This window comes from Mizuhopecten yessoensis, unplaced genomic scaffold (assembly GCF_002113885.1).
Source record: "Mizuhopecten yessoensis strain PY_sf001 unplaced genomic scaffold, ASM211388v2 scaffold7147, whole genome shotgun sequence".
Classification (NCBI taxonomy): domain Eukaryota; kingdom Metazoa; phylum Mollusca; class Bivalvia; order Pectinida; family Pectinidae; genus Mizuhopecten; species Mizuhopecten yessoensis.
Window position 1 is genome coordinate 270,642 of NW_018406904.1, and position 72,089 is coordinate 342,730.

The window sequence follows — 72,089 nt, forward strand, 5'->3', positions numbered from 1 at the left end:
AAAACTGTAAGTGGCAGAAATGCTTTTTCTGGCATGACTACAGTTTCATCAAAATAAAATCAATAATAGTGTTTTGAGTGTAAAAACTCTGTGGGGCTAGACTGGGATTTGAACCCTGGACCTCAGATTGTTATACTATTGAGCTACCTGGTCATCGTGAAGTGTTTTGCCCAAACTTTTCTACAGAGGTTATTGTATATACATGTAGGAAATAACCTGGTCATCGTGAAGTGTTTTGCCCAAACTTTTCTACAGAGGTTATTGTATATACATGTAGGAAATAACCTGGTCATCGTGAAGTGTTTTGCCCAAACTTTTCTACAGAGGTTATTGTATATACATGTAGGAAATAACCTGGTCATCGTGAAGTGTTTTGCCCAAACTTTTCTACAGAGGTTATTGTATATACATGTAGGAAATAACCTGGTCATCGTGAAGTGTTTTGCCCAAACTTTTCTACAGAGGTTATTGTATATAGGAAATAACCTTGTCATCGTGAAGTGTTTTGCCCAAACTTTTCTACAGAGGTTATTGTATATACATGTAGGAAATAACCTGGTCATCGTGAAGTGTTTTGCCCAAACTTTTCTACAGAGGTTATTGTATATACATGTAGGAAATAACCTGGTCATCGTGAAGTGTTTTGCCCAAACTTTTCTACAGAGGTTATTGTATATACATGTAGGAAATAACCTGGTCATCGTGAAGTGTTTTGCCCAAACTTTTCTACAGAGGTTATTGTATATACATGTAGGAAATAACCTGGTCATCGTGAAGTGTTTTGCCCAAACTTTTCTACAGAGGTTATTGTATATACATGTAGGAAATAACCTGGTCATCGTGAAGTGTTTTGCCCAAACTTTTCTACAGAGGTTATTGTATATACATGTAGGAAATAACCTGGTCATCGTGAAGTGTTTTGCCCAAACTTTTCTACAGAGGTTATTGTATATAGAAAATAACCTGGTCATCGTGAAGTGTTTTACCCAAACTTTTCTACAGAGGTTATTGTATATAGGAAATAACCTGGTCATCGTGAAGTGTTTTGCCCAAACTTTTCTACAGAGGTTATTGTATATAGGAAATAACCTGGTCATCGTGAAGTGTTTTGCCCAAACTTTTCTACAGAGGTTATTGTATATAGGAAATAACCTGGTCATCGTTAAGTGTTTTGCCCAAACTTTTCTACAGAGGTTATTGTATATAGGAAATAACCTGGTCATCGTTAAGTGTTTTGCCCAAACTTTTCTACAGAGGTTATTGTATATAGGAAATAACCTGGTCATCGTTAAGTGTTTTGCCCAAACTTTTCTACAGAGGTTATTGTATATAGGAAATAACATAACGCAGTGGGACAGGACTCCTTAAAAGCAAATATTCTCATTCAACCTATTTTAACCAGTCCCTCAACCCCCAGAGTGCCAATCCCTTTATTTGTATCACTTTTATCTCCATTGGCTTCCCCCAGAGTGCCAATCCCTTCATTTGGATCACTTTTATCTCCATTGGCTAAGCTTATTTTCATCACAATTTGACAGAAATTGTTCTGTTCTTTAAGGGATGTCAATTAAAACAAACAAATAAATTTGAATCCTTAACTCATTCACCTCTGAAAATTTATAATGAACTAGTCCAACCTCTGAATTGGAAGAGTTCAAATGTGTCTTCAGGGGTGAATGAGTTAACCCCTAACTCTGCCACCAGTAAGCTCAGCTCTTTTATTTGCAAAACATTTAGTCCCTGTTGGCTTAGAAGGCTACTATTACAATTTAGTTGAAATCTGCCCAATTGGAAGATGTCATTTTATCAAATCAGACAACCGCAATTTGACCCCCTTACATGATAATTATTTCTGCAAAACTATTTCCGAAACTGTCAAATATGTTGACATGATTTAAACGTTATTGCGAAATGTTCATGGATTAAGTTTACATCCTTCAAAAAATAAACAATAGCAAGTTGAGAGTCGATGGCAGAAATATGCGACCATACCATAAGTTGTAGATATTATAATATTGACAGCAAATCAGCTAGTTTGCTAGCTTTTTATCTGATTTCTCAGCCCCAAAGACAGTCAGCACCATTATGCTTAACTTTAACTTTTTATCCCAAAGAGTAAGCATGCTACAACTACAAATTTGTTGAAAAAAACTACAGTGCTTGCGGAAAGATATAATTTCATGCAAATCATCCCATTTGATCCCAACTGTCATTAGCATTAACACTCATGAACTTAACGAAAGAAAACTAAAAAGGTGATTCCACAAACTATTCTACCAAGTCTTTGATGTAGCAACACTTTTCATTGGTTTATAACCATGGATTTTCAAACACACCAATGCTCTTTCAAAAACCTTCCCGCCAATGTAAACAAGCTAGCTGGAGATAAAAGTGATGCAAATGAAGGGATTCCTTTGTCGAATGACGAGTACACACATTTAGTTTTGCATGTATTTAAACATTTTCTATCCGACAAATAAAAAAAGGTTTCTATTTAACCTCTAGGTCCTTTTTTATTCTGTCAAGCAAACGGTCCAAACTTTCTACCGAACTTACCATGAAAATGGCTTGAAATAGCATTTGTAAATCTTTCAAATGCATATTTCATGTATTGAAGAGCAATGTCTACAGATTGGTGATTTGATTGAGTGAAATAAACATCTGGTATCATGCAGATCTCGGCGGGGCACATCAAGCGCCGCGTGTCCCCTGTAAAATTTGCAAAATTTACAATTTTGATGGATCAAGCGCGGCCGTGTCCCCTGTAGAATTTGCAAAATTTACAATTCTGATGGGCAACATGTTTTAAAATTGTTGCTACCAGTTTGAATTGTATATATTTTTCATGAATAGAAATTAAAAGTCCTCAGAAAACATCTTGCCTCACTCTGCATTGAGGATTAAGAACTTGCTGTACTATTACACAAACCTGTTGGGGCATCTAAATATAATTGTTGTTTAAATAAACAAAGCATCACCTCGATACACTCACCAAAACTGTTTGAACAAAGTTGACTTTGTATTAATGTAACTTTTTCAGTTAGGCAAAATGCAAAAAAAAAAAGGTTATTTTAAATCTTTATTTATTAGCATTTCTACAGCTCCACCCCTGTACCCTGATCCAGATAGGGTACACCTTCGGCACTTACACAGGAAAGCAACGGAAATGTTGGGAAAATAATTCACTCTGCTTTCATAAAATTAAGTGCCCATGGCATTGGAGGATATGCAGCATGAATGTGTGTTTCTTTTTCTATAGATTTTATCCTTAATGGGCAGGCTTCACAATGGTGTCCCTAAACATCGTTGTGAAATGGAGAAAACAAACTGGGCCAATCTCGCTCTTTACGTTACAAAAGCAACTTTTTTGGGGTATATTTTTAAAATAACCAAAGTAAAAGCATGCATAAACAATAGTACAATGCATTTTCAATGTCTTCTTTTAACAACACACTATTTGTTCTATACTTTTATTTGACTACTAACTGATATGGTTTTATCTGACATGGTAAAACATCAAATGGATACTCTTAACATTGATGGTAAGTTTCATTGTGCTGTAATATAACATAATTATTTTTGAAAACTGTATCAGATAAGTACAGCTAAAGAAAGGAATTTTAAAATACAACTTAGGTCACAATGCAATCGCTCAAATAAAGGCAAACAATCAGGTGTTTATGCATTCTGCTTTCGATTTCAAAATCACTAAATTAAAAGTAGCCATGCATACATGTACTTTCTTGGCCCTGTCGAACCCGGCCGGTGACCGTGGGTCATATCAAGTCCCAACATTACAATATCTAATAGTTATTTTGAGATGCAATATTGTTAAATGTGATGTTTGACAATAATGAAAAGTCAAAAAGTATTTGGTTGACTTATTTCAAAGATATTTTACTGTAATTTTGCTTTTTACTATAATTTATATTTTTAAAGTGTAACTTAGAAGAAAAATATATATACTAACTGGCATAACTCTATTGTTACCTAATCAGAGAAAATCAGTTTTGATTTTGTTTCTTGGCTTGTGAAAGATAAAATGTGGTTGAAAAGAATTAATTTTAGAAATACAAATTGTTATTATGTTTTAAAAGTTTTTCAAAGTTATGTCAGTGATGCATTATTTTTTACCTATTTTCCTCCAAATCAAATACACTGTAATGAATGTCCTTTATGGGATTTTTTTGAAAATACGTTTCACTGAAAAAGAACAAAATTTATTATGGTCCCAAGGACAAACCCTTTGAAATATAACAGAGGAACATTGTGTATCTAGACATATGTGTCGTCAAGGGTAGGCACTCATACAAGCCAGCGCAAAGACGTTCTGAATGGTTTGCTGTTCTAAAAACTGCACAACTTAACCATTACATAACAATTCTTATTTTTTTTATTTGAAGACGTCAAATGTAAGAAAATGAAGTGATCGCGTTAGCATAGGCAAACAGACATTTGTTTTTTGTCAATAAAAATGGTCCAGACAATAAGAAGTCGCACACTTCTCATATAAAATATCATATAATATAATAATATATATGAGTATATGGTGTGACTTCTTATTGTCCGGTGGCAACAATAAGCTATAGATATTAATTAGTTTAAATTTATTAGTGCCTATTTAAGTTGATGTACTGATTCCGACATCGGCCAGCTGCTATTCAAACCATTTCCCTTCTTCTCCTTATCAAGTACATCACTGTAAGGACAGCATCATTAACTCAATCGTGCTGTCTCTGTTATAGGTGTAGTGATAAACAAATTATCTTTATCTTTCAGTCTCATTAAGCCTGCATCTACATACCAACAGATGACCTTGAACACCTGTATTGAACTTGGGTATGTATGTACTGGTCATCAAAATTAATCGGAACGCCGGTTACCTCCAGTTTTCTAAATAAATTTTAATAGGTATCTCATTTGGAATACCTCTGACTATGCTGCTTATGTGTGTGTGCACGTTAAGTGGACCAAGATAGGTGTTAGTCTTGTTCAACCAGACTCTTGTCTGCGCAAGTTACACCGAACAGAGGATATGGTCAAACCCAGTGCTATCGTTTTGTGAAGCCATAACGAGGCTTACCAGAATTCTGGTAAATGATTTCATTGGTCAAAGGTAGACACACCCTTCTCAACTTTTTAAGTCAGAATTTGAGTGGCGCAAATTGCATATTTTAATTATGAAAAAAACTTACCTGTAGAAGCATTCCTGAGGTATTTGTGTTTTTACTGTCATCCAGAAAATTGTAGGCAAATGCTTCAAATCTTACGAATGATTTCATGTATTTTCATTGGATATTTTACTATAATTCATGGAGCTGACAAGGCTATTGATACAAGTCAAGCCAGATTACCTGAGTGAGAACCTATAGTGTTTTGAATGGTGCACAGGTAAAATCTCATTTGCTTTGCATGCTTTTTCCCAACCTCAGTCAGCCTTGTTAGCTTTGTGCTCAGTTAAAGATTTATTCAGTGGAAATATATGGCAATATACTGGAGATTCCACACATTTTCTTCAATTTTTCTCGATAATAGTGTATAAACAGATACTTCAGGAATGCATGTACAGGTAAGCTTTTTCATTAATTTCATTATTCTTTGATATGTTTAAACGACGCTGACATAACATCCAAAAACGAAAGTAAAAGCACTGCCCTCTGGTGGTGATAATTTTAAAGTACAGTGTTTGGTGTTTGACCAGATTCTTGAATTACATGTACAAGTGATCAAGCGTCTGATTGAACAAGACTAGACAGGTGTATGAGTGATGTATTTTACAGGTGAGGGCTCTAGTTCTATTTATAGAAGATCCCATTGACACATTCATATAATATCCAACCGACAGTCTGGGGTTCACCAAGGGTACATAATATATTGTGTGTAAGTTTTTAATTCAGATAAATCACTTGCTTGGGGTTGGATCAGCCATAGCCGGTGAAAGCAACCAACTCCTGATTTATCCATTACATATTCCGTCTTAGCGTATTGCAGAGTTATCTTCTCTTGTGAGTAGGTATGTATTGATTGTTACGTCATAATTGGCTTGTGTGAAAAAATTATAAGTCATTTTCTCAAAAACTGATGACGTTACTCTCACAAACAAATGACGTAACAATCAATACCTGCTCACAAGAGCAGATAACTCTGCAATACGAAAAGACGGAATATGCAACAGGAGATGGAAAAATGCCAGCCAGGACATGGTTCGAACCTGGGACCCTCCAAACTTTAGACGCACGCTCGAGCTATCTGGTGGCCAGAGATTGACCCAGTCCAGTTCCACTATGAGATATCTCTGGCATAACCAGATCATAAATGGTCAGCGAAAAAACAGTAAAACCAATAGCTATCTAATGTTTTTGGATTACATTACATAGCTTACCAGATAGCGAATTCAATAGACCCTAGTCCTCTGATATGTCTCTCTGAAGTGGGCAGGAACCTTATCTGCAAAAGAAGAACACGCAATTAAGTATTATATTTCACTAACATAATCATACAGCATATGAAACCACATTTTTTGTAATAATTATTATTAACATCACTGCATTATATCTACATTTGCTCTGCATCCTTCCATTACAATGCATTGAGAAGGCAAATGTTGTTGTGAGACTATAACAACATTTGCCACTGTAACATCATCAATCTCTATTGTGAGGTCATCAATTTCATTGTTGTCAACAATTAATTTTGCTGTTCAAAAACTGTTAGATATAACAAATTAAAGCATAACTTCTCTATCAAAATGTAAATGTAAATAATGAATATTTTAGGAAATATTGTTAATGTCCTATATCACGCATTCCTATTGCTGACAAACTTACTTCTTAAGTTAGTCATCAATAAATGTGTGTTATAGGACCATAACAGCATTTGCTAAAACATTCATTGCTTAATTCAATAAATGAATGTGATACATTACATTCATGCAATACAAGTAAAGGGAAATAACTGATATATTTCCTTCTAGATTTAAGCTAGCTTCAAGTATTTTATCTTGTATTCTATGTACACCACATGTATGTGATTATTAAACTTTATCAGAGTGATGTCAAATTAAAATGCTAGTATATGCATACAAGTTCATCATGATTCAGTCATGAATTCCATGCATACAAGTACATGGAATTCATGACTGATCATGATCTTCAGTGATTTAAAAGTATTTCCCTTTCCCCTTTCCTCATCTATACAGCAACCTCCTCTCAACTTCTGCTAGGATATAACTGTAGCACAGTTGGACCATGACACTTATATGTTGACCAGTTAGATCAATCAGTGAGAGGGATGGTACATACATGTATATCAATATGTAGTCCAGGGTTCGAATCTCATTCTAGCCCCACTGAATTTTTACCCTCAGGACACAGTTGTCGATTGTATTTTGTTTATTCAGTATCATCTATATTATTTCTCATGAAGAATACCCCACAAGGTATGGTTTTCTTTTCAGAAATCATGTATCAAAGCTTTTATATTCATTACATCTCCAGCACACACGCAGGCATACACACATAGGGAGATCACATGTATTAGCCTGATGGCATAGGACTAGTAGTTAGTGCCTGATAAGGCAGCTCCTGCGAATTTCTCAAAATTGTATTGATTAATGTATATATGCTAGCCTAATTGTATTAGTTGTATATCTATGTACTGTAAAGCGCTTAAGAGTGGCTTATGTTAGCTAGATACTAGATAGGGCGCTATATCAAATGACATTATGTTGTACATTATTATTAATCATACCTGAAATGACAGCTTCCAATATTAACGTGAAGTTACAATTTTTGGCAGTGGTGCAGAATTCTTAAGACAAGATAAAATAAGTTATTTTGCAATCTTACCTATATTTCATATACAGTATTACACTATCTGTCTATAACTATATATGTTTTGGGACATGTTTTGATGCAGGTAACAATTTTAAATTGGTTTAATATTTTTGAATTATATATTAACCCTTTCACCCCTATGCAACTTTAGTAGACTCTCCCGTGCATTGATCTCGAAGGATCCATCATGGTCTACAGTGGATAATTTACCAATTCTTACCTGCAAATCACAAATAACAAACTATGCTGACAACTTGTATTAATTGATGACCAGAGCAGAAAATTGGTTTGTTTTCTAAATCTACTATTTTATCATATTTATTTATTTTATAATCTACTATTATTAGAAAAACTGTGTTATTTTACAAAATCAGGCAAATCGTATGATAAAATGATTAACACAATTAAGATTTGATTATTATGAACCTTACAAATGCTTTTTACATAAAATTGTTATGCTGACTGAAAGGAAGGAATTTAAGATCCTCTTTATCTATTTATAAAAATATTTTACTATAATTCAGGGTACTTTGTGTGGATTTTGAGGGAAGGTGGCATAGCTGCCAAATGACTTTTTTTAAGCAGATATTTATTATGAAATGGTTTAGCTCTGTATATATAGTTAAAATGAGTCACTTTCATGGGGGCTTCACCTCCTTGACTTGCACAGACTCAATCATCTGCACCCCAACTCCAAATCCCAGAGCATCTGTATTTGTCTGGACTTACATATGCATGTAGGAATTTGCTGACTTTAAAGTGTTGGAACTTAAAACACTGCATTCAACAGTCACTTCCATGCATATTACTGGTTAATCAACGTGAAAAACATATTTTTTTCTTATCAAAAGTAATTAAGACTGAAGGCCGGGCCAAAAATGAAAAGTAAGTTTTGATACCGTACTAATATGTACAACTTGTATACTGGCTTCTACAACTAATAGAAAGTGTCAGATGGACATCTAACATTTAGGTCAAGTCAGTTATCAATCAAGTGGACAAGTGGACAACTGTATATATTTATTACATACCTGTGTGCTACTTATGATGGTGATATACCTGCATGTGTGTGTCTCTCAGAGATCAATGTTTTAGGTTCGGGAAAGCTAGAACTCTAATTATCTAACAAATTTATTTGTATAAATGCTGTGAGATTTGGTTAATAAGGAATGTTTATATAATTAGTTTTTATTTATATACATGTACCATAAAATTAATGATTAATATAGACTGTCGTGAAGCATTCATATGTAACAGAGGTTGTTATTTACAATGTCTCCGCTACGGGTTGAACTGGGGACCTCTAGATCTGGTTTACTAGTCTTATGCTAGACTGAATGAGCTAAAGAGAAACTTTCCCTAGACAAGTCATTAGGAAGTGACTAGCATTTCAATAAATACACGTAAATGAAATTCTAATATCAAAAGAAGTCAGAGACATAAAGATTTCTGCCAAGTCTTTGACCAATCATTTTAGGTCAGGACTTTGTATTTAGAAATTTTCCTTTATGATGGGGAAAGATTTTTCCATTTACTGACTTTAAAACAATCCTACAATCATCTCTTGATATTTGTGAACAATAACGTTAACTTCTTACACATCAGTGATTGAGCAATATGACAAACTAACCCTTTAACAGTGTGAGAGAGATATGTTTTGCAAAGAACAAGAGGCCCTATGGGCCTGCAGAAGTTCACCCCTGGAGTATGTCATGACAAAATTGAGGGCCCAGCGGCACCACCTTGTAGATGAGACAAGAAGAATAGTTTGATCCTTTGAAGTACATAAAAAAAATCACCTGAGACCAATCAAATATCTATCTTCATGCCTTCAAATTTGTTATGATATATTCCAGGTAAAGGGTGGGTCAGAAGCTGGATCAGAGGTGCACACTCGCATAACCTTTCATACACTGGGGCTACATTCGCGTATCCTGGTTGAAACGGTACGCATGGCGCAGAAATGTTCCACGATAAACGATCGCACTTGGACCGTTCTATAAGCAGAGCCAAAAATGCACAGTTTCGGAGAATAAAAAACAATGTATCAAGAATATTACGCCCTTCTTTTATGTTTCAACTGAATTACATAACGTATCTTAAAAACTACATATGGCTTGACATTGTTTTAGAAATAAATACCCCAAACTAGCAATAGTCAGCATTTTAGTTTCAGTCAGGTACGTCTGGACCCCTCAATCTACACGTGCCAAATTTTCCTGAGGTCAGCCTTGGTCCAGATCTGTGCCTGTCGTTTTCTTTACAGGTTCAATCGTTTTAACCAGATACGCGAATGTACCCTAGTGTACCAACAAGCTACAGGTTATACTATTGCAACTCTATAGTTTATGGATATTCAAAAATTGTTTTTTGAAAAGTTTAGCACATTTACCACAAATATGTATTTTTCCAGTCATGTAAGTTTCAGACAAACTTATTATTGATAAAGTTAAATATCACAAAATTTACTACAATATATTCAATCAGATTCATCTTCATCCTAATTCAGTAACCGAAAGTTGGACCCTACACATTCAACAGTTAGACTGTTATGAAATACAGACATTTGTTTAACATAATCGACTTAGACTGAATATGAAATTGCTATTGTAACGACCTAAATGTAAGTGTAAACATGTTACCATTTACGAAATGCACGTGCAGGGAGTCTCCCAATGACACGCTGGAGAAAAGAGTCTGTGTACAAATCTAGTGACTTATTTTCAAGTATAGCTGGTTCTTTCACATATAAATTATATAACTTACTTTAAAGTTTCGTCATTTTACATGAAAAAGTTTTACCTCGACGTAAAAAGCATTCCACAAATAACTACTTCCTCCTGTCTTGGCACCAAATAGACTTCTGGAGCTTCCTGTTTTAGGAAAAAGTCTTCTGAGTCAGACGAATGTTTGTCAGCTGGGTCACTATCCTGCGAAGTGCTAAGCGCCTACCTGACGGGGTAACGACGAGATCGGAAATCTCGCTAAATGGGGATTTCCCTAAATGCAGCCCATGGGAGTGATCACAAGGGCCGTTTTCGTTTAACGGTTGAATCGGTCGGACCACATTTGTTCGTTTATTAAATAAGGTCGGACCTAGTATTTGAAGTTGCTTTCAGGTGAGCCTTGAAAAATGAACAAGCCCTTGCAAATTAACGTCCTGATAACGTATATATTCGACCATCCCATTTAATTGGACAGTTGATAAAAAACAACGTTTATAAAATCTTCAAAATACCCAATACTACCCCATACTACCCGATTCTACCTCATACGACCCAGTTAAGTACCCAATACTACTTTAATACTGTGAAATATCACCTTTGTTGAAGTTATTTACTTCTATATTCTATCTGCCATATTGTATTGGAAAATATGCGATTTGGTGCAGAAAACAGTCAGTTCGACAGCGTATTTAGTAAATGTTCTCTCGAGTTATTCCCTTTATACAGAAGTTTTGCCGTACCATATACTGTACCCAATACTACTTCGACGCTGTGACATATCACCTAAGAGGTAATTTACTTTCTATCTGTCGTACTTCTTCAGATGATATGCGATTTATGCAGAATAATTTACCAATATGCTAGGTAGTTTTTTTTCTATTTGTCGTATTTTGTAAACAAAAATATGCCACTTGGTGCAGAATACCTGACCTACCCAATAGTCTGCTATCCAATATTACGACCCAATAATAATAATAATATTTAACATTTATAGACATAACGCCCTATAGATGTGATTTGTAAAATTACTCTAAAGCACTTTACAACATATCGGTGATAGTATAATTTATAATTATTAAACAAAAAAGGCTTAAAATCACCAGGATACACATATTAAGCAAAAAAAATATCAACTCGGTCAATGTGCACATAAATGAATAAACAAAGGATGGTATGTACATGACGTCTGTGCAAAGAACCTAAAATGCAGACGTGAAGAAATGAGTTTTTGATGTCCTTCCTGAATTTGGCCACGGTATTTGACTTTCTAAATGCAGATGGTAAGCTATTCCACAACGTGGCCGGAAACCTCCCAAGGCACCGGTTCCTACTAAATGTTATAACGAATACTAGTTTGATTCTGTGAAACATCATCTAAAAGAAGTTATTTACTTCTGTCTGTCGTATTTCCTCAGAGAATGTGCAATCTGACGCAGAATACTTTAAACCATGTAATTAGAAAATGCTACCTAAGTCCGTGTTTAAACTAAATATATATAGTTCTTTGATTAATCATATGAAGAATACATGTTTTGAAAGACATGTAAAACAGTCGATCTTTTATCAAGCCTGACTATACTTACGACATATATTAGAAACCTCGTCAATGATAATGTTACCATATTATTTAACTTAGTATTTATATTGCTCATTGTCTGGTAATTAAAGTTGGTAGATATGGTAATGTATTTATAAGAGTAGAAGTAACGTATTAGTAGTAAAATAGTTAATTAATGTGTCACATGTTTTAAAATATTAATGCATACATAAAATACAGCCTTTACACAAGGTGATATTAGAATAGTCGGCCAATTCTGAACTACGAGACACTATGAAATCTACATTTATGCATTTCATTTTTATCATTTAAAGCTGGTTACGTCATATATATTAATTACAATTGTCAAATCATTATATTCTATAGTTATTCAAACATTGTCATCGTCTATACATTAATAAAGAACAGCTGGTAAAGAAAATTGTAAAACCGCTTCATTCCTTAAAAATATGAGTTTCTGTTGGGATTTAAATGTTAAGAAAAAAGGATTTAAAATCGTAGCTTGGTCAAACAATGTATTCCTGATATCATCATAATAATCACAATCAAATAAAAAGTGCGTTTCATCTTCTATACAATAAAAAGAATTGACCATAATTATGTACATAGATTACAAACCCTTTCACATAAGGGAATTTTCGGCTTGGCGTACCGACCAGTTGCTATATTTAGTTTCAAATTTCCACATCTAAATTTTGCTAAGCATTTATGATGACGTCTTTTCATACTGTTGGTGACATACGTCTCTGGTTTCATGCTTTCCTGTTTCATATCTCCGCGTGGATTGACTGTACAAATCTATAGTTGTTTAGTCCCCAGATACCCAATATTTATAAGATCTTGAATATATCGTACTTCTACTGTTAGACAAATTGAAGATTAGTATCCTTTATTCATGAATGTAACATATATAGCATCACGGAACTAGATTAGTCCGTGATAACACTTTAGTAAAAAATGTAGGAAGAAATATTATTTGACTTATCATGTTGCCTATAAGCTAATTCAATTACTTAAAGTAGAAAATGTTACCTTTTAAGTAATTAATTAAAAAGAAATACCTAACACAACTGTTTCAAGTGATTCAACAGAATCACTTTCGCTACATTTACTACAATGACATGTATGTATGCCATGCTATAACTTTGTAATTTCTATTTTTTTGACTGACTGGCCATCAGGCCAAAAGTAATAAAAATTTAATTGAATGAATATTTTTCTATTAAAAAAATAATATATATATATAACCAGTAATGTTACGAACATTATTTGTTCAAATTCGAATTTACAACCAGAGAGAAATATGTGCTTTTTATAACCAGAGACATACATGTATATATTATATTTCTTCTCTTTTATAAAACCTGATTGAGGTTGTGACACTAATTAAGAAATAACACAAGTCTGTTATCTAGAGTCCAGCTTCATTTTGGACTCGAGCCAATATCCGTAGTCCGTGTCCTGGGGCTGTTTAATAGCAATCCAGGTACTCCTTATGTGTACAAGGAGACATATGGTATGAAGTGTATATATAGTCTCTGGTGTGTTGGCAAATAGAAATATCTGGGATATAATAAAGACGAAAGACGAGTTGAATTTCATTAATTCATTGACATGTTAAAAGTTTGTATTACCATGACCAATTTGCAAAACATTTAGTATACAAATGTATTCCGATATCTAACTAGTACACTAAGGGCACATACTTTTTGAACCAGTATCTGCCTGTGAAATGTAAAATTACTAATAATAATTCAATGTGGGGTTAATAAAAGTATATTCAAACCGTTAAGAATGTTACTTGAGTATATATACGTCTCTGATTAGATTAAACCAGAGACGTATACTACTCTGATTAAACCAATGATTGACTGATGAAAATTTCGCAATCCGTTCTTGACGCAGAGACGAGACGTATGTTACCTTGGAGATGTTTTAAGTGTCTAAGTTTAATTTGCAAGATAATTATTTATTTATAATTTAATCTTGCTTGTAACAAGCATTTTCATTGGCTTACAAATTTATGTTATCAGCCCATAACGTAAAAAAATGCCGCCGCCGTTTGTAACGTCGCTTTTGATTGGCTGACACGGCAGCGCAATCATTTCTAAGAGAAAAGAGTCCATCAATAACAGTGGATTTCCACAGGGATTGTGTAAAGTAGATTAAATTATAAGGATTAACTTGAATATATTTTTCATGTTATGGAGCTATAACACAAAAAACGGAGTTTTTTGTGTTATATCTCCATAATATGAAAAATATATTCAAGTTAATCCTTAAATAATTTACTTGTAGTCAATTACCCAATATACCGGTTATTGTCAACCTGGACACGCGATCCCAATTGCAATCATTCAATAGCCACTCCAAATAACATCATATTTGTGTTCACCACGGGAGGGCGGAGTCACCGATAAGGTGTGGTTTTTACATTCTGCGGTAATTTGCTCGTTTTTGCAGGCGGGATCTTCTATGTACGTTTCAAGACTTTGAACAAGGAGACGAATTTTAGAATAGTCCGGGTTACAGAATTTAAGCCTTGATTACCCGAAAGTTGAAATTCAAATCGGGTTGTTCTTATTGATATTAACAGTTACACCGGTACCGGGACGTATAACTACAATATACGTCTCTGTTGCTCTTATCACGGATTTACAGAATCTAATTCGGTACTTAATCTTCTCCTTGAAATGTTTTGGAATTTTCCTAAGTGCTTCAAAGTGACTGTCACCACGGACTTCTAATCTAATTCCGTGCTTTCACTGAAGATTAATTTTAATATTTAATTGCAAAAAACAAAAAACAAAACCAAAAAACATCGTTTTTCCACAGACATATATAAGTAGTATATATACGTCTCTGGTTTTTCTTTCTCGTTTTTTTTTTCTCCACACACATATTGATACATTATCTATAGGTCTAAAATTATAAAAAAAAAAAACTCTATAATTTTCAAAGAAGTGAATAGAATAGAGATTTCTGTTGAGAATGTATAAATATTTGAATGTAATTATATAGTTCTAGGTCGTATTTTAGGACTGGGATATATTTGATAGTATTGAGTCATACTTTTATGAACAGTATTGGGTAGTATTTGTTTGTATCGTGCTGTTATCAATTATTCTGTGTCAAACCGCATGTATTCCGAGAAACAACGTCTGACAGAAAGTAAATTACTTCTGTTTACGTGATATATCACAGTATCAAAGTATCATTGGGTGCATAACTGGGTCGTTTTGGGTAGTATTAGACAGTATCGGGTCGGTATCAGAGACGATTTAAAGAAATACTCTTTATGGAGCCGTAACGTCAACGCGCGCCATTGAATATGTTCGTTGCCGATCGCATTCATACTACCGTATAAGGGTCAATCCTTATGATTACCAGCGTGGTATTTCAGTGAGATAGTACTATAAAGTCGGCATCAAATCCGCGCTATCCCAGGGAGGCAAGAACACCACCATATCATGTCTCCTACATACACACACGCAAGCATGAATACACTACACACATGGAGGCACGTCCTTAAATGACCTAAGCTGTTAATAGGACGTTAAAAAAAAAACAAAAAAAAACCCACAATGTCACATTACATACTCTCCAAACGAAGTGGTTTGTTCTGCAAAAAAGATTCCACTTCAAGTAAACCTAAATGAATGGATCTACTTTGAGAATGGTATGGTCCGAAAATCAAGGGTACAGTCAAATGTCTCATTCAGATAACAAAAGGGTCGTATTCGTGGGCGACCTCTTGCTCTGTTTGTTACAGGCCACAGAGCATGCACACCATAGAACGGCAACTTCAACAAGTTTAAACAAAGCATAAATATAGGCAGATGAAAACGGCTTCAAATTTTCCAAGTCTAAAACTGTGTACATACACTTCTGTCAAAAACGAAAACCACACAGTAACCCAAATCTTGCACTTAAAATGTCATTGGAATCCCATATGTTGAGCAAACCAAATTTCTTTAATATTTGATTCTAGAGTCTCCATCATCATCACCATCATCATCAACATACATCATCATCATCCAACGTCAACATTAATTTTGATAATGTATCTAAATACAACAAACCGGATTTTCCACCAAGTACCATACGAACAACGGATGTTAATTGTTCATTGCATAAGCGGGCAAAAGCGAGTACACAGCCCGAATAACACAAATCCTTCTTTTGGGGGTACATTTCGTGGTTCATTTACAGATTTAAAGTGAGGGTTCCAAAGATGGCCAAACAATAGCAGCAGCCTGCTTCTCTGCTCGCTGTTCCACTTCCAATCAATTACTAGTCGGTGCCTCAATTTTCTCCGGGGAAGTGTGTGCCATCGGTTTGGCCATTGACCATATCGATGAACACCGCGTTGAAAAGGCAATCGTATGTTCTGGCTCTCTATCAGTCCTTAAAAGTCTGTAGTTAGAAGATCCCAAAAGCAATCTTATACAAAACCTCTTTATCCGCATATCTTGTATATCAACAAAATGTAAAAACATCTTCTGTGGATTCCGACCCACGTCGGTTTAAAACATGACAAAGCAGCTAAAATGCATTAAACTCGCAGCAAACCAATAACAAACGGTAACATACAGATTTTAAACCCATTATACAATCGGCCATTCAAAGAAAATGGCAGCCATGATGGTCTATCGAGCACACGCTTTTTAAAGTGCAATTTAAACTTAAACCTTGCCTGCCCAGTCGGAGAGACCGCAGAGAGGAGGCTGTCCTCCCTCGGCTCCGTGCTGGTCATACTTATCTCACTCATGTTTATCTGCTAAATAGCGGCGATCCACCTACATGCCACGCAATGGACTCTCCGTTTACAGTGGAGCGCATTTCAATAGAATGCTTAGATTTTAGATGATGCGTGATAAAGACCCGTTTCGCTTCCGTAGACATGTAGGCACTATTTAGTAATATAACAGACATTGGCCTATTTTATAAACTGATTCCATTTACGGCAATCATACATATTTTATTCAATTTTAATCTTTACATGGTATTTATAACTAAAATTTCATATTTTACTCCTTACACTATTTTTACTCTCTAAGCCTATCTTGCTGCTGATTCCATAAGATATACACCGTACGACGTTTTACATTATTTTAATTTTGATTCCTCAAATGGTTGCGAAATACTAAAAAAAACTATTCTACATGTCAATGACCGCAGTTGGCGATTGGCCGTTTAACTGAAACAAATAAGCAAACAAAAAAACAAACAAAATAGTAGGTTTGGAAAATTCCACATGTATTTTTTTATGAAAGAATGAAAGACTTTAAAATCATTCATATCAATTTAGAATGATAAAAGAATGCCAGAATGAATTTTGTTAAATGGATAATAGGGAGGAAATTAAACAGACATTTCTTGTATCCAATAATGCGATGGAAGAAGACCAACTGCATTCTAATAGACTTTGAAAAATTGTTTGACAAAGTATGACTAGATGGATTTTGGAGTAAAATTTTACCAAATAAGATAAATGGAAAGTTATTTATGATAAGTCATAATATGTAACATGGTGTACGTTTTAAGTAAAAAAATAAATCCATGAATGGTCACACTTCTTTTTCGTGTGATAACAGATTGAGGTGAATATTTATTACTATTTCCTTTTAGCTTATATCTTAATAACATTTAAAATTTGTGTTACGAAATATATATATGCGGGGCTTACATTGTCCGAGTAGCAGGTACATGATTGTGTACAGGTTTATTTAAGGATTTAAAAAAAAATTGTTATAACAATGTACTTCGGAATTATTTCATAAGATAAGGTATAACTCATTTGAATTGTCGTTTATTGTAAGGGGTAACACAGAATCAAATATAATCACGGCGAATAGTACCACTCGGAGTTGTTTTACTTGGAGTATACTACCTTGGATATATAAAAGATGAGGCAACCCAAAAGGAGTTTTTCTCGTTGCGAGTTACTTCCCTTGTCAAGTTTTCCATGGCCTACGGGACCCCATACGTTGGACATTGGACTATTATCTTATCTTTTGTAGTTATCATTCTTAGATAACAAAATCAGGTTTCATAATGTTTCTACATTATGAAACCTGATTTTGTTATCTAAGAATTATAGCTACAAAAGATAAGAGCTCGACTCCTGTTTTCTTTGTGTTTATTCAAACATGCAAATTTCGAAAAAAATGGAATTACTTCAAATGCACGGGGTCATGTGATTTTTATGAAACAATTCTATTGAAAAGGGCTAAAACATGGCGATACTGATCATATTTTAGTTTAACTTGAGGGTTCCTATTACCCTCAGGAGTCCTGTTCTCCCGAAGACAAATCACTAGAAAATTTCCTATATTTCTTCACTCCCCTTAATTTATTACCTTTGACCCGGTGGTTCGGTTGTTAAGAGTGATGCTATGGTGTTCGAAGGACAAGGGCTTACATCTTTGCCACCTGGGCATGTTGAATTTTCACACGCCGAGTTGATTTTTATCAAATCTTACTTATTTATTTTTTATTTAAAATTCCACAAGGGATGGTTTTCTTTTCAGAAATGGTTCATTAAAGCTAAATTACTTATTTGAATCTTACAGAAAGATATTCTTGGAAGATTGAACCAATATCTTAAACAAGAAACGTACAAGGATTTTACAAAAGTAATTAAATTTCCACTGTCACGGTAAGGTCCTACACATATATGTATAATACTAATTGTTTACCTCAAAGCAAATAAATACAACAAAGAGCAAATTATTCTAGTATCACTGTATAACAATCTCAATTATGGATTTATTTTTGTAATGGACAAATTCTCGCCCGCTATATGCAGACTATGCCAATAATACGGCCTACAAAAGTGAGGCGCATACAGCGACAAAAACACAGCATCACCGTATACGAAGATAGGTGTTGCAGCGCTTGGCCAGTAGACAGATGAATACATAGTGTCAGCGCAGTATGAACATCTCCGTGTATTTGCTTCCTACGTTAATAATTATGGGAACCATAGGTAATATACTGACCATGGTTGTGTACTTTCGCAAGCCTATGCGCTCTTTCTCGGTTGGACTTTATTTAGCTGTTTATTCAGCAGACAATACCCTGATCCTGATTCTGATATATGGGGGCTCATGGCTGGCCAAAGGAACACCATACCGCGAAGCTGAAAATCTCTCAGACTTGGGATGTCGAATAACCCAGTACGTGAACAGAATGGTGATGCATTATGGGATTTGGCTATTAGTTGTTATGACTCTGGATAGGTACATCTATGTCTGCCATCCCTACAAGGCCAACAACTTCTGTAAAGTATTCATGTCCAAAACAGCCCTGATCCTGATCGCCATTGGAGTAACATTGGTTAGCATTCACTCTACGTGGACCTACGAGTTCAGCCATGGCCATTGCTTCCCTCTGTTACATAATATTTACTACGTCATATGGAACTGGTTCTCGGCCAGTTGCCTCACGTTTTTACCTCTTTTAATTCTTCTAATTCTGGATATTCTGTTGGTGATCGGACTGTGTACCCACTCCCATCCCAACAGAGAACCAGGAACGCAAAGGATTTCAGTTGACCTTACGAATACTGTGTTAGGACTCTCTCTTACATATCTCACCCTTGCATTTCCGGCTACAATCATCAACGTCATATACTATACAATGCCTATGGACAGATTTACCGATATGGATTTCATTGAGGAACTTAAGCTCGCTACGTCTATATCGAATTTTATGAATTGTGTCAATCAGGCATTTATCTTCTTTGTGTGTGTGATATTGTCGTCCTCCTTTCGTGGATCACTGAGGGATATAATTGTGCGTTGTCGTCAAAAGAATGAAGCTGTAAGTAACGAACTGACAGTATTAACGGCCATTAAGGGAATTCCTATTGAATCAAGTAAGGATACAGAGACCTTGGTATAGTTGGGATGCCAAATGTATGATTTTTTAGCATATAATTCACTTTTGTCTAGTTTATGAAAATCGTTTATGAAACAGTCATATTCTTAAAAGATATTTAGAAAACCATAACAATGAGTTGATTCTAATTCATTCTGTTTTCCTTCAAAACATGACCACATCTCTTACTTACGCTTGCTCAATATAGCTACATATGTATACTGTACTCGTATGTTCAATGATGAATTGTACTCAAAGTTGTCATCGAGTAGATAAAAGCCGATAGTGTGTTCAAAATTAATACTTTTCCATCTTATAATCACGGAGATTATATCATGACAAGGAATATTAGTATCAAAAACACTATACATAGTAAAAAGATGTGACAAAATCAACATTGGACAAAAACTAGTTTTACCACTGAAGGGCAAAAGTTTAATTAGCGAAAGTTTTCCTGTAAAATCGAATCATATCTCAGTTTTGACTGATCAAAAGCCAATCATATCTCAGTTTTGACTGATCAAAATCGAATCATATCTCAGTTTTGACTGATCAAATTCCAATCATATCTCAGTTTTGACTGATTAAAAGCCAATCATATCTCAGTTTAGACTGATTAAAAGCCAATCCTCGTATACTATTTTGTTCACAGACTAGACAGAAAGTTCTGTTGTGGTTCGCTGTATCACGGTATACCTAAATACCACGTTTGAGTGAGCGGTTAATAAAAGCGCCAAAGCTCAACAACGAAAAAAACCGAAAACCAGGGAGAAAAGGCGCCATTTTATTTCTACGCTTTGGCGTTATCTTCAGTTTGGTGTTATTTTGTTATTTCACTTTGGCGGGGTTTCGTCTTTTCGTTATTTATCTTTGGCTTGTTTTCGTCTTTTCGTTATTTCATTCTGCATATGTACACGTAAACGTTTAATATATTAATAACTCTACTATATTGACTTCGTTTTTGTTCTACTGTCATTGTTGTTGTTTTTCTGATTAAGAAAACATACTTGATTTATTTCTTATTAAGAAATAAAATATAATATTGACTGTAAATATGCAATGAAAGCACACACCGTTTTAAAAACACGTGGTATTTGATGTGCCGTGGATTCAGAATATGTTTTCAGTCAATATCACCTACGTAAAAAATATTATTCAGTGTACACGCTGTATTATTCAGTGTACACGCTGTTTAAAACCATTCCCACAGCCCTTATAAGGTCATAATGAGTATTTCTCTTCCATTATTCAATCTGGGTTGCTGAAAAAGTAACTCAGTCTTTGAAGAAATCCTATCTTTGTTTATTAATTTGTGAGAGGAATTAATACAGGTTCAAAGCTAAATTTTCCAAACTCTGATAATGTATGATTGTTATAATTGTGTCGACTTAATGAATAAAATGCTCTTTACACTAAATCATACAGTGTAGCCTTATACATCTCGATACGGAGTTCGCAGCCTCCACCATGGTGACTAAGATTGTGTATCACACAGATTAGCTAAAGTCAATGTCTTTGGTTTCAGTTTCAGAGGGATGTTTATTAATATTAATCAGACACATGCTTGCAATTAAGGTGCTATGGACTGTAATCAAAACAAGAGGATATTGCAGACCCAAGGTTCAACTAGATCCAACGCTCGTACGAGATACCTAATTGACATCTTTGATGTCTTGCAGACCCAAGGTTCAACTAGATCCAACGCTCGTACGAGATACCTAATTAACACCTTTGGTGTCTTGCGAGAAAAACCATCGTGCGTGAATCACTTCACGAACGATGGGACATGAACCAAAGATTATTTTGTCGCTTAGGACAAAGGGGTTTTACATAAAAACTTACATATCAGTTTCAATGCATGTAGTCCATCGTTTGGGTGTTCCAGACGATACACAGTTTTTTAACTACTGTTAAGATACAAAATGCTTCAGTTGATATGGTATACATGGCGGAGTGATTACCAGTGTAGACAATAAATATTACCACGTAACAATGCCTAAATCTCCCTGGCAGCTGCACTGCAAATTTCAATTAAACGTCAGCGAAATCACATACCTTTCATCTCCAAGCAGTGTTATGTTGTAGTTATTAAACTGTGGTTGTGGTAGTGTATTTTCCGAATATACCTGTAAGCGTCACACATTGTATCCTTTTAATAACTGGAAATGTTGTCTGATTGTATTATAGAAAATTTTCACAACAAATATGTAAATTTTCAGCCGAGTATGTTGAAGGATTTAATGCTAATATACAGATGTTGTTAAATAGAAGATATATACCATAATATCACAAACTTTAACAATTTCGCTAAGTCTCTTTTTATTAATGTATGCCGATGTTTTGGTGCTATTTGCTGAATTAGCCCAATACCTACAGAATAGGTTGAACAGTTTGTTCGTATATGCAAACTCGTGGAAACTAACAGTTCACACGGATGAAACTACTATTGTTGTCTTTAGAAATGTAGACCGGTTATGAAATGACGAGGAATGGTTTTTTGAATGAAAGAAATTGGAAGTTGCTGAAAAGTTTACATATCTTGAAATTGCTTTTACATCAAATAATCAATTCAATATTGTACAAAAGCAACTATATCGGCAAGGTCGAAAGGAAGTATTTGCATTATATACAAAATGTGCATTTTTTTTAATTTAAACTGCCATACTTTAGTCAAACTGTTTGACACATATGTTACGAGTATATTGTGTTACGCATATGCAGTATGGGACTCTTGCAAAGTTATACATATTGAGAAAGTTTTGATAAATCTTTTAAATCTAACGGAAATAAATTCACAGCACGTACTATATCATCGTCGGGACTTGTTCGCAGAGGAGGAATAACGCGTTCCTGGTCACCCTGCCTAACAGGACTACACACATCATTCCTGGTCACACTGCATAACAGTACTACACACAGTATTCCTGGTCATCCTGTCTAACAGGACTACACACAGCATTCCTGATCACCCTGCATAACAGGACTACACACAGCATTCCTGGTCGCACTGCATAACAGGACTACACACAGCATTCCTGTTCACACTGCATAACAGGACTACACACAGCATTCCTGGTCACCCTGTCTAACAGGACTACACACAGCATTTCTGGTCACCCTGCCTAACAGGACTACACACAGCATTTCTGGTCACCGTGCATGACAGGACTACACACAGCATTCCTGATCACCGTGCACTATATCATCGTCGGGACTTGTTCGCAGAGGAGGAATAACGCGTTCCTGGTCACCCTGCCTAACAAGACTACACACATCATTCCTTGTCACACTGGATAACAGGACTACACACAGCATTCCTGGTCACCCTGCCTTACAGGACTACACACATCATTCCTGGTCACACTGCATAACTGGACTACACACAGCATTCCTGGTCACCCTGTCTAACAGGACTACACACAGCATTTCTGGTCACCCTGTCTAACAGGACTACACACAGCATTTCTGGTCACCCTGTCTAACAGGACTACACACAGCATTTCTGGTCACCGTGCATGACAGGACTACACACAGCATTCCTTAAATCTTTTAAATCTAACGGAAATAAATTCACAGCACGTACTATATCATTGTCGGGACTTGTTCGCAGCGGAGGAATAACGCGTTCCTGGTCACCCTGCCTAACAAGACTACACACATCATTCCTGGTCACACTGCATAACAGGCCTACACACAGCATTCCTGGTCACACTGCATAACAGGACTACACACATCATTCCTGGTCACACTGCATAACAGGACTACACACAGTATTCCTGGTCATCCTGTCTAACAGGACTACACACATCATTTCTGATCACCCTGTCGAACAGAAATACACACAGCAATCATGATCACCCTGTCTAACAGGACTACAGAAAGTATTTTTAGTCATCCTGTCTAACAGGATCACCGGACTACACACAGCATTCCTTGTCACCGTGCATGACAGGAATACACACAGCATTCCTGGTCATCCTGTCTAACAGGACCACACACATCATTCCTGGTCACTTTCCTGCATCACAAGACTACACACAGCATTCCTGATCACCCTGTCTAACAGGACTACACACAGCATTCCTGATCATCCTGTCTAACAGGACTACACACAGCATTCCTAATCCCCCTGTCTAACAGGACTACACACAGCATTCCTGATCATCCTGTCTAACAAGACTACACACAGCATTCCTGATCACCCTGTCGAACAGGAATACACACAGCATTTCTGGTTACGACTACACACAGCATTCCTGGTCACCGTGCATGACAGAACTACAAACATCATTCCTGATCACCCTGTCTAACAGAAATACACACAGCATTCCTGATCACCGTGCATGACAGGACTACACACAGCATTCCTGATCACCGTGCATAACAGGACTACACACAGCATTCCTGATCACCGTGCATGACAGGACTACACACAGCATTTCTGATCACCCTGTCCAACAGAAATTCACACAGCATTCCTGATCACCGTGCATGACAGGACTACACACAGCATTCCTGATCATCCTGTCTAACAGAAATACACACAGCATTCCTGGTCATCCTGTCTAACAGGACTACACACAGCATTCCTGGTCACCGTGAATGACAGCACTACACACATCATTCCTGATCATCCTGTCTAACAGAAATACACACAGCATTCCTGATCACCGTGCATGACAGGACTACACACAGCATTCCTGGTCACCGTGAATGACAGCACAACCCACATCATTCCTGATCATCCTGTCTAACAGAACTACACACAGCATTCCTGATCACCGTGCATGACAGGACTACACACCGCATTCCTGATCATCCTGTCTAACAGGACTACACACATCATTCCTGATCATCCTGTCTAACAGGACTACCCACAGCATTTCTGGTCACCCTGCCTAACAGCACTATAACACATCATTCCTGATCACCCTGCCTAAAAGGACTACACACAGCATTTCTGGTCACCGTGCATGACAGGACTACACACAGCATTCCTGGTCACCCTGCCTAACAGCACTACACACAGCATTCCTGATCACCCTGTCTAACAGGATTACACACATCATTTCTGGTTATCCTCCTGCATCATAGGACTACACACAGCATTTCTGGTCACCCTGCCTAACAGGACTACACAAAGCATTCCTGATCACCGTGCATGACAGGACTACACACAGCATTCCTGGTCACCCTGCCTAACAGGACTACCCACAGCATTTCTGGTCACCCTGCCTAAAAGGACTACACACAGCATTTCTGGTCACCGTGCATGACAGGACTACACACAGCATTCCTGGTCACCCTGTCTAACAGGACTACACACATCATTTCTGGTTATCCTCCTGCATCATAGGACTACACACAGCATTTCTGGTCATCCTGCCTAACAGGACTACACAAAGCATTCCTGATCACCGTGCATGACAGGACTACACACAGCATTCCTGATCACCTTGCATGACAGGACTACACACAGCATTCCTGGGCACCCTGCCTAACAGGACTACCCACAGCATTCCTGGTCACCCTGCCTAACAGGACTACACAAAGCATTCCTGATCACCGTGCACCTGTCTAACAGGACTACACACAGCATTCCTGATCACCCTGTCCAACAGGACTACACACAGCATTCCTGGTCACCCTGTCTAACAGGACTACACACATCATTTCTGGTTATCCTCCTGCATCATAGGACTACACACAGCATTCCTGGTCACCCTGACTAACAGGACTACCCACAGCATTTCTGGTCACCCTGCCTAAAAGGACTACACACAGCATTCCTGATCACCGTGCATGACAGGACTACACAGACTACACACAGCATTCCTGATCACCCTGTCTTACAGGACTACACACAGCATTCCTTGTCATCCTGTCTAACAGGACTACACACAGCATTCCTGGTCATCCTGTCCAACAGGACTACACACAGCATTCCTGATCATCCTGTCTAACAGCATTCCTGGTCACCCTGCCTAACAGGACTACACACAGCATTCCTGGTCACCGTGCATGACATGACTACACACAGCAATTCTGATCACCGTGCATGACAGGACTACACACAGCATTTCTGGTCATCCTCCTGCATCACAGGACTACACACAGCATTACTGGTCACCCTGTCTAACAGGACTACACACAGCATTTCTTGTCATCCTTCTGCATCACAGGACTACACACAGCATTCCTGGTCACCGTGCATGACAGGACTACACACAGCATTACTGGTCACCGTGCATGACAGGACTACACACAGCATGCCTGGTCACCCTGTCGAACAGGACTACACACAGCATGCCTGGTCACCCTGTCAAACAGGACTACACACAGCATTTCTTGTCATCCTTCTGCATCACAGGACTACACACAGCATTCCTGGTCACCGTGCATGACAGGACTACACACAGCATTCCTGATCATCCTGTCTAACAGGACTACCCAGAGCATTTCTGGTCACCCTGCCTAACAGGACTACACACAGCATTTCTGGTCACCGTGCATGACAGGACTACACACAGCATTTCTGGTCATCCTCCTGCATCACAGGACTACACACAGCATGCCTGGTCACCCTGTCTAACAGGACTACACACAGCATTTCTTGTCATCCTTCTGCATCACAGGACTACACACAGCATTCCTGGTCACCGTGCATGACAGGACTACACACAGCATTACTGGTCACCGTGCATGACAGGACTACACACAGCATGCCTGGTCACCCTGTCGAACAGGACTACACACAGCATGCCTGGTCACCCTGTCAAACAGGACTACACACAGCATTTCTTGTCATCCTTCTGCATCACAGGACTACACACAGCATTCCTGGTCACCGTGCATGACAGGACTACACACAGCATTCCTGATCACCCTGTCTAACAGGACTACCCAGAGCATTTCTGGTCACCCTGCCTAACAGGACTACACACAGCATTTCTGGTCACCGTGCATGACAGGACTACACACAGCATTCCTGATCACCCTGTCTAACAGGACTACACACAGCATTCCTGATCACCCTGTCTAACAGGACTACACACAGCATTTCTGGTCATCCTTCTGCATCACAGGACTACACACAGCATTTCTGGTCACCCTGCCTAACAGGACTACACACAGCATTTCTGGTCACCCTGTCTAATAGGACTACACACAGCATTCCTGATCACCCTGTCTTACAGGACTACACACAGCATTCCTTGTCATCCTGTCTAACAGGACTACACACAGCATTCCTGATCACCCTGTCAAACAGGACTACACACAGCATTTCTGATCACCATGTCTAACAGGACTTCCCACAGCATTTCTGGTCACCCTGCCTAACAGACTACACACAGCATTCCTGATCATACTGTCTAACAGACTTCACAGTGCATTTCTGGTTACGACTACACACAGCATTTCTGTTGACGCTGCAGTGCGACGTGACAGTTATCATCGAGACAATCCATTGGTATACATTGCAAAATTATTTTAGAGATTCACAGGATCATTTTTGTTATACGATGATGGATGCACCAGATGCAATCAACTACACTTTATTCTACAAATCGTTAATGATATCTTCAATGCAAATTTCACGCTACCCATGGCATATACTATCAGTATAAACGCCAGATAGCCAATAACATTAAATCATATGCTTCGATTTGAACATCAAACACTGTTGTGACCCATTTGATATTTTATTTAGCGATATTTGCAGTGAAATGAAAAAAATAATCGTTTAAAGCTAACATACACTTTGTGAATATAAATTTATTCCGTAAACCAACTGCACAAATTAAATTAGGTTGCTGAAATTATTTAAACATTATTATGAGTTTTACGTAAAAACCAATTGTGTTCACTCTGGGCGAATTTGACCAAGTGAGATTTTTTTGTATAAAGAACTGTAATGTTTCTAATACTTCTTTATTTCTTTCAAAATATGAAGCGCAAAAATACCAGTATATGGAGGACCATAACAACCTTTTTAAGTCCAAGCCGATCTCATAGCTATGCTGTGTATAATTATTGCCACAAATTAAAGCCACAAACAGCCTTTGTATCCAATTACTCTATAACAACCCAACATTATATATGAGAAAAGCCGAAACGTCCGTGACGGTAATGACCTAAACATGGAATTAGAAATGAAACCCACACCACGTGCTGCGATTTACATACTCTGCCAATTATCAATAATGATTAATGAACTATCGTCTTACGAATCTTTTGTGTCATTTGAACGATCACGTGTAGTCATGCTTAATAGCGTTGTGCTTCATTGTGCTCACGGCTCCATAGATACAATGCAGCAATTTGCTTTCATGCAGTTTTGAAATAAAATCCTTTATAATAAGACATCGACAAACTGAATCATTTCCTTTTTTACTCTATTATCTGATTAACTGAGTTATATACAGTTGTGTGACCGCACAACGCACCACAAATACCGTGCGCATACCGTGCATACATCGTTCACACACCGTCCGCACATCGTCCACACATGGTGCGCACAATCGTTCGCCCCGTTGTGCGCGTCTCTCCGCACAACTGTGCGATTAGGTAAAATTTGTTGATCAATATAACGGAATGAAAAAATTACGGAAGGATTTACACTGTATTTATTATTGTAATTTCTCATCACAACAATTAAGATTATGTACAATTTTACAATGCATGTAACACAGTATTACAGTGACAGTTAGACTGTCAAGAATTAATTGATTTGGCTCCTAGCTAGGTAACAGAACAGGTAAATCACAATTTGATGAGTGACCGGAGTTTTACCTGGCCTGTGCCTGACGGGTAGAGCTGATATGTGATACCGTATACCTTTATGAAAACACTCTAATGATCGTTATATACCCAAGGGTAGAGGTCCAAATTATAAAAGAGGTTCATTTGAACTCATATGCCTATTATATTCCTATTAATTATTTCATGACAGCTGAGACGTGCCTCCTATCAAGTATTTTTGTATGGTGTATAGGAAACATTGGTATTTGTGTAAGCGAAAGCAGTATGCATGCGCCTTTGGTATCAGTATTGATTGTTAACAAGTTCAATACATGTAGCTGCCTCTGATCTGGTTTACAGCTGTAAAAATAAATTGTTTAGAACTTCAAATAATCTACTTCTAGGCTAAATGGTCATCGATCGCAAATCATCGGTCTGTGACGAACGTAAACAACTAGAAAATTTGCACGGAAGAATACATGAACCTTAAAACTTTTTAGAAAATACATTTTTAAAACAATTTTATCGTAATTGGCTTCTCGATATGCACATTTACGCTTAAAATGGTGTTGTTATCCTCACAGTGACTTTCGTAACTTTAAAGTGATTTGTTTATGGCGGACAATTTTCTTACGCGGATCTCATTTGCGTGGATACTAGTTCCGGTTTAGAACGTCACCTGGCGCGAGCAGACATTGTACTTGTATTGGAAAAATACGTTCCCAAATGCAAAGAAAAGGTAAAATCCGTTCTCAAGTTGTTCTGAAGTTGTTCTCAAGTCGTTCCCAACTTCCTCTTGAGTATTAAAATAATGACAACCCATGATAATGAATTTATCATGCTACCGATAGATGGTATGAAGAGGTATAAATATCCGCGAATTCTTAACACCAGTGAAATTATCGAAAATGTTAACCACTTTTACGGATCGTATCACGTCATGTTGAAAATACTCATAACCCAACGCTGTTACAGAAGCTTAAATGAACTCAAATCAGATTATCACCGGACAACTGGGGAGTCCATGTAAACAACATTTACATATGAGTGGGCACAACATAATTGACAACAGTTAACGCCTACAAAAGTACATACACATTTTCTTTAGAGTGAAGTCACTGGCTGACGACGACGCTCGGGATCAGTGTTTTCAAACGGTTTACCTGTATTTCGAGTTTCATTTCAGTAACAATTATCATGACTTTACTATGCATATTTTTCCACAATTCCCATTCCTTTGTATATAATATAAAAGAAAGAGAATCCTTGGGAGGCCCCTCTGACCTGCCCTCGTACATAATAATTATGCATGTATTTCCATGGCGCCGAGCTGACTGGACGTGTCCCTGTTCTCCCGCCAAGGTCTACTCCATACAGGGCGGTATTGTACTTGACTGAGGATGATATTTCCTGTTATATAGTAGTTCGCTGCTATTTATAAACCCATTTAAATTGTATGGTGATTTTGGCTGTGTTTGTCCTTTTTTACCGTCCGTGCACAGACACGTGGCGGCGTTCCCTTGTGTAGCGTGACTGTTACCTGCGGGTTTTCCTTGTCGCTTTATTGTTTATTTGGGTATTTACTGGTGTATACGTATTTGTACACTGTATATTGCCTTTCAGCAATTAAATAAAGTTTGTGTTTTAGTTGTTGTTTGGGTTTCGTTTTTGGGAACTACGATGGACCATACTGGTCTACGGCGCGGCACAAGGGATTGATGTTCTCCTTTCTGAAGTGAGTTAGACCCCCATTCCTCGTGTCCGCAATGCTGTTCTTGTTCGGAGAAGGGCCTATGCGATGATTGCATGTTGAGTCCTCCCACGTTGTTTGTTCCTGAACGCCCTTACAAGGCTCGGAAGACCGAGTCTTCTGACAAGACCTCCAAGTCCTCCCAGCTTCAGTCTGGTTCTCGGGAGGAGCAACCCGGCTCTGGGTTGGCACGCCCTGACGCTTAATTGACCCGACCACTCGTAAGCCTTTTCAGAGCTTGCCTTCGGGTAGAGGTTTGTCCCGGTCACCGGTCATCAACTCTGTTGATAGCTCCGGTGTTCTAGTTGTTTCTGGTTCTCGATAAGGGGTTCCTCTGTTCAAGCCGAGTCCCACCATGACCCTGAACACGGATGAGTCCATGGGGCGTTTTCCTGGACGGCCATGTCCGGTCCGGGGAGTGGGCCAGAGAACAGCTCTCAGAGCACACCAATGTGCTGGAGATGAGAGCAGTTTTGCTGGCGTTGCAATCTCTGCGGAAGGTGCTGCAGTCACAAGNGACCAGATCTCACGTTTTGTGTGCTCTGACTATACGGGCTCTACTGCTCTGTCAGGAGATGCAATTGACAATCAAGGTCAAGCACCTTCCGGCAGTCTGAATATCTTAGTCGATACCCTCTTCAGACGTCGGCAGCCGGTTTTTAAAGAGTGGCAGCTAAAACCCCCGGTGTTCCGGGCGGTTTTTCAGGCCTGGGAAATACCTCATATAGATCTGTTTGCCACAGCTCTGAACATCAGTTGCCAACCTATGTCTCGCCGGTCTCCGATGCAAAGACTTGGGTAGACGTTGCTCTCTTTGGATAAAACGGGACGAATGCTTCGCATTTCCCCTGTTCAATCTGGTGGGCAGGGTGCTTCAGAAGTTTCCGGAGCATTCGTGTTCTCTATTTCTGGTAGCTCCCTTGTGGCCGAGACAGCCCTGGTTTCCAGAGCTGCTAGCTCTTCTGATGGATCAGCCTCTGCAGTCGAGATCTGCTTCGGCAACCTCGGTCAAAGACGGTGCATCCTCGTCTTCAGATCCTCCACCTTAACGGGTCACAGGAGACCTCGCTCAGACAGGATGTTCTGAGGACGTGTCCGAGAGCATCGCACGATCAATCAGGTCTTCTTTTACTGCAATCTACCAATCCAGATGGCAAATCTTGGTGTTGTGAGAAGCAGATTGATCCACTCAAGGTGTCTGTTCAGGTGATTGCCAATTTTCTTCAGTCTTTGTTCAGAGATCGCTATCTTGCGCCCGGAACTATTGCTGGTTATCGCTTTGCTTAAGCCCGTGTTTTTGCTTTTCATGGCAGACCGGAAGTAAGCACAGCTCTTTCCCTGTCAGCCTTGATCAGGGGTTTCGGTCTGGACAGACCCAGGGCCAGGCAGTTTGCTCCCCTGTAGAATCTAGCTTTTGTGTTAGATTCCTTGATGAATGCTCCTTATGAACCCCTGTGCAATGTGTCTGTAATGTTCTTTACTTTGAATTCCGTTTTTTCTCATTGCTTTGGCTTCTGGACGTAGACGGAGTGAAGTGCATGCACTTTCTTGTCTTCCCTCTTGCCTTTGTTGGTCTCGGGATTTTTCAGCGGTGTCTTTGGTCACCGATCCAGCTTTCTTGGCTAAGAATCAGGTGCCTGGTTTTTCTCCTGAGCCTATCAGGATCCCTTCCTTGGTTTCTGTTGTGTGCTCTGCCGGTAATGATCTCTGTCCTTGCCGTGCCTTAGGTGTTATCTTGATAAAACCAGGGGGGTTGTCCCGTTCTCGGTTGTTTCTGCCCATTAAACAGGGTAAGCGGGATATTTCCTCACAATCTGTTTCCAGATGGATCTGTGTGGTTTATACGTCTTGCTTACGATAATTCCGATGAATGGATCCGTGGGCTTTATAAGGTTAAGGATGTACTCTTCTGAGGTTTCAGTCACGTTCAAGTCTCGTTTTGATCTGGTGTAACGGGTTTTTGTAATATTTAACAAATTATGATAGGTATAATAGCAAACACACATCTGAAAAACATGTAAAAAACTAGATGTCTGTTGTGTGTAGAACTTTTTTTACAAGAATTTTAAAAAATGACCATTTTGGCGGCCATTTTGAAAAAGTGTATTTATGAGAATTTCTTGCGCTTCACAAAGAATTCTCCTTTTTTTACACTAGATGGATCACTTAAATTGTCATTGTGTCACCATTTTTAATTGTAGCTGGTTCAATTTTGCTGTATAACTTTATAATGTTCAATATGATTAAAATAATATGCAAAAAAGTGGAAAGTTATATATTATTGATATTTTTTTTTACATATTAGGGTAACTGAAGCACTTTTGATTTTTGACCCCGAAAAAGGTGAAAAATAACACAAATAATAATGGGACAAAAAAAGAAGCACACCGACCCCCCATTTTTGTGGCTGTTTTAGAAAGAGAAACACATTTTCTTTTGATTCATTGAATACTAAAAAAAGTTTATTACAGGATTTTTTTANATTTTTGAGTAAAATGAATAAGTGTAAGACCTTTTACTTCCACAGTTTCAAAGAAAATAATATTTTTATCAATTCTACAAACATTCATACATATCTGATAACACACTTGAAAGAAATGGTATGAATTGTTCTGCAAATGGTCAAAACCCGAAAATTCACCTAAAATCACATATTGTGTTAAATTGGTATCTTTGACTGATCATAGCACAAAAACGAACACACCGACATATAGTTTTTTTTGCATTTTCTACTATGCCATTATCTCCTTTTTCCAAAAATCAATATAAGAAAAAAAGTTTAATACAGGAATTTTTCGACTTCTCAGAGGTGTACATCCTTAAGGCTCATGAGGTTCGATCTCTGGCTACATCTTAGGCTCTCCTTAATGGTTCATCATTTCAGGATGTGATGTCTGCTGCCTTCTGGCGTGGTCAGACTTCATTTTCTGACTACTATTTGAGATCTTTGGCATCCTTCTCCGATGACCTCAACTCTCTTGGTCCCGTTGTAGTGGCTCCGTATGTGGTCGCTCCCCCTTCGCTTGGTCAGTAATGTGCGTTGCATTCCGCTTTGTCTGTCCACGGGCGGTTTTCATTTCGTTTTCGAACACCTCCCTTTGTGGGGTTTGTTTCGGCTTCTGACTACTGCCCTGTGTTGGATTGATGTTCCGCTGGGATGTTTGAGTCTCCACTACGGTAAGACGAATTCGCGTACTAAGGTTATGGTAATTATTACTGAACTGAAATTGAAAATTTGGGCAGCAATGTGATCACCAGATCGGTTCCCCCTTAACATCACTTAGACATGGATCCATCACTGAATGACCGAGCTAGCTTCCACTGTAATGCCCACTTTTGGTTCTTGGGTGTAGCTTCTGTCACATGTTGCAGCAGACCCCGTGAGGAGTCGAGTAGGTCAGAGAACTGACGAGCATCACTAACCCTAACCCTAACCCTACCTTAGAGGTACCGTCTAAGTGGACATCTAGGTCACTCGTGATACTAATCTCTTGTGACACAACAACCTATACTGGTCTTAAAAGGTATACTACATATCAAGCAGCACAGAATTTCGGAAACCATTCTGTTCTGATGGAGTAGGCTCTTAAATGATACACAATCTGAATTGTTAATCACCAGTAATGACAGAACAAGACATGTGCTCAAAATGTGCGTATACGTCATCATGGTTGGGAGAGTGATGGTACATATATATATGCCTTTCTTCAACAAAACAGCCACGTCTGTTGTGTCTAGCATTGTGGAGGAATTAATAACATGTTGGTATAAGCTCAGCTAGTACCTGGTCATCGACACGTGCACCTAACCAGGTTTCTTCATCGGACAGTTCGATGACACTGAATGCTGATTAATCACGAAATTACAATGACGTTTGTTGTTTGCTTGCTAACGTGTATAGACTTAAATGCTATCGCAACGAAAATGCAAGTTAGTGTTGATACCTGTTACTTCTGTTGGTGCATTATATCCATGTAGGTGTGTGTGCAAGGCGGCAAGACCATTTTGGTGACCAGTTGGACGATATAATCAGCGTTCAGTCCAGAGTGGTTATCGACACTGGTCCCGTTGGACGTAACAGCATTTACACGTGGCATTCGCATGACAGTATCTTTCCCACCCATGTCAGACGCCTTGTGCGAAACATTTTGGCCGAATTAGACTTCTGCAGATCCTCCAAAAACCGTTTACTGATATCAGGATCCACTGGTCTAAGTGCCAGGAGAACAGATCAACTATACTTTAACATATACGACCGTGATATCAACCTGCACTGGTCGTTAAGATAGAGGTCCACAATTTAACAAAAGGGAAATCACCACAGTTCTGCAGGGCGTTCCCAAATCATCGTGTGACTGCCTATTCATACATGCACACATGGCACCAAACATTACCCGTTGATAGTAGTTTGAGAGAAAACAACCATTTTTAAAACGAAATCAAATAGTTCTTAAAGTGGTGATTACGCTAATATTGATATATAAAGAATATTCGAAACCAAGTAAATTCAAACAAAGTTGCATATTGCATTTCACGTCTCGCTGTGAATTCTAAAAGTCTCTCCCAGCTTCCATCCCGACATTCCCGATCACAGATTTGCATGCTCCTTAAACGCATAAAATACTGTGTAATGCTAATACAATTTACGTTGAATATGCCTCTAGGATTTGCTAAAGACGAAGATATCATTAATAAATACCGTTAAAGAACTATTTCAAAATTACCAACCATAGATAATTAGCAATAACTTTGGATATATTCAGGTATCTCCCTTTTTCTACATTGACTCGGGATGTACGCCCCAAATAATGAAATATAATACAGAAGAACAGGTTTTCTGCGTTTATTCTCAGTGAACTAACCAGAAGAACAGTAAGTATACACAATGCTAAGCCTTCATTCAATAAACAGGCTAGTGTTGCCGCTACATAAACAGATTTTCTTTTGTAATTGTATTTCTAGTTTTGTGTGAGAATTCTTTGTCGTCCTAACTACTCATCAGTTTAATAAGCTGAAACAAGTATCGCCTATTTGATTTCGGAGCAACCGTTTCGTATTCGCCATTTTGTGTTTTTGTTGGCGTTTATAAAAACATGGCAGGCACCTATTAAGTAACGTTGGGTCTTGTCTTTGACCTGCCTTTACTTACTTTCAGACTGGAAATATACCCAGGACCTGTTCGGGTAGGTCAACGCTACCACAAATTTTGGGCTCCTTAAACATTTCTCTTCTAGATAAGATCGCCAAGCTCCATTACCCAGTTAGCAGGACACTTCAAAACTCCTTCATCTGAAGTTTCTTAGGTAGCAGAGTACAGTAGCGTACGGTGGCCATGGGTGATATTTTTATACAATGAATAACCCCTGTAATATAACATGAATCAAAATTTAAAAAAGAAATCAGCACTAAAATTGGCATATACAAGATGAAGTGGACTATGTGGGCTTCATAATTTTTCAAAACAAAAATCGAATTTGGTTTGAGACTACAATTTTGGGCATTTACAAATCTGTGTCTACACAACAAAAGCTAGCTTTTCATGTAGTCTATTTTTGTACTCAGCACATGTGTAAATATTGTAAAAAATCCACCGGAATGACCTATGCTAAAACGTGAGTATTTCTGTTACCGAGTAGGCGATATTTAATTTCAGACAGGTTTTAATTCTGGATTAAAAATCATGATTTTTTGCATATTTTGGTGTGTTTTGATGTCGTAACCATTGTTTTCAGAAGTCCCAAATACAATTTAAGACTACATAAAATGGTCTATATGAAGTGCGAAAATAATGTGTATGAATACGCGAAGCAAATTCTACCACAGTGCCTCAGTTAGAAATACCTTTTATATCCGATTAAAAAACATAAAGGATGACCTCAATGTTTTAAGTTACCATACCGCAATTTGTTGGAAAAAACTGCGGTTAAAATTGAAGTCGTATAATTTCATACATATTATAAGAACGTATATTCGTATGAAAAGATTTAAAATTCAATTGAATGACACGAGCGGGCGAAGTCTTTACTCGACTGCTACTAATCCTACTAGGTGCAGGATTGAGGCCATTTTGTTTTGTAAAATAAAAAAAGTTTTTGTTCCTGTTATTTATTTATTTATTTTCAATGGTTTTTATGAGTTTCTCCATCCAACTGATATTCACTGTCCAACTTCCTTTTTAGTGTGTCTTTTAAGGGACATATTTTTAAAACTACTGTTAACTCAACATTGATTTGCATGTTCATCAAAATCCTTTTTATTGTTAAGTATATTCATATATTTTTAACGATATTTCTATAAACCACAACTTAAACAATACTTTTACCTTCTCTTAAATTATTAAAATCGGTAATCTGTGGTCAGGACTGCTGATTTGGCGACAAACACTAGCTGGACACATAATACGTACATCGCCAAGGTAATTGTGAGAATGGAAGTGAAATGTGATTCTTTGAGGAAAACAAAATATCATATTTCCATGCAACATATAGTATTTCTTACAACTTGCCGACAGATAAGTCATGATTCATCAGTCCCAATGAGGTTTGTGCACTACATGTATATCATCGGCAAACTGCCAAGGGAAATTGTATTCACTGCATTGAGAGTAGGATATTTTCGCAAGGGATTATATTTTTCCTTATATGGTAGGGTAGAGATTTATCTAATTACTTTAACTAATAGAAGCATTAGCACGTTATAAAATATAAAGAGTGTTAGCTTAACAATTACTGTTAATGCCCATGGTCCCTAAATTGCCTATGAAATATGTGCAGATAGCTTGGTATACTGTAACACTGTAAGTAATACGCATACTATATTCGAGTATGTACATCCGGGGTCAGGAGAATCCCTAGACTTCCTGTTAATCATGAACTTCTTCCGTTTCAATTTATTTGGACAATCTGTGGTATGATACACAATCGGAGTAATATGGGTTCAAGTATTATACATTTTCTGTCGGCGATGAGCGAAGAGTGTGCTGTTTTCAGTCCAGCGGGAACTCTGTAAGGTAATATTTATCTATATTTTGTTGGCTTTTGTAATTTGAACAATATTTAGAGTTAAACAATGAGACATGGGTAACAAAATAATTAGATTACGTGTAACGCACTCTTTTGGATGTTAGTGATAATAAAATTATTGTTTATTTTGTAACTACACTCAATGTGATTATCTTGCCTCATTTTGGGGAATGTTCGCCCTGAAACGGTAAAATCCATTTTCGCCCTGATACGGTAAAATCCATTTTCGCCCTTATACGGTAAAATCCATTTTCGCCCTTATACGGTAAAATCCATTTTCGCACTTATACGGAAAAATCCATTTTCGCACTTTTACGGTAAAATCCATTTTCGCCCATTTCATTACTATGTTCATTATGACGTTACGCGCGATGTTGGTGACATCTTGTTGTAATGTTAAATGACTTCGTTTTAATCATATGTGATGTCGCTTGTAAGATGTTTTATCATATTCTGCATTAGTGTGTGTGACTCTCTTGTACATTACCATGCCGACAAAGAAGATTGATCAACATGAGCGGTTAAACCTTTTCCATAATTGTAGTGATATACATAAAGTTTAAGCATTGCCCGGGTGAGGAGGGGAAGATACATGTGGGGATGGGGACAGGGTTTTCTCTCAAAATCGTTTCCATCGTTTCAGAACGAGTTGGTTGTCTAATGTTTAGAGATTAGCTGTATATACAAACAGAGAATAAGTATACACGTTATTTGTATGTTGTTTTACTATATTTCTACAATTCTATTCATAAGTATTGACTTTATCCACGTAGTGTTTCAAAAAGGTAAAGATGCAATGACGCGAATTTATGGAATTTCTTTGAAACGTCTTACCCCGTAGATGTTACGTGTTACACGAGTTATTGTGACGTTTCCGAGGTTGTTTATGTGAAACAAAACCTTCTATTTTTTGGTATAATATCCATATTCTCTCATTTCCCTGTGTGCAAGTTAGAGCTGTTCAGGGTAAGAAAGGGGTGTAGGAAATTTCTATCTTACACCCAATTTCACGTGACGTGACATCACAATGGCTCAACAATGACGTGACGTCACGAATTTGGAACTCTCCGATGCCGCAATGCGGAAAAGACGACGTGATGAAATTAAATCCCTTTACGATATATTTACCGTACACGTTAGAAAGATGTGATTATTTTTTCTGCGCAAACACCCACGGGATTTTCAAATTTTGGAAAATCCTCGACTAAGTTTATATGAGTCAGGAAAATACAAGTGCAAACTTGACGATCGGAGCGAAGCAATCTCAACATAGGATGAGTGGTAGTGTCGATCAAGTGTGTGTACCATTCGTTATTTTTTGTTGAACGACTTTTTATGAATATTGATACTACTGGCAGTTGTTTACGGGCCGTGAAGTAATACAAGTGTATGCATAGTCTTTTTATCTAGCCTGTCTCCATGTACCTACTGCTCATCCGATTAAATATCCATTTTACTTGCAGAGCCTTTGAATAAACCTAACTGAATATGTTTTACTAAAGTATAACACACATAAATACTCCATTAAGTGTTTTACTAAAGTATAACACACAGAAATACTCCATTAAGTGTTTTCTAGTAGAAATATGTTCGGGACCTTCCGTCATACTGACATTGTAATCAGAATAAGTCATATTGCAACGGCAGATTCAAACTTTGTAGGAAACTTCAGAATGTTTTCAGATTGCAGTTTGTGGCCTGGCGTAAAGGTCTTACAAACTGTACATCTTTATAGACACCACGACATTCACCTTGAAAAATAGATCTCCCATCTCCTCGCAAAACACTTTGTTTAGCATGCATCATGATAGCCAGAAGATTATTTTATTGTAAGTGATATTCAATGATTATATAAAAACAGTCATATATAACACTAGTCGATGAAAAGTGATTTGACAACAAGCTCATAGCTTATGTTCGGTTCGCAGGCATTGAGATAATATTATTGGAAATTGCAAATATGATTCGGTGTTATTTGAACCGATGATTACATAGGTGAACAAGTACTAATTGTACTAATTTAAAGATGTCCCCCAAACTGCCCCCATAGTCGCAAAGATGCATAAGAAAGGGTTCACAATGTCTTAATACACTTACAATATACATACTAAATTTGAGTGAAATAAAAAAATATCCAAATTTCGACTAATCAGAAGCCTCCTTGGATTACTATGGCAATGAAACCTATGCTGTTGAATTCGCAGTCCCCTAATACCCCTATATACCAATTTTCATCAAAATTGAAAAAAATCACAAAACAAACACCGCAGTTGCTTTAGTAGTGCCATACTACACTTATATACCAAATTTCATCAAAATCAGACAATGACTAACTTTCGACCAATCAGAGGTCGCCGTCCGGCTGATTAATCGGATGACCTATCGAAAAACAAAAATACTCTTGCGCACCGCCTGTCATACCAAATTTCATCGAAATTGGACGATATTTTAATTTCGACCAATCAGAAGCCAGCATTTGGCCGCCATTTTGAATTCAAAGTGAACTATTTTTTGTCGAAAACGATCGGTGTAATGTTATCATGCATTTCACCAGAGACGTATAATACATATATTATACGTCTCTGCTTATTTCAAGCTTTAAAATCTGTTTGCCAAAAACAATGCAGCAAAGTAGGTGACGTTTGATTTGTTTTTACTGAAGGCTAGGCTACTGTCTGTTTTTGTATTTCTTATTATGGTGAAATTGTCGGTCACCTATGAAAATCAAAACGTAGTTTGAAGTCTTGATAATAAACAGACATCACTAATTATAATTAGACGAAGTACACACTGGTAATTGTGGTCTATTGTTCACGTTTCACACATATAGCTTTCAAGCACATCCCCACAGGTAAATCTACCCGCAGGGCAGAGTTGGTTGATCAGGGTGTCGATCATTGAGGGCGAGTCTAATAAGAAAGGGGAAAAGAGGTTATCAATTTGTGAGGACTTGCTGTTCCAGTCGTATTTGTGACGTGATGTACCTCTCAATGCGTAACGGTAAAATGGTGATGCGTAGCGGCTCAGAATGCATGTGTAACGGTACCGTCACGCTAAAACCGGCTGGGGAGAACACTGTACCCCTTGAAACATCATTTTGTTACTTAATATGTGGCTTTGTCATAATGGATTACAGTATGAGTTCGAACCCCGTGTTAATTTTCCATTTGTTGCTGGAGTTATGGCCCTCGCACAAAGGAAATTATCAAAATTAACTTTTTTCCATATTATTTGTAACTTAGTATACATTTATAATGAATTACAGTTTTAGTTAGAATCCAGTGTCAATGTTCTATTTTTTATGAAGTTATAGCCCTTTGCACATAGGAAATTCTTATTAGTAACTGTATTTTTTTCGCGACCACCTGTCACATCAATACGTAACTTGATGCTTGACTTTTTCTTGAATGATGGATTACAGTTCGAGTTCGATTCTCGTGTCAAATTCTATTTATTGCTGGAGGCAACACACAGGCACACACAATACGTATCATGCACTCATGATACCATCCACATATGACCTCAGATGTTGTGTGGACGTTAAGCTCCCTCAACCAACCAACAAGCAACTGAAAGCATAATGCTTTTCATATGGCCATTATGGTGACCATGATATTTCAAAATGACACCCTTAAATTGTGTGGGTGCAGGTGTCGGCAACACAACCACTTCCTTCGAATTGTAGTTTTCCTCTATAGGCGTCTCCTTGACACCCATCCTCATATGACCCTGGCTGTTGCGAGGACATAAATCACTTAATATAAAACATCCTTTGAAGTCCTTTTGTATGGCTTGATGATGTTTTCAAACCAAAGGTCTGGAGCATTACTTGGTTAAGAAGACTGAATGCAGTTTAACAAAGAGTCTCTCTTATAATACTCTGGCTCCCTAGGGGGAGGAGTGGGGTCCCAAATGGGGGATTCTAAAATTCAATTACACAATTTATTGTTAGGACCCCCTGCACATCTTTAGTAATCCGGTTGTCCGTCTGTCTGTCCTTCTATCTGTTTTTACTTCACCTGCCAAGGACAAGTGAGCTTTTTCCCTGGTGCGGCGTCCGTCGTCTGGCCATTGTCTGGCCATCGTCCGGCCCTCTGGCGTCAACTTTTCCCTTTCAACATCTTCTTCTCAATAACCTATAGAGGCCCAGATACCAGGTATTGGGCCTGTAGAGTGTTGGGATGAAGGGCTATTAAGTTTGTTCAAATGAGTGACTTGCCCGACTTTTCCAGGTCACAAGGGTTAACTGAGGTAAAATGTTTAAACGACTTATTTTCAATAACCAAGGGGCTCAGTGACCTGATATTGTGCATGTAGCATGCTTGAATGAAGGACTACTAAGTTTGTTCAAATGAATTATCTTGCCTGCCGTTCAAGGTCACAGATGTCAAATGTGCTAAAATCTTAAAACAACTTCTCAATAACTAAGAGGACCATGGTATTGAGCCTATAGCATGCCTGGATGATAGGCAACGAAATGTGTTCAAATGAATGACACTGACTGACTTTCAAGGTCACAGGGGTCAAATGTGCTAACATCTTTAAACAACTTCTTCTCAATAACCAAGAGGCCCAGATACCTGTCATTGGGCCTGTAGCATGCTGTGATGAAGGGCTACCAAGTTTGTTCAAATGAATGACCTTGATCTACATTCAAGGTCACATGGGTCAAATGTGCTATATTTGAATAAAGTGGTAATGAGCTTGGCATCCACATAAATAACCTAGATCTGCTTCAAAATTGCAGTAGAAGCAAATGAGCGACACAGGCTCATTGGGCTTCTTGTTTAATTTCTGCACAATATCTTCAGTACTGTTGGTTGGATTGCTTTCAGACTTTATCCAGTGCTCTTTTGAAGAAAGTGCTTGCTTTGAAAAGCTTTTCAAGCCCGGCGGTCAAAGGTCAGGGTCACTGTTACCATGAATAGAAAATTAGTTTGGGCACAATATTTCGAATTCTGTTGGGATGATTACACTCAGGCTTTATAAAGTGATACCTTGGAGAAAGTGCCTGCTTTGGTGCTTTGGTGGTCAAAGGTTAAGGTCATTGCTACTTTAGAAAGTATTTGCTTAGGATACATACTGTAGCTTTTGAGGCATCGATGTCAAAGTTCAAGGTTAATGTTACTATAAATAGAAAAACATTTCATGCACAATATTTGGAGATCTTTTGGGCCATATGCACTCAGACGTTATCCAGTGTAATAAAATGTTTGCTTAAGCCTTTGATATCAAAGCTCAATGTCACTTACTATAAATAGAACATCAGTTTGTGCACTGTATTTCGAATTCTGTTGGACTGATTACACTCAGATTTTATCTAGTCCTTCCTGTAAGAAAATGCCTGCTTGGGATAACTTTTCAGGTCCAGTGATCAAAGGTCAATGGGTCACTATGAATAGAAAATCTGTTTAATGCACTAATGCTCAATATCTTGATTTCTCTTGGGCTGATAGCACTGACTTTATCCAGTGCTTCCTCAAAGAAAGTGCCTGCTTGGGATAGCTTTCCAGGCCCGGGGGTTAGGTCTCTATCACTGTTACTATGTAAATAGAAAATCAGTTTATAAAACGCACTACTTATATTTTGAGTTCTGTTGGGCTGATTAATATTACACTCAAGACTTTTTCCAGTGCTTTTATAAATGAAAACACTTGCTTTCACTAGTGTTTGCTACATGTATACCTAACCGCAGTTTCTTTTAAATCTTCAATAAACATAATTATGGAGAATAGTCACGGCGGCATTTAAAATATATATATATATAAATCTTATTACCGGTTAGCTTGTAATAATAATAATAATAAGCAAGAAACGAAACAATAACAATAAGTCACCCGACTTCGTTCGGGGACATAATAATTGTTTTTCAGAACGTTGCTCATTGATAAAATTCCACTAATCCGTTAGTAATGTATGATGCAAACAGTCATACTTAAATAGTCATGATTTACATCTCGAAATCTTTTCATTTTGTTGGTGATTTAAAGACGGATTTCACAGTAAAGTAGCAATGTCAATATCATAGTTTAGTGACCAAATATATTTCATCCGTACTTCTGTTTATTTATTACAGACTATCAAATAAAGCAAGATACTTTACTCAGCTTGTTCTAGGCTACTCAGCTGTAAGAATTGTTGAATGATGGCTAGCTGTGAGCGCCGAAATGGCAGCACCGGCTGTATGCTCCCCAGAGAGTTGAGGAGGATATTGGCTGGTTGCAAAGGCTCAATAACCACTGACGATAATTTGTGAACCGCTTTGAGACGACTTACGAACTAGGGTGTGATAAAGGGGTTTATAAGAACCTCGAATTATAAATAATGAAAATTGCATTTCATGCAGTCTCAATTACAGAAAGGGTAATCGATATTCCAATCAAAAAGATTACATTGTTACCGTAGCCTGTTTTGATGTGTTTGTGCGATGCGGTTTCCGAGGTAACGATAAAGCTGAGCTTTAGATTTAGTTCTATTGAGATGGTAATCCATCAGAGAAAGGGGGTGGCTTTGTTTTACTTCATTTGGAAGGTTGTTCCATAAATCAACAGAATACGGAAGAAAGATTTTTTTTATACGTAGTCCTAGTTTTAATCATAGATATGTATCTCAGAATGTTTAGGGGGTTCAAGATCTGAGAGGTACAAGGGAGTAATATAATGAATCATGTTATTAATGTTTGTAATTTGGTGTGTTTCACTCCGATCGAGTTTCCCAAAAGAGAGTTTGTTGTTGTTTTGAACAAAAATATATGGATTGGGATGAACTGTTTTAACTTCCATTATTGTATGCAACAGAGTTTCCTTTAAACGTCCCCAAGATCCGCTATTGGGCATCTTGGGATATGAACGGCATTTTACTGCATACCCTAATGAATGTTAAATTAATCCTGATATATACTTCACGATGTGCGTGGGCAAAGTATACTTTTGTGTTCTTCCGGGGTGATACAGGAAGCTGAGGAAGTAATCCTACTTAACGCGAATCAGTATAATTTCCCGGAAACAATCTATTTGAAGAATTGAAAATACACAAAGTTATCAATATTTAATCAAACATCAGTTAACCTGTAGTCGATAAGCAGGATCTTAATAAGCATTGTAACCGCTCTTCCTGTGAATCAAAAGCTTTTCTGGTCACACATTATTTGGAAAATAGGAGAATAGTGACGCGATACATAAACCTATCAATATTCTATAATAATAAAATCCTATGTTATCGGTTAGAACCAGTGATTATACTGTTTCATTATTGGAAATCATTTTACAAATCTTCTTCGCGGTTTCTCCGTTTTTGAAATTTTGAACAAAACTAAAACTGTTTTTACAGTCCCTGCCTGTTTATAACACATTTCGAGATTCCTAGAAAAACACTTTGTAGGATATAGATTTAAACCGAACTATATAAATGAGTAGATGCGTCATCAGGCATCATGGAATGCATTTGAACGGAACTATGTGACCGACCATCATGTTAAATACAGCAACGTTAAATTACTCACAGGATTCATGTGGGCGAATTTAATTTGTTTGGTCATCAGAGGTCATACGGTTGGCGGATTGAATGCAGGCATCCTTTCTGAGAATCATATAATTTCTTAGTAGCATATTTTTGAGAATTTAACATTAACTTATTCATATTCTATTAAACATCGACCTCTCTGCCATTGATTAGAGACGAGTGTGTCACTTTCACATCAAAAGGCATACAAAAATGAATGGTTTTATATATTTTGCTTGATAAGTTTAGTTTAACAACATTTAGTGTTCCATATTGTTTATCAAGTAATACAAAAATGTTCGATTACATTAATATTTTTGGATCTTATTTAATATAGTAAGAGTTTGAATCTACACGTGCTCTATTTATCCTGCCTAATTAAATTCCAGACTGCAAAACTGTGAACGAAATATACAACAATTGTTTTATTAGTTTAACTTCATTTTATAACTATTTCGAGTTGTCCCAGGAAAACCTTTGTGTAATTTAAGTCAGATTTGAAATTTTAAAAAATGGTATCTACTAGTAATACAAATAAACTCAATTCGTCAACAAACAACTCGTAGTCTGCCAGAAGTGGAAATGAACTCATGACGTCACAAATGGAAACGTACCGACTTGAATCTACTATGTTTATATATATATATGTATATATTGCATTTTTCATTAATATACTGGTCGTTAACGGTTTTATATTTCCAGTATTGTGGGTTTTTTAATGTGGTTTTTTTTTGTCGAATAGTGAAAATGACGTCAAAAATGGACACATAACAACTTGAATCGACTTAGTTTATGTATATATACTGGTTGTTAACGGTTGTATATTTCCAGTATTGTGGTTTTGTAATGTTTCTTTGGCGAATAACTTTTGATACTATATCCAAGTACTTAAGTCGCCTTATAGCATTACCTCGTCTCTGTATTCTTGACTCTGCTTATTCTATAATGCCACGGTGTCGATACCGTTTCTCCCGACACTTCCCTTTCCATCGGTTTACAGTTATATTTAATCTCCCGACGTCACTTTTTACTTCGGTGCATGATTTGACATTGCCATTGCTTTATTAGTTTGACTTCTATTTCGAGTTGTCTCAGGAAATCCTTTATGTAATTAAAGTCAGATTTGAAATTAAAAAAATGGTATCTACTAGTCGTACAAATTAACTCAATTCGTCAACAAACAACTCGTAATCTGCCAGAAGTGGAATTGAACTCATGACGTCAAAAATGGAAACGTACCAACTTGAATCTACTATGTTCATATATATATAAGCCTATATATTGTATATATTGTATTTTTCATTAATATACTGGTTCTGAGCCATTGTGTATTTACTCTGTTGGCATTATCATGCCCTTGGGTCTCTTTCGTGCCTATTTAAGAAATTGGCTTGGAATGAATCCAAGATTGTTTATTTATTGGCGCCTCATTATATTATGTCCTTGTGCCATTTCTGGTAATCCCAATATACAACACAATATCTAGGAATAACCTATATATCTTGATTTGCACATAACTCTAGATAAAGCACATCCGTCATATTCCTTTACATATCGCATATCACTGTCGATATGACGCTTTGTTTCCTTATACACTTTCTTTGGTTGCAAATACTACTTGATTTATAAATATATAGATATATTATAAAAGCAGAACAAAATGTTCCTTTCGGACGAAGAAATAATATAAAAAAAATCTCTCAGCAACACGTCTTTAGTACTTTTATCTCTACTCTATCTTCTAAAATCGGAAGAATCTCTTTGACGAGATGAAAGTACTAAAGACGTGTTTTTTGTTTATATATTTATATATGTAGTTCGTTTGTATTACGTAAATTTTGTGTACTGCGACATAATTGAGAAAGAACTTTTTCAACGGTGAAGTTTTGAATTGATATTAATCATTGGGTATTGTTTCATTTCAGATATCGGTTCGTACAAGCAAAACCATAATGAAGAAAAGTAAATCAGCGGTTGGTGAGAAGCCGCCATCACGATGGCAAAGAATTAAAGAAAACCCGGATAGTTTTCTGTACAAACTGTTCCTGAGCGGAACAAGAGAACATCGTTGCCTGAAAGCAATCTTTGGTATATTATGGGGCGTGGCCACAGGGGGTCTATTTTACGCACTGATCACATTTAGTTTTGGATACGACTACGATATTTCCGGTTGGATAACAATAGGAATAACGGTGATGATGAGCATAGGTTTGGCAGTGTCAACCCACTTCCGGTGTGTGGTGATGTTGATGATTCCTTCCCTCTGCACAGGACGTGGGAGGGTAGCCGTGTTGGCCACAATATTTGGTATCCTGCTTTCTGGGCCAGTGATGAACATCTCGGACAACGCTAATCAGGTGTCAAACAGTATGGCGTGTACGTCGGAACTCATCTACAACCAAAGTCAGCTTTTGCGCAAACAGTTGGAGGAACCAATTAGGCAAATAGCCAGAACAATTGAAGATTCATTAGATGACTTGCAAACAATTGGTCAAAGTTTCCAAAAGGTCATCGATCCGGTGACAGAACAGGTGGAAGCAGTCGACAGAAAGATTAAGGAAGCAGCGTCTGCCGTACGGGACGCAGCAAAAGTATGTATATATAATTACTAATTTTCGTTTGAAATATCGTTCGAAAACATTTAAGATATATCAAAACAAAAGTTCTTATATTTGTGCTGGGGAAGGTGAGTGTACGTGTAATTATATCAGTATCACCCTTCAGTATTTTTACCATCATTAAATAAAAGCTAGTGTAACACAAAGAAAAATTTACATTCTCTATTAGCACAAACCCTTTGGTTCAAATCAATAGTATGTTGTACAAGTGTCTCTCCGAGTATGTTTAGAGGCATTCAATACCTACGTCCATTACCTTTCCTATCAAATTCCCATTTACTTCAATTCATGCACAATTATCAACATAATAATACTAATGTCATGCGTCTGTGGATATTACACAATTCCGTCTATATTTCCCTTTCTTGATGGTACCCGAACGGGGTATTCTTTAGTTCTTTGCCATTCTTTGGATGTGATGTGGGCAAGTGGTTAATCAAATACATATATATTCTGATTTAATTATTATTTATACCGTTATGACGATCTCTGACTGCTTGAAGTTGGATGTTTTTGTTCTTCTAATTTACATCCAGAAATTTCGTTAGAGACTAGAGTTAGATAACTCTGATTTGTCGCTGATGTTTCCCGTATGCGGTATCTTGACAATCTGTTAAAGGTATATCATAAAATCAAAATTTTCACTTTAATTCTGGAATATATAGACGTGCATCAAAATGGGTATTTTTTGGTGTATTTCTTACAATTAACCGTTTGACCCGAAACATATTTTATTTTTAATTTAATGATATCACCTTTTAAATATTAACCTAAATATGAAGTTAATTTTTTAAATCTTTATATAACTGGATAGCACTTTCCATACTTATTGATCCCATATTGATTTTCATATCTTGTATTCTGTGTGATGATACGCCCTTTAAAAGGAATGCATTAAGAAATTATGCTTTCTCTCCAGTAAATCAGCAGCTTTATTCGAGATTCGTCTATGTTGCTCCTCAATTGGTTTGTTTGTGTCCATTTGCTGTTTGATAATCTTTAGGATATACATGTATATTGAAGAGAATGGTATCTCAACTTAACACTTCAAAACCAAGGAGAGATCACAAAATGATTAGAGATTACTAATAAGATAGAGAAAAAGAAAGAAATTGATATGAAATTATAACAACAAAAACTGTCGAGACCCGGCATCAAGTGTATGACACAATGGACGTCACACAAAAGAAAAAACTAATTAAGGGTCTCCGTGCAGCAAAAAGATGAATTTACAACCTCTGATGTCGGCAGTGTTAGCTATATGGCCGACCCGCAGGTTCAGACTTTATTTAAACTGATAATTTCATAGCAAAACTCATGCATTCTTATTTGGACAGATACTCGTTTGGATTTTCTAAAACCAATAGTATTTCTCTGATCACTCACCAGTCAGCTGTTTGGTACTCGTACAGAAGCTGTACCAAGCTGAGGATCAAACGTTACTCGCTGCTGTTGATCTATTTTAATATGGGAAAGGGGGATAACTCACACGTCAATTGTAGGGAGTAAACATGTAGTATATATTGTTTTCCAACCCCGATTGATGAGGATAGGCAATTACATTTATTAAAGCATTAAATATTCATGCTAACCACTCAGTTATCAACTATCTTTTCATTATTCAGAAATGTACACAAGGTGTTAACGATGTCTACCGGAAGTGTGTCGATGGAATAAACAACGCAAAGCGAGAATGTGAAAAACAATTAGAAGTTTTAGACAAAATCGGTGGCGGTGTTGTGGACACAGCAAATACCGTTGGGAATGGTGTCAAAAGCGCGATAGATACTATTGGCGACGTGTTTGGAAAGCGACGAAGAAAAAGAGCATGTTATTGGTCGCTTCCATGGCAACATCGTTATCAACCGTTGACGACAGAGTGCTCAGAACGAAGAAGGTAAGACAGTTTATTTTGAAGTTGGCGTTAACTTATATTTTATTGTCTAAACATGCACCATTCAATCATTGTGATGAAATCCCGCCTCAAAGCGATATCTAATAGTTTCCGGTCAATACCTTTCAGGTTTGTTTCTTAATTATTTTCACATTGTAGCAAAATGCCTTTGATTCATTGGCCAGAAACTTTTGCAAGCGAATATACTTGGCAAGTAAGAAATGTTAAAGGTCCTCATTGTGACGCAACAATCAAAAGACGGGTTTGACAGGTACTTCGTCCCCAGTTTGACGTGAGGATGATGCAAAATATCTTATTCACATTGAAAAGCATTTTTAAGAATGGTCAATGTGATCTTCTTATTTCTTTAATACACAAAGTAGCGATTACACAAACGTTGAATGAATTATCTCAGCGGATAGTTCGCTCAAATCCTGGATAGCCCAAAGTGCCATCAACGCATATTTCCAAAAGAACTTTTTAGACTAATATGATAATTTACAACTAATAATTTTGATTCCCCAACGTGTAGTTTTAGAATGGAATTTCAATATATTTGAAATCATACTAGAAGGAAATTTCTCTAAACTATCAAGCCTTATACAAATCTGGCACGACGTCTTTGTGTTAAACATATCTTTATTACCGATAAGCAAATATTGAAACATTTGGACAATTTTAACTAGTCAGACATTACTTTGAGTGACATTTCGTTTCTATCTCCTGTGGCTAAGTTCATGTGTTAAAGGAACTTTATGTCACTCCTCCACTCAATGTTCTGTGGAACATGAGGTAGCATACATATAGGGGAGAGGGGAGCTGAGTTATCCACAGTACAGAAAGGAAGGTGATAACCTGGGGTAGTCACAGTACATAGACATAATAGGTCGACTGACGTAGTCACACTAAATATAGGGGAGAGGTGCCTGAGGTTGTCACAGTACACGGAGAGAATGGGTGACCTAAGATAGTCACACTAAATAAAGGGGAAAGGTGATCTGAGGTTGTCACAGTACATGGAGAGATTAGGTGACCTGAGATAGTCACAGTACATAGACATAATAGATCGGATGAAGTAGTCACACTAAAGGGGAGATGTGACCTGGGGTAGTCACAGTACACAGAGAGAAAAGGTGACCTGAGATAGTCAAACTAAATAAAAGGGGGAGGTGACATTAGGTAGTCACAGTACACAGAGAGAAAAGGTGACCTGAGATAGTCACACTAAATAAAGGGGAGAGGTGACCTAAGATAGTCACAGTTCGCTGAGAGAATAGGTGACCTGTGATAGTCAAAATACATAGACATAACAGGTCGGTTGACGTAGTCACACTAAAGGGGAGATGTGACCTGGGGTAGTCACACTACACAGAGAGAATAGGTGACCTGAGATAGTCACACTAAATAATAGGGGGAGGTGACCTTAGGTAGTCACAGTACACAGAGAGAAATGGTGACATGAGATAGTCACACTAAATAAAAGGGGGAGGTGACCTTAAGTAGTCACAGTAAACAAATGGGAGAGGTGACCTGAGATAGTCACAGTGCGCTGAGAGAATAGGTGACCGGAGATAGTCAAAATACATAGGCATAACAGGTCGGTTGACGTAGTCACACTGAAGGGGAGAGGTGGCCTATGGTAGTCACAGTATATTGAGGGAAAGGCGACCTGAGGTAGCCACAGTACATAGAGGGGATAAGTGACCTGAGATAGGCACAGTACACGGAGAGAATAGGTGACATGAGGTAGTCGCAGTTCACGGAGAGACAAGGTGACCTGAGGTAGCCAAAGCAGAAAAATTATCTGTCTGATTTAGCGAGATATTTCTGCAAGAACTTATTTTACCTATCAGTCTACCTCAGTTGTAACTTGAGATGAACTAATGTCCTTTAACAAAACATTCTTACATTCACAAAGATATTTATCATTAAATATAACTTTTCGGATTGTTCGCCAATAAACAGGTCGTTTGAAGTACAGTTACACTGAACACAAAACACATATTTGGAAGATAACAAAATGATTTACAATATTTGAAAATAAACACAAATTATAGAGACCCGCCCGTTGTTATCGACAGCGCCCAACAAGTAAACTAACGAATCCGTTGATTTTATTTTGTAGGTATAAACGCTTTGCTTCTGCAGTATGCCGGGTGCTTGACATATCCGACGTGTGTGTCGAAGTCAAGCCAGGGAGTGGTCTCTGCTCCGTCTTGGATTTATTTCAGGACGTCACAGACGTTGCACTAAGAGAAACACGCGACCTTATATACACACTCACAGATTTCTTCGAGTTTGGCGTAAATTCGAACTCGGATTTGTATGGGAAAATCAACTCATCCCAGACTGCTGCACAAATCATGGCGAATGTTCGCGCAGACATACAAGAAAGGACGGAGCTGATCCATAAAATCATCAAAATTATAAAGTATATTTTAGCCTTTCCTCTCGTGTTTCTTTTCATCCAATCAGCCCTCTACGTCAAAAAGTATCGTACAAAGGATCACTTTGATAACAAATACATATCGAGGCGATTCAAACGGTACGATGACAAACGTACGCACCAAGGCAAGAAGTCGGTGTTACCGCTGAAAAAGATAGAGAAACGAAAGTATATTGATACTAGATCAAAGCTCCTGTCCCCAGCAGAACTACAAATGGTCAAGGTAGGGGCTGTCTCTGTCAGCTTGCAGTTCCTTATAACGCTTGTTGCCATCATTGCTGATTATGTTCTGTTCTACGTTCTCACTGTTATGCAGCAGTTCGGCAACATCAACGTCAGTGTAACAGGAGATAGCAATGTCTCTCTTGGTGTCGTCGGTAGCGGCTTTATTGCTAAAATGATAGGAAGTCTTCTTGCGGTTCTCGAAGTAGACACTGACTTTGCCGTTAATTTTAATTTAACACAGTGTTTGCCTGACCCGCAGAAACCAAACGTGCAAACCATTCTGGTTCTTTCTGTTTTGTATTTCGTTGCGTTCGTCTTTATATTTACACAGGCATATGGATTGCGCATACGTAGGAAAATAGCCGCCTATTTCTACCCAACTCAGGAACAAGAACGTATAAAATATTTGCATGAAAAAATTCGTCTTAAACGGCAGTCAAAACTTCTTTGGTTTTCCAAGAATCTTAAATCTCGAAGAAAGGGGAACAGCATCTTTTCTCACGTCCCATTTCTGATGTTTCTTTCGGACCACATGCCCGGCAATTGTAATTGTAGGCCACAGAGAAAGACCGCTTGTCTCGGATGTAAAGAGGAGTTCACTGGCGTGTCGGAGTTCCACGTCTGCCCTACTCCAGGATGTGATGGTGTATACTGTATGGAATGCTTCATGGAAATGAACAAAAAGTGCATCGTATGTACAAACACATCAAAAAGTTTGAAGCGTGGAGTGGTCAGTTTCTCGAAGGGTCAGCAAAAGTATTGAAGCAACCTTACATGATCTGACCAGTAATTTTCTGTTGCTTTTGCTTATTTCGTCAAACATACTATGCTCGTATGGGATGGGAGAGGCTATTACGGTCGGTGTGTGTTTATTCTATATTTTGAATAACGTGCTTCATTCTAGTACTATTATACATCATAAGTCAAAGTAAAAAATTGGAAAAATGATAAAATGTTTTACAGTTTAACCTTTATACTGCAATCAAGAACTCATAATTCTGTATGTTATTACAACATGTATTTGAACATCCTCGATATCCAGGAGTTACGCTCACTTTCGCTCTCTGCACCCCTGGTATGTCATAGAAAAATCGAAGGCTCAGTGTGTGCCACCTTGCTGATGAGACAAGAATACTAGTTCGAACTTTTGATGTACATCAAATGAATCTTGTGGTCATGTAACGGTAAAATTGGACAGACTTTGAAGTCGGGCGTCTCCCCTTTGTAATCTTCAAAGGACAAGTATCAGCCTAGCGATTGGTCAGTTTTTTTACCTGAGACTAATCAAATAGCTATGTTCGTGCCTTCAATTTTGCTATGACATATTCAAGGGATGAAGAGAGTAAAGTGAGCGTAACCCCTGGATATCGAGGATTGTATTTGAATGATATGGTCACGCTCATAAAGTTTGTTCTTATTATTTTAATTATCTATTTAACAAATCCAACTTTAATATTCCAGCAGGCAAACATGTATGGATGCTGGGATACTCTTTTAAATTTCTTTCTCGTTTCTGTCGAACTGCCACTACTACGTATACAGTTTATTAAACACAGTGGTAGGTTTTAAATTCTCTCTCTCTCTCTCTCTCTCTCTCTCTCTCTCTCTCTCTCTCTCTCTCTCTCTCTCTCTCTCTCTCTCTCTCTCTCTCTCTCTCTCTCTCTCTCTCTCTCTCTCTCTCTCTCTCTCTCTCTCTCTCTCTCTCTCTCTCTCTCTCTCTCTCTCTCTCTCTCTCTCTCTCTCTCTCTCTCTCTCTCTCTCTCTCTCTCTCTCTCTCTCTCTCTCTCTCTCTCTCTCTCTCTCTCTCTCTCTCTCTCTCTCTCTCTCTCTCTCTCTCTCTCTCTCTCTCTCTCTCTCTCTCTCTCTCTCTCTCTCTCTCTCTCTCTCTCTCTGTTTTTCTCCTACTCTCTTTCGTTCTTCTCTATCTTCTTTTTTTTCTTTGTCATTTTCATTTATGATCAGTGAAAAATTTATTGTTGATGTTGCCATGTACATTGTATAATAAATTTCTTGGAGAAGGCTTCATAACTTGTGCCTAATCCCATTGCAAATCTGCAAAAAATATTTGTTATATACATTGTAACAGATGTACATATTTGTGTATATGACTTTATTTAATATGTGATTTAACCCTAGATACACTGATACTATTTAAAGTTAAATAGAAATACTACATAGCATCGCTTATAAGGAGATGAATATAGTAAGACATTGTTTTGACATTCTTAACAAGTTATAATGACTTCTTATGGTATTTGAAATTGTATTTGTTCCATTATTTACTATGTTATATTTTAACCGCATCATCTGTATCGCATTGTTATATTTAATAAACGACAAAATATAGAATGACTGCGTCGATTTGTGCTATGGTTACGGGTAAAGTGCATCAAAGCCTCTTAGCATTTTTAAAAGTTGGGTGTCAGTTGATTAAGTAGTTATGGTTTGTTCTCGTCATTCGATCACCTCAAAGAGATATTGAGTATAATCGTCAAAATCCAACATATACGTGTATAATAATTGATTTGTCTGTGAGTCCGTCCGCATGTGCGTCCGTGCATCCGTAGTAAAAAGTTTACCCATAATATGATGACATTGAGATATACTCCTGATTAGATTTTGGTGGTGAGGGTTAAACGGTCAAAGGTCACGGACAAAGCAGGATTAGCGAGAGGGGAAGGGGATGAGCGATATGTCTATATGAGCCTCCGCTCACTTAGTTTTTTTAAGTTCGACAGTAGCTTAGCTCTGATACGGTTGAAAACACAACGGGATGTCCTTTTGCAACGTATCCTGTGCATAAACTTGACTCATTGATTGCCATTAGTTTGTGTGTAAGTCAGTAAGTTTTGAATTCATTAAATAACAAAAGTATCATAAGAAAGCTTAATAAACCAAAAATGTACGTGAACTCATCTTAAATATCCAAGAAGGCTGGATTCAGAAACATTTTTTTAATGGTAGTAACCCCGAGTCTTGAACTCTTATGTGCGATAATGTGCCTCTTCATTTCGGACACTTTGAATTCTGTTGAAAAATTAATAAGTCAACAAATTCGGATGAAAAAAAAAGAGTAGCACAATTATTATAAACAACTCTGAGCTACAGAAGAATAAGAGGGGACATGAATGAGGTGTTCAAAATAATAAGCATTATTTACGATAATTGTGCAACGGATTTTGTTAAGATGTTGAAAGATCAATCACAAAGAAAGTATTTCCACAACATTCTGGACTAGATATTTGCAAGAACTTTTTTGCATTGCGAATTGTAAGAATATGGAACAATCTTCAGGAAAATGTGAGAATCAGGAACTCCTTTACAATTATAGATCTGAGATACGTTAATGATCCAAGTAACGTCACATTCATCTATTATTGAACAGTTCACTGTTATAATTTTGAGTCCAGTGAAGAGGATCTTTAAGATCCTGTATCGGTAAATAAACTTAGATTATTATTACGTTCCTGAAAGCAATCGTCCGGAAAGAGAGCTGGATTATAAGGTTCGGTTTACACGACATCAATCTAAAAACTGTATAACGGATACATTAACTAGATGTTGCTATATATTGTAAATATCACTTTCCCAACTTCTGGGGAAACACCATTATTTGCTTAAAGTTGAACCAGGTTGTCGGTACAAATAACAGATCTAGAGGGAAAACAGGGAGATATAAGCAATACACAAAAACAATATGTATGGGATTGTCATAATTGACACTAGCGTCCCAAAAGTGTTAAGTATAAAACGAAATTCTACGGAAGTGTAGAAAAAAGAAAACACTATCCCTGGAATTGGACAGTGTAATACCGGTGTCCATGGAAGTGAAAGGAATAAAACGAGATTTGTCGGAAATATAATACATGTAACTAGGATTTCCGAATGTGCAAAGAAACGAAACCAGGTTTATAGAAAGTACCACGGTAAAGGAAAGTATGAAACTATGATTTCGTACGTGAATCGTTTCCCACAATTTGTATTCCTTAGATGAGAAAAGTATGAAATAATGTTTATGTGTAAATAATGATTTAGTGTAAAGAATGCTACCAGGGTGTCTGGAGTTTTAAACCACATCAAAGTGTAACTAGATCTGTTTAACAATAAATTCTGGTTCCATTAAAAAGTAACACAGAAAAATATCACATCAATAAAAACTTAGAGAAGAAATCATTATTTAATTCGCTCTTTGCATTTAATTACTTTGGTTATAATGACATTACGCGCGGTGTTGGCTTGTAAGATGTTTTATCATATTTTGCGTTAGTTTGTGTGAATCTCTTGTACGCTACCGTGCAGACAAAGACGATTGATCAAAATGAGCGGTAAACTTTTGTTTTCATAATTGTAGTGGAATACATAAAGTTTAAAAATTGCCCGGGTTAGAGGGGAAGATAGATGTGGGGATTGGGACAGTGTTATATTCTCAAAATCGTTTCCATCGTTTCGGAACGAGTTGGTTGTCTCATTGTTATACTTAGCTGTATATACAAACAGAGAATAAGTATAAACCTTATATGAAAGTTGTTTTTACTATATTTCTACAAATCTATTTATAAGTATTGACTTTATCCACGTAGTGTTTCAAAAAGGCAAAGATGCAATGGCGCGAATTTATGGAATTTCTTTGAAACGTTTTACCCCGTTGATGATAAGCGTTACGCGAGTTATTGTGACGTTTTCGAGGTTATTAGCGTGAAACAAAAACTTCTATTTTTTGTTATATTATCCATAATAAGCAGAAAATGAACGAGAAAAATTTTTCTGTGATGCGGGTTTTGAAGCGGTGTAACCAACATCGCGCGTAACGTCTATGTAGTTTACAACTTGTTCGCTGTCATGATCAATTCGCATTCATTACGGAGAGCGAAATAGGTGAAAATTAAAGTGCAGCGAAAATGTTTCGGTATTCCGTATTTTTTTATTTGTAAGCGAAACATACAACTAACTTTCTTGTTCTTACCAAATTTCATAGTATATGCCCAAAAAAAGACCTTCTAAATTGAGTTTGCGAGAAACTAATAAGAACGATATGTGAAAAATGGAAGAATTTTCCGCGTAAAATCTTATATTTTGAGAAACTAAATTAAGCGAAAAAAAAATAATCAAAACATTTTAACACAAAGGAAATGGAGAAAGAAATAAGTAATGTGTAGGGAAACTATTGACTGTATTAATATCATACTGTATTTGCAATGCCGAATTTAACGAAAACACTTGTTATTCTTGGGTGTTGGGTACAGTTTTAACATAAATGTAATGCTTTATGAAGATATAGTAAACAGCTCACGCAAGCTCGACCGAATGGACGGAGGCAGAGTTGTTGCGTTTCGTGGCTAGAAAAATACTTTTTCTAATCTTATAGCAGAAGTAAATACATACAAAACAAAATGTGCTGCTTATCAGAGCACAAGTATATATGAGTTAAGAAAATACAAGTGCAAACTTGACAATCGGAGCGAAGCAATCTCAATATAGATTGAGTTGTATAGCGTGTTCCATTTAGCGGAACATTCCGGTTGTTCCGGTACGTACCATCCGTTCCGTTAAATGGAATGCGACGTTCCGCCGAAACGAACCGGTTCGTTGAGAACGTTTCATTTAAGGGTACCAAGTTGGATCCAATATGGCCGTCAATGAAAGCAAAATAGACAGCAGATGATAAGAATGATCAAAATGTATAGTATTTTCAGTGCGCTACGTGTCAAATGAATCACAAGTGCTTAAAAGTATCCATAAGTTGTTGATCTAATAGCCAGCAGACGACAGCTGCAGACTCTTCTCTCGCAGACCCAGCGTCTGACAAAAATTGACACTGACAGCCATGGAGAATTTCAGACAACTTACACTGAAGGCGGGCAATGGGATATTCAACATATCAATTACAAATAGGGACTACGACCGCTTATGCACCGGTAGGTTAAATAATTTGACGCTAAAATAGATCGCAGGAACTTGTAACATGAAATATCCTAATCCAAGTAAAAAAAAAGAATGTACTTTGTAGAGTTTGTTTGGGGTGGGGCACAGGGGCTCGTTAAAAATGTCTAGAAACTAGTATGTACATGGGTCAAAGAACCTCTAAACATGTACATTTATTATCTGTGACCCATATCAGTAAGACTAGATCATCTGATCATGTATGTAATATATATATTTGTAGTGTGGGGTTATAATCGCCTAGGCAAAAGTACCAAAGATGGAACATTTTATCAGTCTACCTCTTTTGTTTGCTCATGAACTCAATTGAAATTTAATTTTAAGAAATGTAATGAAAAATCCCATGGAAATGGTAGCTTGACGACATAATATTTATCACATTTAAACTGAAAAATACTTGTTAAAATGACTGTTTTGATTAATGAATGACTAAAATTGATCAGAAAGTGTATATAAACGTTCATGAAATGAAGAAACAAATTACATATAGTTGCGTGTAGTATGAATAAAAAACACTAGTCAGTCTGGCAAGTATATTTCAATTTTACTAGTCATGACTTCATGTGTAAATTCATGAACCATATATTATTCAATATGTTAATTGATATCAAATTTTGACTAGACAATATATATGGTCTAGTAGTTTTTATAACCACTACTGTACTGTAGTCGAGATGGAGGTTTCACTAGTCGTAGGCCAGCAGGCTACCCTTATTGTCCAGCCCTGCATAGTACATGGTTTATGATAATTCAATGAATTTGTTTCCAAATAAATTGAACCTGCAGATCCCATCTTACCAAATATGGCCTATCAAATGTTGGCCCATAAAGAAGACATGAGCTCCATACTGGTTAGGCCATATCTGTTGGAAGTGGAGGGTAATTCTTTCAATCATTATTGGCAATTTTTTTTTAATCCATGCATGTCCATTATTAAGTTGTTCGAGTTCTGATTTCTATTCTGAACTGATTTTCAAAAAGTGCCAGGCAAAACAACTGTAAAAAAAAATATGTTTGGTTTATAAGGTTCTATGTTCTCCTGGAAGATTTTGACCTTAAAATGTCAACCCTGAATGTTTCAATAGTTTTATACAAGGTTAAAATAATTTCAAAAATATTTAACCTGCATATTCCTCATCAAATTGATACTAGATATTCTTACAGTGAATATCATACATAATTGACTGAAATATTATCAATGCCAAGTTAATGAACTAGTATTACATTATGTAATTAAGGTGACACAGACACAAACAATGCTGCAAAGGAGGCAATAGGAAGCCAGTCTGTCCATAAAGTTACAGGTAAGTGGTAAAGTTTTATATATGGTATAATATATGCAGTATGCTCGATTGAACATCAATATTGGTAGTTTGGTACATTGACCAATATGGAATCCACCATTTTCTTTAAAATCTCTTGTTTTAGATAGGGTCAGTTCAAATTTCAATTTCTAGTCAAACACATCATTTAATCAATAATTTGATTGTATGATTTAAACATCTACCACTGCTTATAATTATATAATTAATGACAAAACATGATACTTTGTGAATGTTACTAGCATATTTTTATTTTTGGAATAGATGAAGCAAGTACAGAAGCAAATGGTAAAACTATGTTTATTGGTATTAAATGAATATATGGAAACACATTTTAATGTCTCCATTTAAGGTAAAGGGTACCTTTAAGTTTACAGAATTACAGTTATGAAAACAAAAATGCATGATATATGTAGTTCAAACTCGGGGCCTGTTCTCTGCCAATAGTACGCTCATACCTACCTAAAACGCTATCCAAAAACAATTCACACCAATTTCTAAGCCAGAAAATACAGCTCTAAAATGGAACTCTTTCAAATTACAACTGGTGCAATGGTACCTTCTTCCTTAAATTTATTTAGTTAAATTAATAAAATTGTTATATATAGCTCTGTCCAATTTTTAAAAGTGTATTAGTTTTGTTAATTGGTGTGTACAACAGCCAACACAGACATTAACTCCAGGCCCAGTCGTATTACAGTTATAGTTACGTTACTGTTTTCTTGGCTCATGGACATAGATTACTGTCAGACATATTTACATTGTTATAATCTATGCAAGCTCACATATGTATGTCATTGCTGTATTGTTAAAAACTTTTGCTTTTATTTGCAAATGGAACAAAAGTTGAATCTACACATCTCGAAAATTAATATCAAATTTATCAAAGGGAGATAATTTGTCTTATTTTGTCTTACTAATGCCTCTGACATGTAAATGATATACTTTTGGGCTTCTTTTTTAGCGAATTTACTTTTTTTAATAACATTTGTTTCTTTTAGCTGAGATACCACATCTTTACATATAAAACAAATTCAAATATCATTTTGTGATAAAAAATATATCTAAAAACATACGGTTCACCTCAAAGCTATAGTATATAACTGTAATGTATGCTTTTTTTTCCAGACAAATTCAACTGGACAGTCGAATCAACAAGACTGCTGATTAGCTTAAGGCAGGACCACCAAGCCATGTTTGACAGGTCAAACTTAACACAAAAAAGGTCTTTTCTGAGAAGTGCAAGACCAGCGTTGACTGGAGTCAACTTAAAGGAAAGTGGGCAAAGCTTGAGAGAAAGTTTAAGGATGTTAAGAGTGGAAGTGGAAGGAGAGAGTTTTTGTATGAACGGGAAATGGAGGAGGCCATTGGATGTAATCCCAATATTACTCCCATGGCCACCTACAGTTCTATGAATGATGAATATGTCGGTGAGAATAGTGTGTGTGAAAAAAGCAACAGTTTGAGTGAGAAGGCTAATGTAAGTGAGGGAGTGAAGAGAAAGCGAGATAACATGTATGAGCTTTTGAGCGGAATGAGAGAGGAAAAGAAGCAGCATGAGGAGAAAATGGAGGTGATGAACAAATTTTCTCAAGAATGGTACCAGGAAATAATGAACAGTAACTTATATCGATGAAATAAATGCTTTCTCCAGAATGTGATTAAAGATTTTTTTTTACAACAGCAAATCAGCTATATGATCTCTCTTATGAACACCAGCAGTGTTCATGTTGTCACGCTGGGTTTCATCATCTCTGTCTCCTCAACCTCAGGTTCTGGAAGCATATCTGGACCGTCCTCCGCTAAAACGAAATTGTGCAAGACACAGCTTGCACAAATTACTCTACACATGCTATCAACATTTATCATTTCAAGATGATGGAGACGTCGCCATTTTATTTTTTAGAAGACCAAAGGCCCTCTCCACTACGACACGTGTCGATGCATGCTTCCTATTGTAGTTTCGCTGCTTGGGTGACAGATGGCCATTGTCCCTATATGGTGTCATCATTGTCCTGAAATATTTTTTTTTTTTTCATTTTTAAGTACACAGGTAAGAATTTTACCATACCCACCCTGTATCAAATAAGTGGTGAATAATTATGTGTTGAGCTGAAAGTATGGGTATGGCGCACTGTTGGCAGATATAGAATGATTGACAGATATGGCAGTGCTTGGCAGATATGACGCTTGCAGGGGAAATGGTGTAAGTACAATTAGCAGCATCGCATATACAAAAAACAACGCACCATGGCCAACACCACATCATATAATCACTGTGTTTTAACAACACCGGATATTGGTACCAGGCAAGCGGTGATCACACGAAGTGGGCTTCTGTTGCAGGTGAATTTTTTCCTATATTTTCCTTACTTCAGAGGCTTGTATGTTCTTTGACTTTTTTGTATCAATTCCTCACATTTTCAGCAATGGCTTAAACCACAGAGAACTTTCCTTTATGGGTCAATATTTCTTCTAGACTTGCAAACACGCAGCCTGGTATCGGCGAAAACTCACGAGTGATACTTACCACGTGTCTGAATTAGTATTGTAGTGGTGTGAGTTTTTTTTAACAAATTTCACTACCTAAAACTAATTAAAATGTATATGCATTACATTCATTTATCATATTTTCGAACTCGTTATAAATTATGAGAAATATGCTGACATAATTGCATAGCATTGTACGGCGAGTTGCAATTGGCATGATGCCGTACAGTAATCTAAAAACAAACATTCAAGTTGCCGTACAGTTCGACGAAATATTTTTGATGATATTACATATAATACAATGCTTTCATTGACACAATGAATGTGTGTAATGTAGATACATCTTTATTTAGATGTAGGCAAATTCCAATACATTAATTCAGACACGTGATGGTTATCGCTCACGTGTGTGTAAGTCTGGAAGACATATTGGCCAATTAATGGACGTTTTCTATGGATAAAATAAACGCTGAAAATGTGAGGTATTGATCCTAAAAGCCTTAAGCAGATGACAGCCCCTGAATTGCAGAAAATATAGAAAAATATCACTTTCAACTGCATCTCGTGTGATCACCGCCTGTTTGGAGGCAATATCCGGTGTCGTTAACAAAAGTATTAATCAAAGAATATTGCACTCTATGTTTTAAATGCCAAAACCTGAACAGCACACGGCAATTATGGCAAATCTTACGTTTGGCGAGGCGGAAATATGTTTTTCTTGATTAGCAATCGTTAGCAAAAATGTCCGCTGTGTTTGCATGTCTTACATGCATTCTACCCTTGAGTTTAAAATTGAAACTTATCATTAACTCGGGCCCTGAAAGTTTAGTTGTCAATAGTAATAAATAGAAAGTAATAATAGAGCTGCTCTATCAAATCAAGTAGTGTGTAAAACATTAATTAAACGCATACTTCGAAAGAGGATATGCCCCGTCTCCAATCAAGTAGCTCTGTGTCGGGAAAAGCTCCGATGCTTTAAGGCAGACACTTCTGTTGGTGTAAATCCTGGCATCATGTACATACCCTGGCCATCCAACATATACATCGGTGAATCCCATTTGATGATCAGCCACTGCCTGTATTTACATTCAACAAAAAGGTGTGTCTTTATTTCACTTATTATTGCACAAGCCTTATTGAAAAGTACATAGAGCACATCCGTTATCCTCAAGGTACAAACAACAAACAACGCGGATAGGTAGATATTTATACTTTTGTATACTTTCTACAAAATAAAATGTTACTTATCGCTGTCAAGACTCATGATAAGTAGTAAATCTTAGGAATTGTATTATTTTAAACTTTTTTCTCTTACTTGGAGCACCAAGGAATGGTATTTTTTCCTGTTTAGGTAGGAGGACTTGTTGTCACTTGGAGCCGCAATTGGAATGTGAGCCCAACAACTCCTGGGAACCCATTAACGTCCTGAAACTGCTCCTGTATCAGTTATAGTCTTGCTCCTTGAAATACGATGGTAATGTTATTCTTAGATGACTAAACCTTTCATTTTGTTGGTCATTTAAAGACGGCTTCCCCGTAGCAAGGTGGCAATGTCAGTATCATAGTTTAGCGACCAAACATATTTCGTCCGTACTTCTGATTATTTATTACAGACTATTGAGCATAGCAAAATACTTTGCTCCGCTTTGGATGTTGTTCCATTAAGCAAGAGACTATGGGAAAACGATTTTGTTTCATACGTAGTCCTAGTTTTTACCATATATATACAAGATATATATCTCAGAATGTTTAAGGGGTACAAGATCTGAGAGGTATAAGGGAGTAATAAAATGAATCATGTTATATATTGTTTTAATTTTGGTGTTTTTACTCCGATCGTCTTTCCCAAAAGAAATTTTGTTGTTGTTTTGAACATAAATATATGGATTTGGATGATCCATTTTAACTTCCATTATGGTATGCAACAGAGTTTCCTTCAAACGTCCCCAAGATCCGCTATTGGGCATCTTGGGATATGAACGGAATTTTACTGCATACCATAATGAATGTTAAATTAATCCTGATATATACTTCACGATGTGCGTGGGCAAATTATACTTGTGTGTTCTTCCGGGGTGATACTGTAAGCTGATTGAAATTAATCCTACTTAACGCGAATCAGTATAACTTCCTGGTAACACTCTATTTGAAGAATTAAAGATACACAAAGTTACCAGGCGCAGGATTGAGGCCATTTTGTTGTGTAAAATTTAAAAATGTTTTTGTTCCTGTTAATTATTTTTCAATGGTTAGTATGAGTCTCCCCATCAAACTGAAGTATTCACTGTCCAACTTTCTTTTTATTGTGTCTTTTAATGGATTTACTTTCTCAAAACTACCGTCAAGCAATCGATTTATTGTAAATAGAACATTTGTTGTTTAGGCTGATGTTAACTCAACATTGATTTGTATGTTCATCTATATCCTATTTTATTGTTAACCATAATCATATATTTTTAACGATATGTCTATGAACCACAACTTAAACAATACAATACGTACATCGTCAGGGTAATTGTGAGAATGGAAGTGAAATGTGATTATTTGAGGAAAACAAAATATCATATTTCCATGCAACATATAGTATTTCTTACAACTTGCCGACAGATAATTCATGATTCATCAGTCCCAATGAGGTTTGTGCACTACATGTATATTATCGGCAAACTGCCAAGGGGACTTTTATTCTCTGAATTGGGAGTAGGATATTTTCGCAAGGGATTTTATTTTTCCTTATAAAGTAGGGTAGAGATTTATCTAATTACTTTAACTAATAGAAGCATTATCACGTTGTAAAATATAAAGAGTGTTAGCTTAACAATTACTGTTAATGCCCATGGTCCCTAAATTGCATATGAAATATGTGCAGATAGCCCTAACAACTTGGTATACTGTAACACAGTTTGTTTGTAGTAATACTCAGAAGATATCCCCAGTCATGCGTGGCCAAAGTATTCGAGTATACACATCCGGTGTCAGGAGAATCCCTGCGAAGACAATCTTTGGTACGATACATAATCGGATGAATATTGTCTTAAGTATTTAATTTTCTGTCGGTGATGAGCGAAAAGTGTGCGGCTTTCAGACCAGCGGGAACTCTGGAAGGTACAGTTACATTTGCCTGTATTTTGTTAGCTGTTGTAATTTGAACAATATTTGTTGCTACAAAATGAGTCATGGGTTACAAAATAATTAGACTACATATAACTCACTCTTTTGGATGTTATTGATAATGAGTGAAATTATTATTTATCCTGCCTCATTTAATGTATGCATGCATATCGGGAAATTTTCACATAGTCAAAATTTCGCCCTTCTACGGTAAAATCCGTTTTCGCCCTTAACATTTCATAACTATGTTTATTATGACGTTTCGCGTGATGTTGGTGACACCTTGTGTAATGTTAAATGACTTCATTTTAATCATATATGACGTCGCTTGTAAGATGTTTTGTCATATTTTGCATTAGTTTGTGTGACGCTCTTGTACGCTACCGTGTGGACAAAAAAGATTGATCAAAATGAGCGGTTAAACTTTTTTTCATAATTGTAGTGAAATACATAAAGTTCAAAAATTGCCCGGGTTAGGAGGGAAGATAGATGTGGGAATGGGGACAGTGTTATTTTATCAAAATCGTTTCCATCGTTTCGGAACGAGTTGGTTGTCCAATTTTTTAACCTTATCTGTATATACAAACAGAGAATAAGTATACACGTTATATGTATGTTGTTTTACTATATTTCTACAATTCTATTCATAAGTATTGACATTATCCACGTAGTGTTTCAAAAAGGTAAGGATGAAATGACGCGAATTTATGGAATTTCTTTGAAACGTCTTCCTCCGTAGATGTTACGTGTTACACGAGTTATTGTGACGTTTCCGAGGTTGTTAATGTGAAACAAAAACTGATATGTTTTGTTATATTATCCATAATAAGCAGAAAATGAACGAGCTTGAAAAAAAGTTTTCTGTGATGCGGGTTGTAAAACGGTGTTACCCACATCGCGCGTAACGTGTATGTGGTTTACACATTGTTCGCTGTCATGATCGATTCGCACTCATAACGGAGGGCGAAATAGGCGAAAGTTAAACTGCAGCGAACATGTCCGGGTTTTCAGTATCTTTTGCTTTGTAAGCGAAAAATACAACCAAATTTCTTGTTCTTACTAAATTTCTTAACATGTATCCAAAGCAAGCCCTTTAAAAGATAAACACTGAATTTGGAAAAACATCATAATAGAAGGAAATGGAATTTAAAGTTAGATTTAAATTTGTGAACGCCTGAGCTTTTCGAGAACGAGTCCGCTAGAAACTAATAAACAGGAGTTATAAGAACGATTTTTGAAAAATGGAAGAATTTCCGTGTAAAATCTTATATTTTGAGAAACTTAATTAAGCGAGATAAAGTAATCAAAATGCATCAAAATTTTAACACAAGGGAAATGGAGAAAGAAATAAGTAATGTGTAGGGAAACTATTGACTGTATTAATATTATACTGTATTTGCAATGCCGAATTTAACGACAAAACATTTTATTCTTGGGTGTTGGGTACAGTTTTAACAAATCTTACGTTTGGCGAGGCGGAAATATGTTTTTCTTGATTAGCAATCGTTAGCAAAAATGTCCGCTGTGTTTGCATGTCTTACATGCATTCTACCCTTGAGTTTAAATTTGAAACTTATCATTAACTCGGGCCCTGAAAGTTTAGTTGTCAATAGTAATAAATAGAAAGTAATAATAGAGCTGCTCTATCAAATCAAGTAGTGTGTAAAACATTAATTAAACGCATACTTCGAAAGAGGATATGCCCCGTCTCCAATCAAGTAGCTCTGTGTCGGGAAAAGCTCCGATGCTTTAAGGCAGACACTTCTGTTGGTGTAAATCCTGGCATCATGTACATACCCTGGCCATCCAACATATACATCGGTGAATCCCATTTGATGATCAGCCACTGCCTGTATTTACATTCAACAAAAAGGTGTGTCTTTATTTCACTTATTATTGCACAAGCCTTATTGAAAAGTACATAGAGCACATCCGTTATCCTCAAGGTACAAACAACAAACAACGCGGATAGGTAGATATTTATACTTTTGTATACTTTCTACAAAATAAAATGTTACTTATCGCTGTCAAGACTCATGATAAGTAGTAAATCTTAGGAATTGTATTATTTTAAACTTTTTTCTCTTACTTGGAGCACCAAGGAATGGTATTTTTTCCTGTTTAGGTAGGAGGACTTGTTGTCACTTGGAGCCGCAATTGGAATGTGAGCCCAACAACTCCTGGGAACCCATTAACGTCCTGAAACTGCTCCTGTATCAGTTATAGTCTTGCTCCTTGAAATACGATGGTAATGTTATTCTTAGATGACTAAACCTTTCATTTTGTTGGTCATTTAAAGACGGCTTCCCCGTAGCAAGGTGGCAATGTCAGTATCATAGTTTAGCGACCAAACATATTTCGTCCGTACTTCTGATTATTTATTACAGACTATTGAGCATAGCAAAATACTTTGCTCCGCTTTGGATGTTGTTCCATTAAGCAAGAGACTATGGGAAAACGATTTTGTTTCATACGTAGTCCTAGTTTTTACCATATATATACAAGATATATATCTCAGAATGTTTAAGGGGTACAAGATCTGAGAGGTATAAGGGAGTAATAAAATGAATCATGTTATATATTGTTTTAATTTTGGTGTTTTTACTCCGATCGTCTTTCCCAAAAGAAATTTTGTTGTTGTTTTGAACATAAATATATGGATTTGGATGATCCATTTTAACTTCCATTATGGTATGCAACAGAGTTTCCTTCAAACGTCCCCAAGATCCGCTATTGGGCATCTTGGGATATGAACGGAATTTTACTGCATACCATAATGAATGTTAAATTAATCCTGATATATACTTCACGATGTGCGTGGGCAAATTATACTTGTGTGTTCTTCCGGGGTGATACTGTAAGCTGATTGAAATTAATCCTACTTAACGCGAATCAGTATAACTTCCTGGTAACACTCTATTTGAAGAATTAAAGATACACAAAGTTACCAGGCGCAGGATTGAGGCCATTTTGTTGTGTAAAATTTAAAAATGTTTTTGTTCCTGTTAATTATTTTTCAATGGTTAGTATGAGTCTCCCCATCAAACTGAAGTATTCACTGTCCAACTTTCTTTTTATTGTGTCTTTTAATGGATTTACTTTCTCAAAACTACCGTCAAGCAATCGATTTATTGTAAATAGAACATTTGTTGTTTAGGCTGATGTTAACTCAACATTGATTTGTATGTTCATCTATATCCTATTTTATTGTTAACCATAATCATATATTTTTAACGATATGTCTATGAACCACAACTTAAACAATACAATACGTACATCGTCAGGGTAATTGTGAGAATGGAAGTGAAATGTGATTATTTGAGGAAAACAAAATATCATATTTCCATGCAACATATAGTATTTCTTACAACTTGCCGACAGATAATTCATGATTCATCAGTCCCAATGAGGTTTGTGCACTACATGTATATTATCGGCAAACTGCCAAGGGGACTTTTATTCTCTGAATTGGGAGTAGGATATTTTCGCAAGGGATTTTATTTTTCCTTATAAAGTAGGGTAGAGATTTATCTAATTACTTTAACTAATAGAAGCATTATCACGTTGTAAAATATAAAGAGTGTTAGCTTAACAATTACTGTTAATGCCCATGGTCCCTAAATTGCATATGAAATATGTGCAGATAGCCCTAACAACTTGGTATACTGTAACACAGTTTGTTTGTAGTAATACTCAGAAGATATCCCCAGTCATGCGTGGCCAAAGTATTCGAGTATACACATCCGGTGTCAGGAGAATCCCTGCGAAGACAATCTTTGGTACGATACATAATCGGATGAATATTGTCTTAAGTATTTAATTTTCTGTCGGTGATGAGCGAAAAGTGTGCGGCTTTCAGACCAGCGGGAACTCTGGAAGGTACAGTTACATTTGCCTGTATTTTGTTAGCTGTTGTAATTTGAACAATATTTGTTGCTACAAAATGAGTCATGGGTTACAAAATAATTAGACTACATATAACTCACTCTTTTGGATGTTATTGATAATGAGTGAAATTATTATTTATCCTGCCTCATTTAATGTATGCATGCATATCGGGAAATTTTCACATAGTCAAAATTTCGCCCTTCTACGGTAAAATCCGTTTTCGCCCTTAACATTTCATAACTATGTTTATTATGACGTTTCGCGTGATGTTGGTGACACCTTGTGTAATGTTAAATGACTTCATTTTAATCATATATGACGTCGCTTGTAAGATGTTTTGTCATATTTTGCATTAGTTTGTGTGACGCTCTTGTACGCTACCGTGTGGACAAAAAAGATTGATCAAAATGAGCGGTTAAACTTTTTTTCATAATTGTAGTGAAATACATAAAGTTCAAAAATTGCCCGGGTTAGGAGGGAAGATAGATGTGGGAATGGGGACAGTGTTATTTTATCAAAATCGTTTCCATCGTTTCGGAACGAGTTGGTTGTCCAATTTTTTAACCTTATCTGTATATACAAACAGAGAATAAGTATACACGTTATATGTATGTTGTTTTACTATATTTCTACAATTCTATTCATAAGTATTGACATTATCCACGTAGTGTTTCAAAAAGGTAAGGATGAAATGACGCGAATTTATGGAATTTCTTTGAAACGTCTTCCTCCGTAGATGTTACGTGTTACACGAGTTATTGTGACGTTTCCGAGGTTGTTAATGTGAAACAAAAACTGATATGTTTTGTTATATTATCCATAATAAGCAGAAAATGAACGAGCTTGAAAAAAAGTTTTCTGTGATGCGGGTTGTAAAACGGTGTTACCCACATCGCGCGTAACGTGTATGTGGTTTACACATTGTTCGCTGTCATGATCGATTCGCACTCATAACGGAGGGCGAAATAGGCGAAAGTTAAACTGCAGCGAACATGTCCGGGTTTTCAGTATCTTTTGCTTTGTAAGCGAAAAATACAACCAAATTTCTTGTTCTTACTAAATTTCTTAACATGTACCCAAAGCAAGCCCTTTAAAAGATAAACACTGAATTTGGAAAAACATCATAATAGAAGGAAATGGAATTTAAAGTTAGATTTAAATTTGTGAACGCCTGAGCTTTTCGAGAACGAGTCCGCTAGAAACTAATAAACAGGAGTTATAAGAACGATTTTTGAAAAATGGAAGAATTTCCGTGTAAAATCTTATATTTTGAGAAACTTAATTAAGCGAGATAAAGTAATCAAAATGCATCAAAATTTTAACACAGGTGAATGGAGAAAGAAATAAGTAATGTGTAGGGAAACTATTGACTGTATTAATATTATACTGTATTTGCAATGCCGAATTTAACGACAAAACATTTTATTCTTGGGTGTTGGGTACAGTTTTAACATAAAGGTACTGCTTTATGGAGATATAGTAAACAGCTCACGCAAGCTCGACCGAATGGACGGAGGCAGAGTTGTTGTGTTTCGTGGCAAGAAAAAAAACTTTTTCTAATCTTATAGCAGAAGTAAATACATACCAATCAACATGTGCTGATTATCAGAGCACTAGTATATATTAGTTAAGAATATATCATGTTGCAACGGCAGATTCAAACTGTGTAGGAATTTTCGGAATGGTTTCAGATTGTAGACGCCACGACATTCACCTTGATAAATATATCACCCACCTCCTCGCAAAGTACTTTGTTTAACATGCATCATGATAAACTAGCCAGAGAGATAAGCTATACTTTTATTGTAAGTTTAAGCAATATGATTTTCAATAATAACATAAAAATAGTTATACAAAACACAAGTCGATAAAAAAGGATTTGACCGCTGGCTCATATCTTATGTTGAATGATGGCTAGCTGTGAAGGCTGAAATGGCAGCACCGACTGTATGCTCCCCAGGGAGATGAGAAAGATATTGGCTGGTTGCAAAGGCTCAATAAACACGGATAATAATTTGTGAACCGCTTTGAGACGAACTAGGTTGTGATAAAGCGGTATATAAGAACCTCAAATTATAAATAATGAAAAATGTCTTTCACGCAGCCTTACCAAAAGAAAAGGTCATCGATATTCCTTTCAAATTTATGCCCTTTTTAAACAATTACATTGTTACCGTAGCCTACTATGATGTGTTTGTGCAATGTCCGACGTACCGATATAGCGGAGCTATAGTTTTAGTTCTATTCAGATGGTACTCCATCAGAGAAAGGATGTGGGTTGTTTTACTTCATTTGGAAGGTTGTTCCATAAGTCAACAGACAACAGAAGAAAGATTGTGTTCATACGGAGTCCTAGTTTTAACCATAGATATATAAGATATATATCTCAGAATGTTTAGGAGGTCCTGATCTGAGAGGTAAAGGGAGTTATTTATGAATCAGTTTATGAATTTTTGTAAAAAAAAAAAAATTCCACTTCGATCGAGTTTCCCAAAAGAGATTTTGTTGTTGTTTTGAACATAAATATAAGGACTGGGATACTGTTTAACGCCCATCGTGATATGCAACAGAGTTTACTTCAAACGTCCCCATGATCCCCTATTGGGCATCTTGGGATACGAACGGAATTTTACTGCATACCATAATGAATGTTAAATTAATCCTGATATATACTTCACAATGTGCGTGGGCAAAGTATACTCGTGTGTTCTTTCGGGGTGATATAGAAAGCTGATTGAAATTAAACCTACTTAACGCGAATCAATATTTAATCAAACATCAGTTAACATATCGTCGATAAGCAGGATCTAAATAAGCATTGTAGCCCTACTTCCTGTGAATCATGAGCTTTTCTGGTCTCAAATTATTTGGAAAATAGGAGATTAGTGACGCGATGCATAAACCAGGGACGTATAGTGAAGGGGATTAGCAACTCCCTCTTTACCTTACCAATTTTATGACACGTCAATCTAGACTTACCTCCCCCTGATTCAGGAGTAGATAACGAGCGCCACCTATCTCAATTTTGACAAACCAAGATGGCGTCGATACCGCTTCGTTAGATTACAGAAGTTGGCGTGAAAACAAACCAATCGCGATAAGTGTTCTTACGTCTTTTGTTTATCCAATTGTTATAAG

General features: G+C 36.9%; 3 protein-coding genes across 6 annotated transcripts in view; 2 read left to right on the forward strand and 1 right to left on the reverse strand.

Annotated features, from left to right (window-relative positions):
- LOC110453157 (TNF receptor-associated factor 6-like) overlaps window positions 1-10,735 on the reverse strand; it is a 24,889-nt gene extending 14,154 nt beyond the window's left edge. Inside the window, exons 1-2 of one of the 3 annotated variants that reach the window (XM_021502006.1) lie at window positions 10,638-10,735; window positions 6,383-6,447 (exon numbers count right to left, since the gene is read on the reverse strand). The gene's annotated coding sequence lies outside the window, so the exon portion shown is untranslated. Of the gene's footprint in view, window positions 1-6,382; window positions 6,448-10,601 lie in introns of all 3 variants that reach the window. The other 2 variants (XM_021502008.1, XM_021502007.1) reach the window with 2 other exon arrangements.
- A 26,668-nt stretch (window positions 10,736-37,403) lies between these two features.
- LOC110453177 (DC-STAMP domain-containing protein 2-like) lies at window positions 37,404-53,420 on the forward strand. 2 transcript variants are annotated; one of them, XM_021502028.1, is made up of 4 exons: window positions 37,404-37,504; window positions 46,943-47,608; window positions 49,261-49,532; window positions 51,655-53,420. In XM_021502028.1, exons 2-4 carry the CDS (start codon window positions 46,970-46,972, stop codon window positions 52,961-52,963), a joined length of 2,220 nt encoding a protein of 739 aa, XP_021357703.1. In that variant the 5' UTR covers window positions 37,404-37,504; window positions 46,943-46,969; the 3' UTR covers window positions 52,964-53,420. The 2 variants fall into 2 exon arrangements, with proteins under 2 accessions (XP_021357703.1, XP_021357704.1); XM_021502029.1 differs by having other exon boundaries at window positions 37,407-37,499.
- Window positions 53,421-68,859: 15,439 nt separating this feature from the next.
- LOC110453168 (DC-STAMP domain-containing protein 2-like) overlaps window positions 68,860-72,089 on the forward strand; it is a 12,796-nt gene continuing 9,566 nt past the window's right edge. Inside the window, exon 1 of the mRNA XM_021502019.1 lies at window positions 68,860-68,942. Within this exon, the coding sequence (XP_021357694.1) occupies window positions 68,897-68,942 (46 nt within the window). The 5' untranslated portion in view covers window positions 68,860-68,896. The remainder of the gene's footprint in view (window positions 68,943-72,089) is intronic.

Bases quoted from the DNA above. Each gene is read 5' to 3' on its own strand.
- LOC110453177 (XM_021502028.1), top strand. From the start codon at position 46,970: ATGAAGAAAAGTAAATCAGCGGTTGGTGAGAAGCCGCCATCACGATGG. The intron at 47,609-49,260 runs GTATGTATATAT...TTCATTATTCAG, and splicing joins CCGTACGGGACGCAGCAAAA to AAATGTACACAAGGTGTTAA. The intron at 49,533-51,654 runs GTAAGACAGTTT...TTTATTTTGTAG, and splicing joins GAGTGCTCAGAACGAAGAAG to GTATAAACGCTTTGCTTCTG.